The sequence below is a fragment of the Ptychodera flava genome (assembly GCF_041260155.1).
Source record: "Ptychodera flava strain L36383 chromosome 23 unlocalized genomic scaffold, AS_Pfla_20210202 Scaffold_23__1_contigs__length_28996876_pilon, whole genome shotgun sequence".
NCBI classification, from domain to species: Eukaryota; Metazoa; Hemichordata; class Enteropneusta; family Ptychoderidae; genus Ptychodera; species Ptychodera flava.
Genome location: NW_027248277.1, coordinates 14,883,249 through 14,955,337, shown reverse-complemented (window position 1 = coordinate 14,955,337; position 72,089 = coordinate 14,883,249). Strand labels below are relative to the sequence as shown.

At 37.7% G+C, this 72,089-nt stretch overlaps 1 protein-coding gene and 1 long non-coding RNA gene across 2 annotated transcripts; both read left to right on the top strand.

Moving 5' to 3' along the window:
- The first annotated feature begins 22,072 nt into the window (after nt 1–22,072).
- On the top strand, nt 22,073–63,941 carry LOC139123962 (uncharacterized). Its single transcript, XR_011549805.1, has 3 exons — nt 22,073–22,244; nt 63,076–63,171; nt 63,867–63,941. It is a non-coding gene; the product is annotated as an uncharacterized lncRNA (long non-coding RNA).
- Nucleotides 63,942–64,650: 709 nt separating this feature from the next.
- On the top strand, nt 64,651–70,355 carry LOC139123770 (uncharacterized). Its single transcript, XM_070689924.1, has 5 exons — nt 64,651–65,077; nt 67,304–67,672; nt 68,205–68,633; nt 68,847–68,947; nt 69,468–70,355. Exons 1-4 carry the CDS (start codon nt 64,651–64,653, stop codon nt 68,927–68,929), a joined length of 1,308 nt encoding a protein of 435 aa, XP_070546025.1. The 3' UTR covers nt 68,930–68,947; nt 69,468–70,355.
- The last annotated feature ends 1,734 nt before the right edge of the window (nt 70,356–72,089 follow it).

The following is a 72,089-nucleotide window of genomic DNA, read 5'->3' as shown; positions in this document are numbered from 1 at the left end:
TGGAATGTACTGGCAACCACATTAAAAACGTGTGCCTGCAAGCGAAATACACTTCATTAAATTATATCTTCAAGTATTTTTAATCAAAAGTGTTGACGTAGAGATTGCCAATACTTAAATGAGGGTTTCCATAATGTCGTATCTCATGTATGTTTAGTAAGCAGGAACGTTACTATATTATGTAAACAAAGTTATTAGGCCGTTATAATCTCTGTTAACGGAGGGCGCTGTTTCACGAAAACCATTGCAAGGTTTTTGATAGGACATATCACATCCACATCTTTTCCTCATTTTTATCAAAAGCCATATGTCGTACTATTAAAAGAGGAAAACAACTGCCTGTACATGCTTGAGGTAAATGATAATATTAAAATACTATGCTCTGTTCTGAGGGTCAAAACAAGTGAATGGAGAAGTGCATAATATATCGAGGTGTGAATAATTTTCAAAAATGGGATACTAGCCAACCTTTCACTACACAGTCTCTGTGTGTTCGGCCGGACAACATCTACCGGCCACGCTTGTTATCGTACCCTATCATGCATGTCTTGTTTTATTTGAAATATTGATCCTCACTTGTATCTATACATTAGAATTACATACGTTGACAGAGGACCATTGACAAAACTTTATATATTGTCTGAAGTCAATATCGACATTTGGATATGTGTATGTATTATCTAACGTCTAATCGTTGCACATAACATATCACCTGCACTCAATGCGTTTGTAATAGATATATCGGACATTTAGCTCGAACGATATAATACACAAGATTGCACTATAGAGGGCGCAAAACGGTGTAAAGTAATGAAGTTCGAAGCCAGCTACTTAATAATTAGCAAAAAACAAACCATGTAGTGAAGGACAGCAGGTCTATCTTAGTGCAAATACCAGAATAATATAAAACACGAATTTTATTTAGTGATTAGTGATTAATATCTGATGAAACTACATTTCAGATGAATGTTTTGTATTTTTGGATTAATACGTCTAAACCATTTAAAGGCACATTATTAAGGTTAACATCGCCAGTAAAAATATTACTTCTTCTTTTTGGCGTGAAGGGATTCTCTGTATTTCCGTACTAGCCAGTGAGTGTTCATGCATAGCATTTCCATCTAGTATGTGAAATAATTCGTTTATAAAAGAGCTCATGCGATATTTTAGTTCATATATTATCCAGATCCCATCACAATTAATGTACATAACCGAGAATGAGTGATGAGTAATGCTTTGGAAACTAATAATTTTAATATGGAAGGTACTCAATGACTATTCGGTATAAATTTAAAAATTGCAGAAATCCCCTTTTTTTCCATTAGATAATTTTTAATCTTTGCCAATCCTGTTCAAAAGGGCAAGTGTGTAGACGATGGCAGGCAGAATGGCAGAAATACAGGCATCTGAAAATAAAGGAGAGATTGGAAATTATAGAAGTGGAGATATACTTTAATGGTGAGGTGATTAATGACGCACACTCCCACAGTTAATTATGCATCACTCCAGTCTGCAAATAAAGGTGGGTTTCAGAGGAGCAGCCTATAAGAACACATAAAAATTACTTAAAAACTATCTACTGTTGATTGACCAATCAGAGTGCTCAATTCAGGGTGTTTTATTTACTCATAAAGCCTTGGTCACCATATTCCAGAAACGAATGACAGCGCCGTAGTAAAGTACTGTCCAATCAAAAGTGAACATGTCATATTCTGTAGACATCTGGTACGTTTTAATATTCAAATTTGGTAACACAGCGGAAACCAGCTGCAACACAAAATCTGCTGTGCCCTAGGGCATTTATATAATGTGCCCTAGGGCATTTATAGGATGTTCCATTACATTAGAAGGCTATTTCACAAATAAAAGTTTTAATTCATATCCTAAACATGTTACATTGAAAAGGGGACGGTTGACATAAACACATTGAAAACGAAAATATATCAGTTAGGGGCGATAGTTTTTAAGTCGGATAAACCCTCGTACTTGGGCTCTTCTGGTATATAAAGTCCAACCCTACGATAAAATGTCTCGGCCTGCGGCCTCGACATTTTATTGTTGGGTTGGACTTTATATACCAGAAGAGCCCTCGTACTCGGGCTTTATCCTATACATAAAGAGCTATATCAAGTCTTAATAAAATCATCACGGTCAGTCATCATATTTCAGGTTTTTCACTAATTGATTCAGGCAGATTGATATAGAGACTCTGGAGAGAAAGAAAAAAAAGACAGACAGATAGAAGAAACAGATGGACAGATAGAAAGCCTACACGCCAGCCAGCCAATGAGGCAGACAAATATATTTGGAGATAGAAAAATTTCTTTCCTTCGATTCTTTGTGATTTTACGATCATAGCATTCAATGATAAATTGCATATTAATACTTACAATATGTCAAGCACTGCCCTCCACAATCGAAAACTCACTCTGTTCCCGATAACAATTACAGGAAGTATAAACTTGAATGTCAATAACTGCCTGGCTTGGTATGCCTTTGAATTCAGTGGATGATACTGTAACTTATATCACACTTAAAACACAAATTAAGCTACTCGATAGAATATCTGTCGTCCTTAATGTGCCAACTAACTTTTCAATTTAGTGTATGGAAGTTAATTTCTATCAAGTAATTTAAAATTTGGAATTGTTGTAAGGCTGTGTTATCGAAATCGCCAAATCACGTTAAACCAACATTGCCTCGTGATTGATATTTTCCAAGTATATTTCAGTGCTCGTTTTTGAACAGTTTTTGAATTAACGTATTGAAGTGATTATTACGTCGAAATAAATCAGTTCAATACAAAATCTAGGAAGTACGATGAAAAAGAACAGAAACTAAAATCTAGAAGAATACCTTTGGTCTCTCGATGGCAACATTATTTTATCCCAGTGTGTTTTTTGCGACGTTTTAACAGGGCAAAGGGTGCTGTACAAAATTTTCTTTACATTGCAGTAACTTGCATTGCGATATTTGTTACAAGGTCTTTATTCAGTTATATGAGGCCTTCGGCCCATCATACTTTACATAGTATTCAAATGAAATCAATGACAGGAAAGTAAAATATCACACACTATGACATTTTTACATATCATTCAACTCCTTTCTCAGTCGCATTGAATGAAAAACATATGCAGATAAACTTTGCAAAGTAGCCATATCATCAGTCGTTATCAATTGAATAAATTTCCTTTCAGAAGGTGGATTAAAATATCTTACGGGAATGTATTTACTTCTCTGATTTTCAAAAAAAGGACAAATCAAAAGGCAGTGGTATTCGTCCTCAATTTCTGTTCTAATCACATAGTACACAAAATCTTACATCTCGATCTATTCCGAATTTACGATCCTCCTCAATCCGTAAATAATGGGAAGAAGTGCGAAACCTTGTAAGCATATTCGCGCATGTGCGATGATATTCACAGAAAAAAAGATACCTTTGCGGCTCAATGGATGATTAAATTGTCTGTACCATATTTACTTTTCGAGCGAACAAACTGCACTATACTGCTTATCATACATATAATTTTTAAATCTCTGAACAAAAATTTGCACAAAAGAATTTACATCATCTATTTCTTTTTTTACCAATACATCATGAAAATTACATAACTGCGACAATTTTTAATATACTGTACCCATTTTTGCATGGAAATTCATCTGTGTGGTAGCAAAATTACAGTCAATTGAACTTTTGATTTTAGATTTTAGTCACTGCAATTTTCGGTTGCAGCACTACAACCTTCGTCAGCAGAATAACCCGATCTCAATGTCGTGACCTTTCGGACACGTGACATCAAAATCGGGTCATAGACTTTTGGTAATTTATACCTTCCACTGTCTCTATTAAGGGATGGCTGGTTGACTCGGATATATATCGCCTCCTTGACAACCCTTTCGAAGCGTGTTGAGATCAAAAATTCAATTGACTGTAATTACTGTACCCGTGTTGGTTTGGATCTGACACCTGATTGTTCAATGGTATAAAGCATGTTGTAGCATTTCCTTGGGTATCTACTTGGAGGCATTTTCAAAACTTTTGTCCAATATTTAATGCAACGTTTTGCCGTATATTAAAAGTTTTGATGTCTACCACATTCTCCTAAAACTACGACATTTGGTGCATTTCCAGCAAATCCTAAAAATAACGACAGGCATAATAGTGAATTCTCTCCAGACTTTCATGTCTCTCAAAACCCCAAACCTCTGACCCATATGTCAACATATGCGATATAATATCCTTCCAAGTCACCTCTTCGCTGATCACTGCGTCTCACGTGACCAGACAAGCAGCACGTAGCGAGACGCAGATACATGCAAACCGCCATTTTGAAATGTGCCAGTTTTGGTCCCCGCGGAAGTTTTTTTTACGTGCTTTTTAGTTTAGTCTAGTAGCTGCTAATATTCTAAAACTTGTAAGTATGGTTATTAAATCCTTGGTCTAGCCACGTTCGCATCATGAAACTACGATAATTTTAGCTTTACTTCCAAGCAAAATTAAACTGCCAAAGGTTCAACCAATCAGATTTTGTAATTCGATACATGGCGGTTTCCTATTACCTGCCTCTTTGTGCTTGTCACAGAGGCGGGGACTGGCTAAAGTCAACTCAAAATATTTAAACATTTGAATAGACACACAGCATGATATCCGACTGATTTTCGATGAGTTAAAAAATCTAATTGAAAGTTGTAATATTTTATTTGTATAATATTACTATGCAGAACAATTATGTAAACGGATTTTGCCATTTATATGAGATTTGTGACGTTGAAAAAACAAATAAATATTCGGGTTTTTTTAGTGTAGTCGGTTGTAAAATTGTGAATTATTTTGTATCCTGTCCGATAATAGACAGTGGTCTTACCCCATTATCTGCGTCATCTCTACATTCATCGTGCATTTAACTATTCATTACAGTGTATTACAAAATGATCCTACATAAAGCCCAATCTCTATATAATTTCAACAGTGTTTTCTGTGTTGACGACGATTTCATGCGTGAATTTTACATGGTATAGAGCACACACGTTTGGTGTACCATATTTTGTGTATCGTAGATGGCATTTTGGACCTGGTCAAATTGAGGTGTTGTCTTTATTTGGTGGTCAACGCTACGTTCGCTCAATTCTACTCAATAAAATGTGTCACTGATAGCCGTCTGGGAAACCGCAACCAGTTGTGAACTGAATGTGCTCACATGGTTTAAAACAGGTGCACTACATAGTAGTACGCTTGACAGAACAATTATATATCTGTCAGATCATTATATGAAGCAGGTTTCATCAACTTTTTTCACAGTACTCTCGGAGTTAAGTGACCAATTACAAAACTTCATTAATATGCTGATGAGCTGTTTATTAAGTTGACACCGCTCGATGATTCATTGAACAATTAGATATTTATCAGATCAATATCTGTAGCATGTTTCATCAAATTTGTGCCAATATTTCAGAGTTATATCACTAATTACGAAGTTCATTAAATATGCATATGTCCATTGATTAACTTTAAACTACTATATGCTTCACAACACAGTTAGATATATACGGATGTGTATCTGCAGCAGATTTCATCCAATTTAGTGCAGTCGTTTCGGAGTTATATGACTAATTACAAAGGTTCATAATATATGTAAATGAGCTGTGAATGAGCTGTTAATTAATTTGACATTTCTCAATGCCTCATACAACAATTGTTTACTTATCCGATCAATATCTGTAGCATGTTTCATCAAATTTTGTTCCCAAATTTTAGAGTTATAACACTAATTGCAAAGTTCATTTAATATTCATATGGACCCTTGATTACCTTTGCACTACTAAATGCTTCACAACACAGTAAAATATATGTTTGATGTGTATCTGCAGCAGATTTCATCAAATTTAGTGCAGTCATTTCAGAGTTATATAACTAATTTCAAAACTTCATTTAATATGCAAATGATTGTTTCTTAACTTGACACTACTCAATGCTTCTTTAACACTTAGATATCTATCAGATCAATATTTGTGGCAGGTATCATCAAATTTGGTGTAGGAATTTCGAAGTTATATCACCAATTACAAAAGTTTATTGAATATGACGCTCACTGTATCACCATAATGTTCCGAGATTGTCATTGACATATGTCGACACTGTCATTACTTTCTCCATAGGAAACCATAATATGAAAAAATATGATATGCCATAACCTCATTACTATGCAAGCCACACTAAGCAAAATCTAATCACTTCTTGCCATTGTACTTGTATACCAAATCTGACTTGAATCCTTTTTGAGTTACCTTGTAAATAGACAGACACAGACACATACACATAAACAGACAGTCAGACAGACAGACAGAGAGACAGAGACACAGATAGACAGACAGATATCGCTACGAAATTAACTCACGTGTGTGAACATGTGACATAATAAAAAGGGCTGTCTTTATTTCACAAAAGTTTGTTAAGCAATGTATCATGAATATTGCCTTGCTTTTGACCTATTAACAGATGTATTAATGATGTATCATTACCATCATTGTGTGATTCGTTACTGCCATTGAAGAGATTGAAGGGTAAGGCGCTGTGGAAACAGGCCGCTAAAAGTACATACGGCCGATAACAGGCATGATATCTGACTATCTACAATGTGTTTAAATTTATTGTAGAGTTGTCAAATCAGTAGTATTTGCACTTCATGCCTGCAAGGGACACTTACGTTAACAAACCTTTATTAGGGCCCAAGCCTACCGGCTGGCCCCTATTGGTTTTATGGGAATTCAACTTTCTTCTTCTACTTCTTCTTCTTCTTCCGCTCTTTTTTTGTCGACCTAGAACTCAAACACCGCTTACCGCAAACTTCTGAAACTTGCAGGGCTAATAGGTAACTATGAGATCTCGTGCACCTGGGTATACAAATTTTGATTGGTCACGTGACCTGGCGGCCATATTGGATTTTCCAAAAACCTAAAAATGGCTTTTCCAGAATACCCAGGGGTCTAGTCGATTTGAAATTTTTTGTATAGCAAGCATGGCCTAAGGTCTTAAGAATTTGCCGATAAAATCGCATGCGGTCACGTGACCTTGGCCGCCATATTGGATTTTCGAAAATATCAATTTAATCTTTAAAAATCTTCTTCTCCAGAACCATACACCGATTCGACTGAAATTTCACATGTAACATCTTAAGTGTGATCTCTTCAAGTTTGCGAAAGGCGTTTGGATCGGTCACGTGGTTTGGCCGCCATATTGGATTTTGAGAAAATCGTGTTAAATCTTCAAAAATCTTCTTCTCCAGAACCAATACACCGATTTGACTGAATTTGACATGTAACATCTTAAGTGTGATCTCTTTCAAGTTTGCGAAAGGCGTTTTGATCGGTCACGTGGTCTGGCCGCCATATTGGATTTTTGCGAAAATCATGATTTAATCTTTAAAAATCTTCTTCTCCAGAACCAACACACTGATTCGACTGAAATTTCACATGTTACATCTTAAGTGTGATATCTTTCAAGTTTGCGAAAGGCGTTTTAATCGGTCACGTGACCTGGCGGCCATATTGGATTTTGCTAAAATCATGATTTAATCTTTAAAAATCTTCTTCTCCAGAACCAATACGCCACTTCGACTGAAATTTGACATGTAACATCTTAAGTGTGATCTCTTTCAAGTTTGCGAAAGGCGTTTTTGATCGGTCATGTGGTTTGGCCACCATATTGGATTTTAGGAAAATCATGATTTAATCTTTAAAAATTTTCTTCTCCCTAACCAACGCACCGATTGAGCTGAAATTTTATGTGTAACATCTTAAGTGTGATCTCTTTCAAGTTTGCGAAAGGCGTTTGGATCGGTCACGTAGTTTGGCCGCCATATTGGATTTTGCGAAAATCGTGATTTAATCTTTAAAATCTTCTTCTCCAGAATCAACATACCGATTCGACTGAAATTTGACATCTAACATCTTAAGTGTGATCTCTTTCAAGTTTGCGAAAGGCATCTTGATCGGTCACGTGGTTTGGCCGCCATATTGGATTTTAGGAAAATCATGATTTACTCTTTAAAAATTTCCTTCTCCACAACCACCCACCGATTGAGCTGAAATTTTATGTATAACATCTTAAGTGTGATCTCTTTCAAGTTTGCGAAAGGCATCTTGATCGGTCACGTGGAATGGCCGCCATATTGGATTTTGCGAAAATCGTGATTTAATCTTTAAAAATCTTCTTCTCCAGAACCAACACCGATTCAACTGAAATTTCACATGTAACATCTTATGTGTGATCTCTTTCAAGTTTGCGAAAGGCATCTTGATCGGTCACGTGGTTTGGCCGCCATATTGGATTTTAGGAAAATCATGATTTAATCTATAAAAATTTTCTTCTCCACAACAAACACACTGATTGAGCTGAAATTTTATGTGTAACATCTTAAGTGTGATCTCTTTCAAGTTTGCAAAAGTGAAAGGCGTTTGGATCGGTCACGTGGTTTGGCTGCCATATTGGATTTTCCGTAAAATATTAAATTCCAAGTGAAACGTACAGTAACTATTAGATGATGTTCAAAATCCTACTTTTTAAAGCTCGAATTTTGCACATAATATCATAAGTGCAAGATTTTTCAACCTTGTTAACCGCTTGGCCCCGCCAACGCTGCTTGCAGCTTTAATTATAAAATGTTTTTGAAGAATGTAAATGAATTGTCTAACTTTCAAATAACCAAATTCAGTCTAAGTGCCTATATGTCTGCGCTTTCTGCGATGACTACTCGGTAGTTTTGCGCCCTCATTAGCGACGTCCTATCGAAATGACACATGAGGGCAGCAATTGTGACGTCAGCAAACACGAGGTAGTGTTAGTTTTCGTGAGTCCACACAAGCGGTAAATCGTTGTTTTTTAAAGAGGGGTCATTTTAATGGAGTGATCCTACATATGTCAAGGGCAAGTAGTGTGATCTTACATTTCTATTGAAAAAATCAAGTATGACTTGATACGGCCAGTTAGCGATATCTCTGTTTGAGCCGAATCTGAGCGTGTTAACGTTGTGAGAGCTTCGATCATACATGCGGCATTCCCGTCAAGAAGAAAGTTCACGCCCACTAGGACACTGAACTCCACTAACGCGGGTACATGCTGAACACGCACGATTGATGTTTACCACCAAAGGGACATACTTGAATTTAATTTAGTAAAAATTAAGAATGACAAAGTCAAATGGAAATAACGTTATAGCTAATCAAGATTATTTGTAGACATAGTGTCCGCAGAAACAAAGAAAAATCAATGTAATCCAACAAATTAATGATCCAGTATTTCATAAAAGGATCGCTGAGTGCATTCGACAGCAAGAAAACAGAGGCAAGCTCGCGTAAGAATAATTTTACTGAATGAATCTTGAACTAAAGTAGAACGTATGTTTCTCCATATCGTACCTACCTATACAGGCCAGTGTCTCCTACCAGTCGTCAGGGGGCGTGATTTTGGATGCAAAGTCAACATACACGCGGGAATGCCGGGGGGGGGGGGGGGGGGGGGGGGCGGTATTTCTGACATAGTATGCAGGGATGTGCCACCATGATTGAAAACATCTACTGATGTAAATTCGAACGAATTGACCCATTGTTAGGGATTTGCTTAAAAAATGAAGAATTTTCACCTTTATTCTATTGCATGTAAATGTTTTTCCAATGCATTGGACATTGGCTTAGAGATTTAAGAAAACATGATCAATATGGGTTGCATGTGCCCGTACACCTTTTCTGTGGGTGTACCCTCCGGTGGGGATGTTGTAAACAATGGAGCGAGGCTGCTGTCTATGTTTTGAGGGGCAAAGAGAGGAGACTGCAGTGTCATATTTTGTCCACTGTAGTGAATTGTGCACATAGACAGCAGTCTCACTCAATTATTTACAACATCCCCGCCTGTGTGTTGATATTGCATTTAAAAGCACGCCCTCTAACGCTCGCAGGTAGAGAACGCATAAAATGAACTGCTGACCTTCATACGTAAATATAATATTTACATATATGTCATTTGAAGTCACAAAATCACATGTAACCGCTTTTCGCGCCAGGTTCAGTAAGTTTTGGATTCAAGTAAATTCGACAATGATGATTTTTTGATAGTTGGTCAAAACTTGGATAAATCATATATCGCTGTCCGAAGTCTGGAGTGTGTATTATGTTGTCTCGAAGGCTGAGCCGGTATGCATCGTTGTTGAGATCAGCTGCCACTTGTAGCCACGGACCCACGTGAGTACCCTATCACCATCTTTCATATCAATAACCTACAATCTAATTATTATTCTCTTCGATATGGTAATATTGTCGATTGAACAGTTGCTTCTTGTCAACAAAAGTGTGAGACGCGTAAATTGTGCGTCGAAAACTATCTACGGAACGGTGAATACACTCAGTCTGCCCTGCGTGAGTTTTCTGTCATACATCTCACGAGGCGATGACCTTATATCTAAAATGTTGATTATGAGTAATCGACAGCCTATCGTGTAGCATCTGAGGTCGAATTAGTCCAAAATTATTTTAACAATGAGTAAATTCTAAATCACATTATAAATCACATCAATTTAAGTTATTTTTTTGTTAAATACTAAAAGTCCTGGTTTGTTAGTCTTGATTATGAAAGAGAGTGACTTAAAGCCGGCCTTAGGAAGTTTAAGTAACAGTTAAACTTCCTTTTTCTGACTAACTTTGACTTCTTAGCCATCAGAATTTTTTGAGGTTTGTTATAGATCTGATGACGTGGCACCCAATCTGTCAAGAGTTGATACTGGCGGTGTTTCCGCGAAATATAACATCGCTGTCTGGCCAAATCGATGATAAAGCGCGTTAATGATCAATTAAAAAAACTTTAAATCATTGATGAGAAAAGGTAACCTCCTTTAATATTTCCAAACTAAGTGATAATTAAACCGGAAAAGTATTTCCTGTCACGCAATGAAAACGCAAATAAAAATGTATTTAAATAAACAACCCTCTAACAATCGTCGACATACCAATGCTTCATCAGTCATTTAAGAAACAGATCACATTACTGTCAATAGTATGAACCTTTCTTGTCACCGATGAGTCATGTCAGCTCCTACGATGACATATATCACAGGGTCAAACCTGAAACGTGCTCAATAGCTTTTTTGCCCAGTCTGCCACGATCTACTGGCGATCTTTCTTTAAGGAAAAAAAACTTCCAAAATTGCACACACTAACTACAGATCATGTCAAGGGATTGTTCAAATAGGCAAACGTGATTGGGGAGAGGTTGTGAACAAAAGGAATATTAACCGATAGTGCGGGATCCGTCGTTTACAGGAATCTATTTTGAACGGGTCTATTCGGCTTCCGGTTCTTACAAACAAAATATATCTCAGATTCGTGGATTGCAAATAAACACTTCACACCGTCATATCATATTCAGGAAGGGATTATGTCTATGTAAACAGTCCCCAGGTGTTTATCCTAACCAGTTTATAATGTCATCCTGACCTTTATCTCCTGTCATCGTCCTGACTACTTTGCAGTGTAGGGCTGTTCACTTCTAGTAACCTTTAGCCTCGATGATACTCATTTATGTTGTTCACCTATTTCTTTTATGATCCATGGACTGTGAGAAACGCCAGGGGAATCGTAAACAAACACACAGATGAAACCTGTGTTTTCCTTCGTCAGTCGATTGAAAATACAACTAATATCTACAGTACAGAATAAACTATTTCGTTAAAATTACCTCTCCATATGACAGATTTTAAAAGTTACAAAAGAGTTTTGAAAAGCTTAGCCTTTACATGTTTGCCTATAGGCCCTGCGAGTTTGATTACTTAATGTAAAATAAAAATGTGCTTCTTTTAAGTTAAAGGTAGGTAAAAAGTAACGTTTTAAGGACGTCATGCCATCATTCAAGAAAGCGAGCATATGCAACAGGAAATCATTAGCTCGGTGGTAAACATCAGACGGTGAAAAAGTAGGACACTTGGGTAGATGTCATCATTTCACCTATGCCAAGTTGAAAGGTGACATTGCTTGAAAAAGCAATGACAGAGACAGAGAGACAGAGAGACAGGGCCAAAGACAGAGACAGAAAGACACAGGAACAGAGAGAGACAGAGATACAGAGACAGACAGAGACAAACATACATAGGAGCGGGGGAATTTTAGCGACCAATTATTAATAATCAATCAACATTTCAAAATCTCCTAAAACAATAGATTTCAGTAATTGTTGTAGCTATGCCGCTATAGGTATCAAATACGGAACTTAACCCACCAAGAACGTTGTGATCTCATATTATGTGTGCTGTCAAACGAAAACGGATATAAAATTTCCACATTACCAGTAAATTAAATTAGAAAAGACGGTGTTATACAGTATAAATACACTGCGAGAGCATACAACATTTATCTAGGTCATTCGTAGAGGTAATTAATAGGATGCCCGAAATATTTGCTCTAATGCTTATCTGTTTGGCGCTTCGTAATGTCACATAGGCCATGCTTTGGATGACCTGTACACATGAGTAACAACGTAACCCCATCGCTAATCTCTAACAGAGCCGACAAGTAAGGCGGTCTCTTTTTAACTGTAATCGTCTGCCACAAAAATACAGCATTCGACTCTCGATCACTATTTCTGCCTTTCTTTATAAGATCATCCATTCTTGATAAATCAGTGATTAAACAGAAGATATTAAAAATGATAAGTATCATTCCAATAACAATGGGAATTTTCCGTAAACATAAACTTTTAAAATTTCTTCATTCATTTCTCTGAATCACCATCGGTGTTTTGAATTACGCTGAATCATTATCGAATAATTGAAGGGGAAGTTCACCAAGGACGACATTTACATATGTGCTAGCTTTGTGGTCACTTACCCTGGAAAAACTATTTTAGCCATTTATAACTAGTATGATTTAAAAAAAAAACGATAAGAATAGTACAGGAAGTTGCCCATGTAATTTGAATCATGGGAAAAAAGCTACAGGCTTGGAGCTTGCATCATGTGATATGCACACAGAAACCACATCTAATCGCTTGTCAATCGGCGCCTGATCAAGTCTTGACACCTTGACCTCTCCAGGCACCCCTTCCTGTTTACCGTAAATTATAGATCCGTCACAGTTTAAGTTCAGTTAACCTCTATTAACCTGCGCTGATTATCACCTCTGAGTTTCAGAGCCAGGCACAAAATGTAGCCAAATATGTTACTTATTAGCTGAAAAAAAATACATTAACATATTAGAACCAGTGTGCGAAATTAACGTCGGTCCGACGGTCCGAGACCGACAGATTTCTCGTCGGGCCGAAAGTTTTTAGCAACATGTCGGTCCTTATGACCGACTGTTCAAAATTTGGAATAAATAATGAAAATTTCTCCGTCAAGACCTGTAACAGATGCAGATGATGACTGACTCTGAATCATGTGATTCAGACTTGAATGCCATGCACCTATCAATGTTTTCCACCGTGGGAGTGCGGGGCAACAGGGGATATTGATCACACTTCGTGTCCTGGAAGTGGAGAATTCAATCTCTATGGTACGCCAGACCGGGGGGGGGGGGGGGAGTTGACAATGTCGCGACATTGTAATTTTTGTCTCGCGACTTTTTACATTTACGAAGAGTCTAATCCCTCATAGCACAGTGCAGCTGATTACATTCAGATCAGTGTCAATTACGTCCATGCATGCAGATTCTAGCAATGGAATGAATTGATTTTGGTGCAAGAATGCGATACAATATTATAATAATACTTGTCCAATGAGTGTAACCCTGGTAATGTTAGCATTAACTGATCGTGGTTTTCAGCAGAATCGAGTGTCTGTCAAACTTTTCAGAGTCATTTTAATAACTTTACGCTTTCAAAGGGCGATGAGACCCAACAATCGCTCAGGCAAAACTTTTCGATCAGAAATATGCATTCATTTCCGCGAGTGGCGACGTGTGCCATTCATTGTTGTCTGCAATTTCTATAATCGAGAAAAAGTTACGATACCGATACTTGTCCTTTTAATTAAATGTATAACTTCGTTTCTTCATGAATGCAACAGAGGCCATATTTAAGCATATTTATTTTTTTTTTAAATTTTGAAAGTAATCCATACGTCATATCAAAATACATACCAGGTGCTTTCTCCCTTATGTTTTACATAACAATAAAAAGAACAATGTTTGCATAAAAAATTATTCATACACTCCCCTTACTCATGACTGTTTTCAGGGTACTAAGCTATTTACTCACTCCTCTACCACTCGCGTTGGCTAATTTCAGAAGTGATTTTCAGCTCTCCAACCATTTTCAAATCAAATATCACATGCCAGGTGTAGTGTACACTTATACACAGCAATTTAGAGAACACCATCCCAATAGAAAGTCATGAGAGACAACTTTCTCTCGCTTTCATCAGCCACATGTAGCCAGTGCATGAGCCTGTATTCGCCGGCCTCTGGGTGTTTGACATAATTTTATAGTCCGAGAGTGGGGGATTTGACATGGCTAGAAAAAATTTCAAATTCTCCTAGGCCTGTTAGTCCCATAGTCCCCCCCCCCTCCGTGGTGGAAAACATTGATAAATGACAGTGAGGAAGATGAGGGCTGTGATCTTTTTCAGATTCCAGATCATGTAGCTGAATGATTCATTCACTTACACTATTCTGCAATCTATGTGAACAATAGTCCTTTCGAGTGAATACTTGCTGACTCTATTGATAAAAGGATATGAAAAATTAAATATTACAACATTCAAAAGCATAATATTGGTGGAGAAGTTGACTTTAATTGTCGTTAACAACTTCATGTATTGAGACCGGCAGTTTTCTGTAAGGACCTGAAGCTTTGGCTTGGTGCAGGCCCTTATGACCTGAAGCTATTTTCTCTTAATTTCGCACACTGATTAGAACTACCTTGCTGTGTACGCGATCACATTATATGGGCATGCTCCCCTCTTACATCAAGTAAGACTGTATTGACCATCTGTATGGCAGTCGAAGGATGGGGAATACCGGGATACTAATCTGCGAGGCTCAGCATGCGTCACTGAGTCCATGATAAGCCAGGTTTTTAATTCATCTCTGGTCTCATGAAACGGTGAGTTCAGTCGATTTTTCGCACGTTTCTTTTCGATAAAGCGTCCGCTGCTGGCTTACCGAATATGTTTGCCAAAAGTTAGAGAGGGGACTCCCCCATATCATTTATTTAATTTTCATTTTTTATTTTTACTTCGTTAATAATGACTTCCACAGCCGAGACCATTTACGAAGACTGTTAGTAAAATACAGACACATGGTTAAAACACAGAACAAAGACATACAAACTTTAACAAATACTGAAAAAAACCCAATATTTTTAAATATGATTTATGTCAAAATTATTTATGTCATTGTAGTGGTTTAAAAGAAAATCAACTTATCTCGGAGTTCTACTACAAAGATTGAATTGCATCTATGGTGTCACCAAAAGCAATTCTTGCCGATACTATTTCTGTTTCGCATAAAAAAGCCAGCAAGATAACTATAGGCCTATATTCCGGGAATGAGCTTTTGTATTTCTGCAATATGTCCAATGTAAAATTGTCTTCTGTGACTGAGGTACATTGTTGTACCCATTGACGTAACGGATATAAAACGTGCAAGGGAGGATTCCACGCAAAAGATCGATATTTGATAAGATAGTAACAGTTTTTTCTGGTCAGGGGCCGTATATACATAATCAATACGCGGGTATGACAAACAGGTTGAGCGGCTCTATTTCATGTATCGTGAGTACGTTCGAAATCACAACAGGCTACCGATACGCCGGGGAGGCCACTACGTACATGCAAGTGACACTCAATCACTGTTTTCTGCAAAGAAACTTCCCAAAACCTTTATCCCCCGTACCTAAATGCAACCACCAGACAGCAATAATGCGCACTTCAACAAGCGCACAGATCATCATCATTGTCATCATGATCATCATCATCATAATCATCATCACAACAACACCATGATCTGAATCAATATTATCTCCGTCGTCATCATAGCCACAACGAACATTGATACTATTGTCAGTATTTTTATTATTTTATGTTCGTACGACCTGTTTATAATGTAACCTGACATCTCTTGGTATTCTGCAATTAAAATTACAAGTACTATTTTAATAGCCCTTATCTTATTTTGTGGGAGACATTGAATTCGGCCAATATAAATTTTTGAGGTTTTATTAGTGCGTCCATGTTCATTGCTGCAGCTTTTGAAGGAAGGCATAAATAACATAACACTATTGGAAGGCGTCCGATAGTGTTACTGTTACTGGTTCGACAGTGAGCTCTCGTGTAAACTCCCAGTGATTTTTCCTAAATTTGGACAAATCCCCAATTAAAATTAGAGGCAGATATATCATATTTGGATAACATAAGGCCGATAAGAAAAGACTTGATAAGATACTCTTAACGGATTCTCAACCAAAACCTATACTTTCTTTGTGAGAAACAAAAAGTGTGATGGCTAATACTTTTTCCTGGTCATTTCTTTAAAGGATATAAACGGCAAGCGAGGGTTTTTGTTTACGGATATAAGACCTCTTGGGTGAAAATTAGCATATTTGGCGGGAAACAACAACCAGGCGAAGCAATATTATGTTAAAGTTAAATACGAGTTTACAATGCCGTTATTTAGGACTTAAGTTGGGACGAGGGTTCAGGAACCCAGCCTCAACACAAAATCTAAAAACAAAGTGTGGTGGGAACGCGTGCGCAGCACAGTTGATTCCATACAATACGGTAATGCAACACATCGATATCACGATTACACGTCGAACTTGAAGAATTTTACTTGGAAAAAAGCTCTAAAAGAACTTTAAAAATATGTTGTTGTCACATCGCCGTCTCTACTTTACGCAACGCTTAGGTCTTCTTGTTGAGTATATAAACCTCGGCTCCCGCCAATCAGATTGCTTATTCCAGCTAAGCATTTTATAATCACAGTTATTCACTTTGTTTATGGAACGCGACGTCTTAGTGCCAAAAGACTACAGAAACTGTCAACACACATACACCATGAAAAGTAAAGACTTGTTCTCGTGTGCTAAGTTAAGGCACCCTCACAATGAAAAAATGTGCGGTGAACGGGCTGTCGCGATCACATACGTGTAAAGACTGTCATTGACCACCTTTGAGTATGCCAGCTCTGTCACATGTACATAATCAGCGTCTAATTATTAATGCATGTATTTGAACAGTCAACTCATTACCACTATCCCATTCATAAAAATGTAGCTTTAACTAAGATGTACCACTTGTTGAAATGCCCACGCTGCATCACTTGATTCAAAAGTAGCCGCTGTCTGTGTCGTTGTAGTGGGACTGAGTTAACTTTGTGCCAGTCATATCGGCCTACATCGGTAAAGCTTGTGTAAAAGCTGTCTAAAGGTGTTTTTTATTCTCAGGGCAATGCTTTCGCGATCGGTTGTTTTCATAGCGTTCATTTAATGAAACTCTGTAGTTCGTTGAAGAGGGAAACGTTGTTGAGGACATAGAATTATCGCCTCTATGGCATAAATGATGAACCGGAGTTGTCCCATTAGTTGCTGGCTCTATAGGAATCCTTTTGCAAACTATACAGATGTGATGAGTAGGAGCTGTTCGTAACTAAAATATCTAATATGTACATACCTATTTACCCTAAATAGTTTATTTTATATCAAGTCCTTCTGCAAAAAGACCAGTGTAAATCTCATAAAGATCAGTTTTAAAGAAGCTGTTGTGAAGAAGGATGTGTGTCGCCGGTGACACCTGAACTTTATTAAAGCCACACTTTTCAATCCCAGATTCTCGCATTAGTGGACTTCTCCTCCCAATCAACACCCTGGCCAGTTTGGCCAGGTGTTAACGATGTTTAATTTCAATAACAATAATTACACAAACTGATGTCAACCTTTTGTCACATTTTGCTAATCCTGCAAAAATAGTTTATTTAAGCTTTTGATTGACGGTCGGTTGAAATCGTCAACGGTCATTGATTCCCCACCACACTTGAATTTCCTAAACAATTGTCTTCCAGTCGCGTTAGACTTTGAATATAACCACAGAGTTAGATCGGCAGCAACTTTGCGCTGACCGCTTGGCAGTCTGTCTGTGTTTTTGCGGCCGGGGAAAACTTAAAAGTGGCATTTTCTGGAGCGTGTGCCCGCGTGTTGCCTGTTTGGTGTCCACTTACACAATGAACGCCGCCATAGCTTGGCGTCCTGTGTCGCTTGGTGGCAGACCCGGAGCAAGCAAACATAGAGACTAATATATTTGATGCGGAATCGCTTGATATGCCTGAGTGATGTAAATTAGCCAGACCTTGTTAAAATTGAGGTGTTCGGTCCTTCACGAAAATAACATGCCTTGCATACGGACAGTTTGTTAACCTCTCGGCGGCTTTAACAAATTCTGTCGTCACATCAGTGTAATAAGACACCTGCATCTACTTAACAGCAAAGCAATGTTGACATATCATTTGTTATAAATTAATCTGCTGTGGTAACATTGTTGTTAAATATCATCACAGCATTAGTAATTTTTACAACCGCCAACTTCGTGTGCTTTCACTAGACGTTTGAAAGTCCATTTTATGATTTAAAATTAGCATTTGTCACGTCAAAGTCACCTTTACTTTTAAAGAGCGAAAATTACTTATCGCTTTGGTATTCATAAACTTTCACCCTAAATCATTATCAACAATTTAAGTAATATCTGCCCCGAAAGTGAAGGACTTAAACGTTTGCTAAAACTTTCCCCAAATTAAGTTTTGACCATTATCTTACTGAAGCAAGAATATAATTCAGGGGTCACCGTGCAAATTTTGATACTAGAGTGAACACAAATTATCTAAGAGATCCCTGTATTTGAAATTCAAAATGGCCCGTATCCCTGTGTAAACTCTTTGGAGATTTTTTTTTTCGAAAAACTTAGATGGTGCAAACTTCTCTTGAGGATGGCTTTTCTACTGTTGTTTTTAAGGCGACAATAGTTACCTGTTCTACACCAGAGCAACATTGATCTTGACAGCTCAGCCAGAATGTGTTTATTGAAAGGCCCTTCAAGTTTAAGAAGTTTATGTGAATTAAAAACGTGTTATTTAGTTCTAGCCTATTAAAACAGTAACGTTATTACATAAAGACGCCAGGGAGTCATTCAAGAAAGCGTTCAAATAAGCAGCAGAAAAATGTACATATTAAAGTGTTGTCAAGCGCCGTTTTGTGTATGTCGAGTTAAAAGGTAAGATTGCTTGAAGGAAAAAATACACATTTTTTTGGTGAGCTAAGATTATTTTAGTGACAAACGCCACACTGACCTCACGCTGTCCGGAAGCTTACTGAATGTAGTAACTAAACTAATGTGGTAGCTGTTCAGCGACAACAACAATTTTATTCCTCGACTGGTTTAAAGGAAGATAAATTTGTTGTTTCAACACCCTAACCGAGACAGAGTTAGAATGAACCGAAGAAAATATGATAGACGATGCGTTGACAAAGGGCCTTGTTCCATGTGCAAAATGAATCAATATGAATAAATGATCAAAACAGTATTAGCTACAAAACGTTTGGCTTCCAACAAAATAACAGTTTGCAAACTTTGGTGGAGAATTCGGATACATCGTCTTGTAAAGGTTTCTGATCGGTCAAATATCCTGAAGCCGGCTGGTAAAACTTGTTGTATCGTGTTACGATGGATACATCACAAAGAAATAAGCTTAATATTAATGTTATCGTTTTGAAACTATGTGTGAATCATTCAAAATTATTGAAAATTTCAATGATTTATTGTAGCCGTGAATAGATGTCACACACAATATATTTATTGCCCTAAAAGTCACATTACAGAATTGTACTTACGCATGATGCCCTTTCATGTTTGAAATTCTCATTGCTCCATCAGAGAGAGAGAGAGAGAGAGAGAGAGAGAGAGAGAGAGAGAGAGAGAGAGAGAGAGAGAGAGAGAGAGAGAGAGAGAGAGAGAGAGAGAGAGAGAGAGAGGAGGGGGGGAGGGGGGAGGGAGGGAGGGAGAGAGGGAGAGAGAGAGAGAGAGAGAGAGAGAGAGAGAGAGAGAGAGAGAGAGGAGAGAGAGAGAGAGAGAGAGAGAGAGAGAGAGAGAGAGAGAGAGGGGGGGGAGGGGAGAGAGGGGGGGAGGGAGGGAGGGAGGGAGGGAGAGAGAGAGAGAGAGAGAGAGAGAGAGAGAGAGAGAGAGAGAGAGAGAGAGAGAGAAGAGAGAGAGAGAGAGAGAGAGAGAGAGAGAGAGAATATTTCGGTTGTCGATTTCGCCCCGGATTTAGCCTTACCACCAAATAAATAATTGGCAATATTTCAAATTTTGACCAGCACATTTCAATTGAATCCGCTTGTGCCCCAAAGGTTCCAATTATTATATTTACGACACAGCAAAGGTATCATTTAAGGAGCAATTACTGCTCAGCGTTTCCCTTTGGGGTTTAGCTAGCGAGAGGAAGTCGGGATACATAAACAGCGCAGAGGCTAAAAGTTTTCAAAGTTAACACTTGCAAAATACTACTGATCTATCAGTGGTTATTTGCATGCAGTTGAAATGCAAACTCGTCATAAGTGTCTCTCAATAGTAATGACGCATTTGTCGCCAGGGCTCATATCAACGGCCAAGACCAGAAACACCAGAACGATTTTTATTTGTTTAATTTCTCACAGTTCGTATCGCTACAGTTTTATTTCTCTAGTCCGTATCTATATCATATATCTTTTACACTTCTGAACCATAGCATTGACCTCTATGCAGAATTAATGTCAAAGTGAATGACCTCTGTAACAGAACTTCACAAACAGGATACATTTTTGTCACATGCTCAAAACTTCTGCCTCCTCCGTTCTCTGGCTGCCGCTTTGTTATGTCACTCAGGCCACTATGTGATGACCTTTGGACGTGAGCTTATCAATCTATGTCTAAAATCTCTAACCTACAATTAAGGACCGGTGCAGGCGACATTTCGGGCGCTCGCCTCATCTTTGATTGTCTGTTACGTCAATACTACATAGACTCTTGATTTCGGTTTCTTTCTCGCTTTATTTTATCACAAGTGTTTGATAAGTTAAAAATGTTTTGGTAAATATCGCTTTGATAACGATAAATCGATATATTATATGTCTTGTAAACTTAACAAACAATTAGTTCCAATACACATATAAGAGCTCAGAACCATGTTCCATAAATAAGAACTTTCATAGACCAGACTGCAAAGTTACATAGAACTAGCCATATCAATAAACAACGTATTTCAAGCAGACATATAGATAGGAAATACGGCGCATAATTCAGACTGTTCAGCTATTTTTTCAATGAAAGCAGTGTTTAACAAAGCACAAGATTGCGCCTTTTCCCCTAAAAATCATATTCGGGGTTTTTTTTTTTTGGAAATGTCGGTATATTCTATAAAAAAATACACTGCAGAGAATTCACTAAAATTTCACCCTGTCAATGTACGTAATGCACTGTCTCCGCTGACTTGGAATCAATGGAATTTAAGAGACGAAAACTTATTTTGCTTCGTTTGATGTTCCGCTCCATCGTCAATCTAACATTTGTCACATTGACGACGAGGTCAGAGGTCTTTAGAAAACGGGAAAGATGTACTCTACCTTACTTAATAGCGTTGCGGTGTTTTCAATTGAAGTTCTGTGCAACCTAGCGACAGAACATTATGACTTCATGTTTGAGTAGCGATTGCATATGGCTATATCATTATATAGACAGAGACAGACAGAGACACGGAGACAGAGACGGAGGCAGACAGACAGACAACAGACAGATTTTATCAGTACACAGTTGTACCTATTTTGTTGTGCACGAAGATCACATCTACGTATATTATCGAGTGTTAACCGGCGACTGGTAAAGCCTTGACACCTTAACCTTTAAGGCACCGCTTCCTGTTTACGGTAAATCGCAGAGTCATCTCTGTCACAGCATCAGTTGACCTCGGTGACCTCCTGTGATTTTGACATCTGAGTAGCAAGGCTGGCTGAAGATCATAGGAAATATGTTACTTATAAGTTTAAAAAATCGTACTTTGTGTCCTCAATCCTGAAAACACTACTCGATGTATCAAGTGCTCCCTTCGCATATCATGTCCACCTATAACTTCACCACCAGCAGTTTAGTGGTCAGAATAACCCTGGGAGATACTGAAATATCGGTGTATTAATGTGTGAGTCTCATCATGCGTCTCTGACCCCCTGATACGCCAGGTTTCGTGTTGAAATGGTGAGTTCAATCGATTTTTTCACGTTTCCTTCGCTGGTTTTCTTTATATGCAAGCGCAGTGAGTTGACTCCCCTATTGTGGATATTATTCAACTGTATATTTATATGTCTCGTCACCAAAAATAATTTGTCGTTTAGCGCACAAAGGCTAGAAGGATCAGTATATATCCAGCGACGGAGTTCTCTAGAGTTTGCATTGGCCTCTTATGAAAAACCTCTATGGTATAGTAATAGTAATAGTAATCGATATTCAACAAATTAATAACAGTTTGCTCGTCAGGCACTATATATAATTTATAAATGGGCACGGGAAAAGGGGAAAGGCTTTCTGGCTCTATATTAATTATTGTGAGCAAATTCGAAATATCCGGAGGCCACACAGATTAGCCGGGAAGCCAAGTATATGCATGGTACTCATTTCCCGCTCATATTTTATAACGTAGGATATCGTTTCCCATCTAAAAACATGTCAGAAAATTCACTACCAGCAATCTTTTTCTGCAAATATTTCTGCAAATATTTTCGCATTTCCTGCATTTTGTTCAGGGTAGGATATAATCTAATGTAAAATAAAATAAATTGTGATTGCCAAGCGTCGGCTTAAATTATCCACTGTACCCATTTAATAATACCCATTTAAACACGCGTTTAATCACTATCATCGTCATTATAAGCATCGTCATCTGTATCAATGTCATTGTCATCATCCTTTCCATCACAAACACCGTAATTTTCTCCAGAATTATATTTTCTTTATGTTAGTAAGATCTGTTCTCTACGTAACCTTAGAGCTCTTGGTAACCTGTAGCCAACATGAGGGTTCCATAGTGTTCTACCTAGAGAAAGTTTTGATAATTTTTCCTTTGTGGGCCTATGTTCATTTCTACATATTCTAATCAAAGAAAATGTATACACAGCAAGAAAACCGCAGGCAGATTTCAGTAAATGCCGGTAACAGGGTCTGATCAGTACCTGTAACAGTCTCTAAGGAAGAACCTTTGTTACAGGACCTGTAAAAGTGGTGAGATATCAGGGGTGTATGAATAGGTCTGTATCGGGCCTGGTATTAAAGGAATGTATCCAGTGCTGTAACAGCATGGCTGAAATACTGGTGTACAAACAGTGGTTTGTCATTGTTGAATTTACATGACCTGTTACAGGGTCTGAAAATTTGTCAGATTTCATGGGTGAATATTTTCAGAGCAATGGATCAATTTTGATGACAGAAATGAATACAGGCATAACCGTGTGCATATTAAAAATAATTGACCTTGTTACAGGTCTGTGTTCACATTGCTGTGTACAGTCCTGTAAATATAGTGATGCGACAGGCAGACATTTCAGAACCTGTCACACCACTGTGTCTACAGCATTGTATATAACCATGTTATCACAGCATTGGCCTCAGACTTGAACATCAGCCCCTGTCTTGGCAATGGGACGTCTTTCCTGACACAGACCTGTACCACAACGTTGTGTAAGGGTCTCTACAGGGCCTGTCACAGGGGCAATTGGTTTTTTGCTGTGTAATTCATCTCCAATGGTGTAACTTATTTTGGTTTGTCAGTGAGGACTAGTGCTAACTCCAGGTGATTTGTTCATATTTGTAAATCCGATTCTCATTGCCAAAATACCACATAAACAATCAACACACACCAAAGGTGTGCTACGTCCGAGCGCCCTCATAGTAAAGAAGATGTTGGGCTGACAGCCACGATCACTCTTAGGTAAAGACTGTCATTGGCCAGTTTTATGTGTGGCAGCCCTTTTGTACTTCTCATATTGTAATAATATCTCGCAAAAGATTTTGGGCATGTACACCTTTCTGTATGCAGTGAAAATAACTTTTTGCTCAACGTTGATGACGTGAGTTTCTCTACAACTTGCACATTCCAATAATCGGTGTCTAATCATAAGTGTATGTATTTGCACAGTTCACTCATCACAATCTCATTCATGGAAGCATATTGTTAACCGAGATGTACACACTTGGTGACCATACCCATGCTGCATCCCTTGATGCAAAAGCAGAATTATCACCGTCGTTGTACTTGGACCAAGTTAACTTTTTGCCAGTCGTCTCAGCTTGCATTGGGAAAGCTTGTGTAAAAGCAATGTCACAAATGTCAATTCATAGGGCAAAATTTTCTCAATAGTTGTTTTTTTCCTGGTAGCGTTTCTTGGATAAAGCCCTACAGTCTGCGAAGGATGCAACCGTCGGTGTAGACATCAGATTAGCAGTTGGTAGGCAATAATTATAAACCATGGCTGTCAAATTAGTTGCAGTGCCCTGTACGAATCCTTTTGTAAGCTGTACAGATATTGATAAGTAGAAGCATTTCATAACTGAAAAGAAATATGACTGTGTACTATGTACAACTATGTTAATTCTAGGATAGTTGATTGTATAGCATTTCGTGTAAAATGCCGCTGTGAGCCTCAAAGATCACTTTAAAAGTTGGCGTTGTGCATAAACGGTAGGTGTATGTCTTCAGTGGCACTTTAACTTTAATAAAGGCTCCAGGATCGCTTAAGCTTGATGACAGACAAAACAAACAAACAGACTAATCTCTTTGAGGCGGAATCGCTTGATATGCCAGGCAGAGAGTGGTGTACATTGGGCAAAACTTGACAATGTTGAAATTGAGTTATTAGGTCTTTATCGAAAATAACAAGCCTTGAATATTGATAGTAAGTTAATCATTTTAGGCCAAACTTGTTTCGGCGTCTTTGACAAATTCCCTGGTCACCAGGGACAACAGACATCTGCACCTACTTAATAGCAAACCAATTTTGAAAGATAAATAATTTGCTATGCTAATATTTTTGTTGAAATACCATCAAAATACTAGTATATTTTATCCTGCCAACTCAGTGTGATACATCCACTATTTCGCAGCAGGCGAGTCCAATAATTTCGTGATTTAAAATTAGCATTTTTGACGTCAAAATCACTTCTCCTATTAAATGTAAAAATTACTAATCACTTTGGTATTCGTGGACTTTTTATCCAAAATAATGATTGACAAAATTTAAAAAGATCGCAATATTTACAAACTTTTTGCAATTTTTGTTGCTATAGAGTCAATTAGCTCTTGCGTACGTCTGTCAAATAATCGACCATGACAAGCTGAGATGCCTTCACCCAGACAAATATAATTATTTTTGTCAATCATTGGAAACTTTTTCTTATTGGGTGACTCTTTCTAATCATATTTACTGTCACAGAAGCCAAACGTCGAGTTTAGAATTACTGAATTAACTGCAATCGCGATAGGAAAACCTACAAGGAAAATTTTCTTGAGTTGCACCGGTTTGGCCTCAAGACTCCCTAAGCTACCAGAAATGGGGATTTTGTCAATTAAGCATGGTTTTGACAGACAGTTGTCTTACATACATACTTCTTTAGACTCCTCATCCTTTTGAGAGGTCGAACATGTAGCAAGCACTTGGCCGAAGCTTGGAAAGTTTAGCCTGAGTTGAATAATGCACATTTCAGTATTCCAATTCAAAATGCGCCCTCAACTTGTCCGAACAGGAGGCCTCCTCTTCTACACTGCTGATGTGCAGAATGCTTCTCCGTAGTGTCCTGCTGCAGTTCAAAGCCCAACAGGAGAAGCCCTTTCTCTATATTTCTCATGGAATCCGATTGCTATTTTGATATTCTCCGTTCTTTTATTTATATGTAGCAGTCTCTGTTTCTGTCTTTTTTTGTTCTCTCTCTCTCTCTCTCTCTCTCTCTCTCTCTCTCTCGATGTATATATGTGTATGTGTCAGTGTGTTTGTTTCAGTGTGTGTCAGTGTGTGTATGATGCATGTATGTTTCTTTGTTTGTTTCCTGCATCTGTGCTTGCTTGCTCATTGCTATGCCTAGCTGTCCGTCCGATCATATATATCTCTGTTGAGCTGATGGTCAATTTATCTGTCCGCCTCCAAGACACTGTTTTCCGCATGAGTTTGTGTCCATTTCTATTCAGTAATACCTGAAAATAAGTCTTTTGGATAAAGTATTTCTCGCCCTTTTCCGCTGACACCTAAATTCAATGGACAGTCTTTCAGGTACGTATACTGGTTTTAAAATGCTCGACAACTGAACAAAGACATCTTCCAACAATCTACAAGAGAAAGATTCCCCTAATTATGTTGAACTTCACAATTACCATGCTGCATTTTGGTTGCATGAAGTTTAACTCATTTGAATATGTCCCAATAATTTCTTATCATCATTTGATTTAACCTTACACAAGAATGTCATTGTCAGAGCACCTCTACTGGAGGTTACGATGTGTGTTTGTTTTGCTTTTGAAGCATATTTGTGTTTAAGTATATGTACAGGAAGGTTATTTTAGCCTATTTACTTAACGTTTTATGGGAACAGAGAGAAAAAATAACAACAAAATGTGATACAAGTGAAACAGATCCAATCAAAAGTCACATTTTTACATTGTTATGGGAAATAACACGATTAATATAATTGCATAAAGTTCCCATTAATGTTAATCTAACATCAATAGCGTCTACAAACATTGTCGGTATTTGTCATTACGGGCACCTGCACCTGGGTTCCATCACAGTCAATTTTTCATTGTATTTGGCAGTACATGAACTATAAGATTTTCAGTGCCTATATGTTGATGTGATCTGTGCGATTGCTTCCCCATTCTGAACAGTTTTTCAGCAACATCCTACTCTTTTGACAACCGAGCAACACAGTTATTATCGTTAATAGCAGTTGGCATTTTTTTGGTAAAATGCGTTTGGATAAAAATGCCTTGTGTGATTTTTATTCTGATACTCATTTTTATCTACTTGAATTCCGGCCTCCCTCCAAACGAATCGTGCCTTATTTTTACTTTATGTCAGATATCTTAACCCATCCTGTTCTTGTACATAAGCATGTAGAAATGGAGTTGAAACGTGCCAGGTTCGCTTGGCGGCAGACCCGGACAAAGCAAACTTACAGACTCATCTCTTTGATGCGTAATCGCTTGATATGCCGGGCACAGAGTGGTGTAAATTGTGCAGAACGTGTAAAAATTGAGATATTAGGTCCTTAACGAAAATAACATGACTTGCATACTGACAGTGCCATGACAGCTTTACAGATTAAGACGTTGTGGGTATGGCCTATTTGGGCCAAATCGGCCATACCTACCACGTCTTTTAAAATTAAGCACAAACTCATATCTATTGGAATTCAGTGGAATGGATATTAACCTGAAAACCCCCTGCACATGGACAGTGAATTTCGATTATTCTTTGTAAGACAGATACAATTCCGAATAAGCAAGAAAAATGTATTTCTTTCAATTCAAATACAACACTAATTTTCATCAAACAAGGAAATCTATGCAGACGTAGCACAGCCGTTTGTAACGACATTCGAAACACAGTGAGCATGTAATGACCAAAGTATTTAACAATGCTTGACCACAGTCCCTCCACAAACCGTGCCTTGTCGTACACCGGTAGTAAGGAGGTACTGGCGCCGCTCCTGGCTCCATTATCGTAGCGAGAGACAAACCGTGGAGGTATAAGAGAACTACATTGACTAATGCACACGTGGCCGTAAAATAAAACCACGGATGTCACTTTTAGTGTGTACTCAGAGCAATTTTCTGTCACGATATCAACCGATGATGGTAAGCTATTAGCCCTGCATCCGGTATGAGTCAATGGTACTCGGCTATGACTACGCCTTAGCCGTAGTATAGCCCTACTACGGACTAGCGTGCGTGCAGACTGTCGCCAGGGTAGCCACCGAGGCCCTTCTTTTATTGACATGTAGTATTTCGTCTAGGCAAAATTTAAAGCCACGTAAGTCTGTGTATGGTGCTTTGTGTTCATTCAGTATGTTTCCCTCCATTTTGGTGGAGAGTAACGTATGAACATTTAGGTCTACACAGCATCTTACCTATGGTGCATTAGCTACCTGGACACTGGAAAGATAAAAAGTAGCCCAGCGTTAACTTTCTTACGTAAACGTTTTTTTTTTGTTTGTTTGTTTTTTCTGAAGAATACCACAGCATAGATCCTGGAGCGAGAATCTCCTTAAAGATATATTCATACTCACTCAATAAAACGTCATCGGTGTCAACAGACACTTGCAGCTACTTAAAAGCAAACCAGTGTTGACATATCATTTGTTATAAGATTAAATTTGCTGTGTAAACATTTTTGTTAAATATCGTCACAGTATTAGTAATTTTTACAATTGCCAACTCCGTGTGCGAACATTCATTATTTCGTACAAGATGTTTTAAAGTCCATTTGTGAGTTAAAATTAGCATTTTGTCACCTCCAAGTCACCTTTATTCTTAAAGTGCGAAAATTACTTATCGTTTTAGTATTCATGAACTTCCATCCTAAATCATGATCGACAATTAAGGTAGCTTTCCACCTTTATCGGGGTATTTTATGTCGAAAACATAAAAAATAGCTTTTACTTGAGAAGTATTCCTATTATATTGATCTATAAGTGTAAAGAATATCTTGGTCTGAAAATTTGAATTTCTAGATGAAATGTTGCGATCAAAATTTACAAGAGGCACAGTTGCATGTTTTTACGTTTTGAGACTACCCTTAAAGGTTGATTGGTAAGCGATAAACCTAAGCGGTAGCATCACGGTATTGTCGCATGCACTTGGAAACATCCGCTGCGAAAATCCCATTAACACCTACCGCTCACTGTGTGTATCAAGACCAGTAGCGATCAGGCGTAGAAAGGTGGATCGTACGTTTTTCTCAAAGGGGTGGCCCCTAAAAGATGGCAACTTCTAAGTATTAGGCCAGACTTGTAAAATGTTTGTCGGTCCAATGTCAAGTTATTACGGAACAAAAATAGCAGCATATATCGAGTGTTAAAATATGCAGCATGAGTAACGGCAGGACCTGTAGTTAATATCACTTCAAGTTGATAAAAAGTCACTGTCAAGTTCGCTTGTAAGAGATCGCCCACCCAATTACGTTTGTTCATTTCAATGATCATCGAGGCGGACAGTAGATTCAATCAGAAATCAAAGGCTACATTTAGCAACAAAAACCGAGTTAGACAAGTGTCGGTTAGCCGTGTATTTGTATTTGCTTTGCCATATACCAAATGTTTTTGAGACACTTTTGTGTGTTTGAAAAGCACCCGTAGCAGTGGATACATTTCTTAATGTTCAACATCTCTTAGAGAAGCTCCGGCTGTCCCGTATACATAGATGGTACGTTTCTCTATGGGGCGTATAGCGATAGCAAACACCTGAATACAGCGACATACGCGTACCTGTTCAGCATTTAAGGCGATACCGAAGGAGTAAAAGCATGCGAAGCGTGCGTTGGTTGCTATCGCTGGCAGTGTTCCAAACGCGCACTTTTGCACGTGCAAAATCTTACCGTTCCGTTGTTTTCTATGGTTCTTCGACTCCTGCTATTATGAAAATGCTCAAAATCTTTCAACTCTCTCAATTGTAAACCAATTTAGCTGATATTTGGTAGGATTATTGAAGTCATACATGAGAATATAGATAAGCATGCGTTTCTAAAAATTCCGGACCGTTTATGAGATATCGCCGTATAACCCTTCAAATTTTCGCAAAATGACACAGTAGAGATATTTTCCTGTTCAAAAATCGTTTGCACTTGAACAGATAACCTAATCCATGCTAGGGGCTCCAAACAGATATCTCATGTGTTACATTCTGAAATTTTGGAAAATTTTGTGCAAATTTGTAGGAGCTGAAACATTTTAAAGAAGAGCTGTGAAATTTGTATATGTGTGACGTCACTGACCAATCGCGCGACAAACCTGCGTCTTTTGGAATCGTATGGTTCTTTAAATCATTATTATGCAAAGAAAACCATGAAAAATTGTATTTTGATTGATTTTGGAAATTACCCTTTGCAACCGTTGCTTAGCAACTTAATCCCTCGTTATCGCCTAAAGGCGGGGACAGAAACAGCATCATGAAAACGAAAAAGGGGTCCCCGAAAATCCAAAATAACCACACCGATGTCCACGAGTGTAAAAGACAGCCTGCGAAAGTCAGACAAAGGATCATACCACAGCCAAACCTTAACGCTGAAGGACTTTCACTTTTGAAAAAACTTTCCCCAGTGTAACTGTTGACCATTCTCTTACCAAAGCCGGCAAGAATATAATCCAGGGGTCACCGCGCAAAATTCCATGTGTAAAATGAAGAGAGAGAGAGAGAGAGAGAGAGAGAGAGAGAGAGAGAGAGAGAGAGAGAGAGAGAGAGAGAGAGAGAGAGAGAGATGTCGATTTCGCCTAGGATAGCCATTGCCACCTGATAAATATTGTCAACATTTCAAATTTTGACTAGCACATTTCTATTTATTCCGCCTGTCCGATAAATTTCAATTATTAGAATTACCATACCGCAAAGGTATCATTTAAGGATCTGTGACTGTCCACCGTCTCCCTTCGACGGAATATTTAGCGAGAGGACGTCGGGATACAGAAAACAGAGACACATTTATCGCCAGGGCTAATATCAACGGCCAAGATCATAAGCAACAGAGCAAATTTTACTTCCCTTGATTTCTTAGAGTTCGTATCGCTCTTGTTTTATTTCTCATAGTCGGTATCAATATTATACGTTGTTCACACTTTTGAATCTGATCATTGACCTTCGTGCAGAATTAATGTCAAAGTGACGACCATTGTAACAGAACTTCACACACTGGATAAATTTTTATCAACATGCTCAAAAGATTTGCCTGCTCCGTTTCTCTGACTGCCGCTTTGTTATGTTACTTAGGTCACTATGTGATGACCTTAGGACGCGAGTCTATTAATCTATGTCACAAATCTCTAACCAAGAATTAAGGAGCAGTTCAGGCGACATTTGGGGTGCTCGCCTCTTATCTTTAATTGTCTGTCACGTGAATAAAATATCGCTTTGATAACGATAAACCGTGTATTATGTGTCTTGTAAACTTAAGAAAATTGGTTGCGATACGGATATGGGAGCTCACCTCCATAGTTAATCATATCAATACAGAACATATTTCAAGCAGACACGCAGATAGGAAATAAGGCACACAAGTCAGGCTGTTCACCTATTTGCTAAATTTAAGTGCTGTTTAACCAGGAGGCAAAAAATTGCGACTTTTACCCGATTTTGCTCAGACTTTATGTTTAGAAATTCTAAATGTCGGTATATTCTATAGAAAACTACACTCTGATTTCAGTAAAATTTCACTCTGACAATTAACAAAATGCACTGTCTCTGCTAACTGGGAGTCAAATGGAATTTGGGAGAATAAACTTATTTTGCTTCGTTTGATGTTAAACTCCGTCTAGAGTCCAACATTTATGACTTTAACGACGAGGTCAGAAGTCTTTGGAAAGTGGGAGCGAAGTAATCTGCTTACAAAATAGCGTTGCGGTGTTCTCAATTGAAGTTGTGTGCAACCTAGCGACAGAACATTGCGACTTCAGGTTTGAGTAGCGATTGCATATGGTGATCATTATAGAGACAGAGACAGACAGAGACACAGAGACAGAGGCAGACAGACAGACAGACAAATGATATCAGTACACAGTTGTAAATATTTTATTGCGCACGAAAATCACGTAGACGTATATTAACGAGTGTTAATCGGCGACTGGTCAGGCCTTGACACTTTAACCTTCCAGGCACCTCTTCCTGTTTAAGGTAAATCGCAGAGTCATCTCTGTCAAAGCATCAGTTGACCTCTGTTAACCTCTTTTGATTATAGTATTTGAGTAGCAAGGCTAGCAGAATATAATAACAAATATGTTACTTATAAGTTTAAAAATCGTACTTTGATGTGTCCTCAATCATACACTACTCGGTGTATCAAGTGCCCTCTTCGCATATCATGTCCACCTATAACTTGACCACCAGCAATTCAGTGGTCAGAATGACCGTGGGAGATACTGAAATATCGGTGTATTAATGTGTGAGTCTCAGCCTGCGTTAATGGCCTCCTGATACGCCAGGTTTCGTGTTCAGATCTGACCTAATGAAATGGTGAGTTCAATCGATTTTTGAACGTTCCCTCCGCTGGCTTGCTTTATATGCAAGCGGAGTGAGTTGACTCCCCCTGTTGTTGATATTATTCAATTGTAAATATATGTTTCGTCACCAAAAATAATTTGCCGTTGTTAACATTTCTGTTTGGCGCAAACAGGCTAGCCGGATCATTATATATTCAGGGAAGAAGCTCTCTAGTGTTTGCAATGGCCTCTCATGTAAATCCTATATAGTAATAGTAATAGCAATCGACATTCAACAAATTAATAACAGTTTGCTCGTCAGGGGCGTATCTATAATTGATAAATGGCACGGGAAAAGGGGAAAGGCTTTCTGGCTCTATATTAATTATCGTAAGCAAATTCTAAATATGCTGAGGCCACACAGATTAGCCCGGTAGGCAAAGTATATGCATGACACTCATTTCCCGCTCATATTATATAACGTATGATATCGTTTCCTATCTATAAACATGTCGAAAAAATCACTACCAGCATTTTTTTCTATAAATATGGTGCTATATATTTTCGCACTTCCTGATTTTTGTTTAGGGTAGGATATAATTTCAGGTCAAACAAAATTAATTGTGTTTGCTAAGCGCCTGCTTAAATTATCCACGGTACCGAAATGCAACAATCAGGCAACAATAATACCCACTTAAACAAGCACATTAATCACTGTCATCGTCATTATAAGCATCATCATCTGTATCAATTTCATCGTCATAATCATATCCACCACAAACACCGTAATTGTTACCAGAATTCTATTTTCTTTATGTTAATAGGACCTGGTCTCTATGTAACCTGAGAACTCTTGGTTACCTGTAGCCAACATGCATGTAATGCATGCATGTAACATGCATGTTAAAGTTTAATAGCCCTTATCAGGTTTTGAGGGTACCATTTGATTCTCCCTATAGAAAGTTTTTGATAATTTTTCCTTTGTGGGCCTATGTTCATTTCTACATATTTTAATCAAAGAAAATGTATACACAGCAAGAAAACCACAGACAGATTTCAGTAAATGCCGGTAACAGGGTCTGATCAGTACCTGTAACAGTCTCTAAGGAATAACCTTTTTTACAGGACCAGTAAAAGTGGTCAGATATCAGGGGTGTATGAATAGGTCTGTATCGGGGCTGGTATTTGTAACCTCCACAAATGTAATAATCTCCACAAATGTAATATCAACCACAATTGTAATAAAATGCACCCATAAATGTAATATCGCCCATAAATGTAACAAAAATCAACCATAAATGTAATAAAAACACCAACCACAAATGTAATAAATGGTAACCATAAATGTAATAAAAAACACCCATAAATGTAATACTTATCAACCATAAATGTAATAAATCTATTTTGTCGTTGCAATTGAGGAATTAGCCCTTAAATATTGATCTATGTAATAAGGAAAGCAAATCCACACATTATTCATTTCTTAATTGTTTGCGTTTAGTGTGTTTTGCATATTTGAAAGTGTATTTTGCGTTTCCCTATTTTGTGTACAAAACTGATTGGCCATGGCGAGACACAGATGTAATGTGAATGTCTGTGCAGTCTCTACTCCAGAGTGGGGAAGACTGTATAACACTACGATCCTTTAACGCCGTTTTTTTCGAAAATTGCCGTACTTTCTTAATCAATCGCCTCAAATTCGTCTTCAGAGGATAAATTGTGTGGAATAATCGATAGATTGTCTGTATTCCTATGTTGTCCCACTTGAAGTTTGTTCCTTCACTAGGGATGCCAGGATGTCTAATTTTGTTCTACTGTGTTCAAGGTAGTGTTCGTATTGTTTTTTACTAGATTGAAATATATGTTCTCGTCAACATGTTTTGTGTCGTAAGTTTCTGTTATAAGGTTTTATATTTCTCTGGTATTTGTCCTGAGTCATCTGTCATTAACTTTGTGTACTATCACTGGTTGAAGATTATTTTTCGCTTCCTTATTATGTAATTATCAGTGTCTAGAACTGCTGTTCCACTTCCATTATCTAACGGTTTGATCAGTTACTAACCTCGCCGTTTTCTGATAGCGTTCTCAAAGTATTGTATTCTGTGTTTCGGAAGGGAAACCTAGTTTCAGGAAAGTATGCAATAACATTACACTAGTCTTATTAAAGTTATTATTTACTCAGGGCATTGATAAACAGATGATCACATATGCAAGTTCAAGTTTATTACATTTATGGTTGAGTTTTATTACATTTATGGTTAATTTGTTTATTACATTTGTGGTTGCGGGTTGTTGCATTAATGGTTGACTATTTTATTAAATTTGTGGTTGATTTTATTACAATTGTGGTTGATATTACATTTGTGGAGATTATTACATTTGTGGAGGTTACAGTATTAAAGGAATGTACACAGTGATGTAATTTCTGAGTGTATCCAGTGCTGTAACAGCATGGCTGAAATACTGGTGTATAAACAGTGCTTTGTCATTGTTGAATTTACATGACCTGTTACAGGGTCTGAAAATTTGTCAGATTTCATGGGTGAAATTTTTTTCAGAGCAATGGATCAATTTTGATGACAGAAATGAATACAGGCATAACTGTGTGCACATTAAAAAAATAATTGACCCTGTTACAGGTCTGTGTTCACATACTGTATATAACCATGTTTTCAAAGCACTGGCCACAGACCTGAACATCAGCCCCTGTCACGGCAATAGGACGTCTTCACTAACATAGACCTGTACCGCAATGTTGTGTCAGGGTCTCTACAGGACCTGTCACAGGGGCAAATGTTTTTTTTCCTGTGCAATGCGTCTCAAATGGTGTTACTGAACCGAGTTTGTCAGTTAGGACTAGTGTTTACTCCAGGTGATTTGTCAATATTTGTAAATCCGATTCTCAGTGCCAAAATATATCACACAAACTGTCAACACACACCAAAGGTGTGCTAAGTCAAAGCGCCCTCAAAGTGAAGATGAAGATGCACTGACAGCCACGACCACTCTTAAGTAAAGACTGTCATTGGCCAGTTTTTTGTGTGGCAGCCCTTTTCTATTTCTCATATTGTAATAATATCTCGCAAGAGATTTTTGGCATGTACACCTTTTTGTATGCAGTGAAAATCACTTTTTGCTCAACGTTGATAACGTGAAAACTTGCACATTTCCATAATCATTAGTGCATGTATTTGCACAGTCTACTCATCACAATCTCAATTATGAAAACATTTAGTTAACTGAGATATACACACTTGGTGACCATGCCCATGCTGCATCCCTTGATGCAAAAGTAGAATTACCATCGTCTTTGTACTTGGACCAAGTTAACTTTTCGCCAGTCGTCTCAGCTTGCATTGGGGAAAGCTTGTGTAAAAGCAATGTCACAAATGTCAATTCATAGGGCAACATTTTTTCAATAGTTTTTATTTTCTGGTAACGCTTGTTGGATAAAGCACTTCAGTCTGCGAAGGAGGCAACCGTCGGTACAGACATCAGACTAGCACTTCGTAGGCATTAATTATAAACCAGGGCTGTCATATTAGTTGCAGTGCCCTGTACGACTCCTTTCGTAAGCTGTACAGATATTGATAAGTGGAAGCTTTTCATAACTGAAAAGAAATAAACTGTGTACTATGTACAACTATGTTAGTTCTAGGATGGTTGATTGTATAGCAACTCCTGTAAAATGCCGCTGTGAGCCTCAAAGATCACTTTAAAGGTTGGCGTTGTGCAGAAATGGTAGGTGTATGTCTTCAGTGGCACTTTAACTTTATACAAGGCCCCGGGGTCGCTTAAGCTGATGACAGACAAAACAAACAAACAAATAGACTAATCTCTTTGAGGCGGAATCGCTTGATATGCCAGGCAGAGAGTGATAAATTGGGAAAAACTTGTGGAAATTGAGTTATTAGGTCTTCATCGAAAATAACAAGCCTTGAATATTGATAGTAAGTTAATCATTTTAGGCCAAACTTGTTTCGGCGTCTTTGACAAATTCCCTGGTCACCAGTGATAACAGACACCTCATTACTTAATAGCAAACCAATTTTGAAAGATAAATAACTTACTATGCCAATATTTTTGTTGAAATACCATCACAATACTAGTATATTTTTTCCTGCCAAATCAGTGTGAAACATCCACTATTTCGCAGCAGGCGAGTCCAATGATTTCGTGACTTAAAATTAGCATTTTTGACGTCAAAATCACTTCTTCTATTAAATGCAAAAATTACTAATCACTTTGGTATTCATGAACTTTTTATCCAAAATAATGACTGACAAAAATTAAAAAGATCACAATGTTTACAATGTTTGCAATTTCCGTTGCTATAGAGACAATTAGCTCTTGCGTACGTCTGTCAAATAATCGACCATGACAAGCTGAGATGCCTTCACCCAGACAAATATAATTATTTTTGTCAATCATTGGAAACTTTTTCTTATTGGGTGACTCTTTCTAATCATATTTACTGTCACAGAAGCCAAACGTCGAGTTTAGAATTACTGAATTAACTGCAATCGCGATAGGAAAACCTACAAGGAAAATTTTCTTGAGTTGCACCGGTTTGGCCTCAAGACTCCCTAAGCTACCAGAAATGGGGATTTTGTCAATTAAGCATGGTTTTGACAGACAGTTGTCTTACATACATACTTCTTTAGACTCCTCATCCTTTTGAGAGGTCGAACATGTAGCAAGCACTTGGCCGAAGCTTGGAAAGTTTAGCCTGAGTTGAATAATGCACATTTCAGTATTCCAATTCAAAATGCGCCCTCAACTTGTCCGAACAGGAGGCCTCCTCTTCTACACTGCTGATGTGCAGAATGCTTCTCCGTAGTGTCCTGCTGCAGTTCAAAGCCCAACAGGAGAAGCCCTTTTTCTATATTTTTCACGGGAATCCGATTGCTATTTTACTACCCTCCTTCTTCTATTTATATGTAGTAGTTTCTGTTTCTGTCTGTTTTGTTCTCTCTCTCCCTCTCCCCCCCCTCTCTCTCTCTCTCTCCTCTCTCTCTCCTCTCTCTCTCTCCCTCCTCTCTCTCTTCTCTCTCTCTCTCTCTCTCTCTATATATGGTCAAATTTCGATATATTGTAGGACTTGTATATTCTTGTGATATATATATATATATATATATATATATATATATATATAAGTATATCACAAGAATATACAAGGCTTACATTGGATTAAAGATAAAAACAGTAAACCGCCGGCTAAGTACAAAGCAGGGATCGAGGTGCGGGCCGGGGTACGGGCTGGGCGAAGCCTTGTTCCCGGGAACGCCAGCGCTTACAAACAGGCGAAGTTGGTCAGTTTTTGTTTATTGTTATGTCCCATTGGCCGAAATGTTCTGCACCTGTGAATTCCGGACCCTTGTCCATAACAACGGAGAAAACATCAGTCTTGTAGTCATTTAAGTCACTTAAACTGGACCATTGGTACATGTCATACCGTTGTACCGATCGACACGATCACAAGCGTAGCACTCGTCGCTGACGTGTAATGCGTACAGTACAATGTGAGCTTATATATAGAGCGTACGGACATATGCGAGCGCTTTCATGTGTGGCCGTGTTTGAGGGACAGTGGGGCTTAATACTCGTATCGTGTGTCGTAACGCATTTCTTTTCTTTTTCAACTAAAAAATCTTGACTTTCGTATTTTACAACTTAAACGTACTTTTAATACTTTGCTGGTCGTTTCAACTCAATGGACAATGGACACATCGTTTGGTGTCGCCGTTCTCAACTACCGAAAATTCAGTCGTTGTGGACTTACCAGGCGGGAGTGCAGAGAAATACTTAGAAGGGCCAAGTGTAGAATTCAGGATAAAATGGAGATAACTTGTTTGCGTTCCTATCAGCCTTATCCGAAGCATTCTTTGTAATTTTATCGCCCTCGTTCACGGCTGAATATTCATAAACGCGGTGGCTACCCGGTTCTCGGGGCCTGAACAAGATAGATAATGCCCACGTCAAAATTTGTTTGGGCAAAAGCTGGAATGTTGATGTTCTGAATGCCAAGAATAATGTAATTTATAAATATTAAAGTATGAAATATTGATAGGATACATTCTGGCTATCGATGAAGCACAAATAATGTTTTCAGGTGGTTCAATCGATCTTATTTTTTGCTTTAGGATCAATTTTATCTTGAATCTAATTATCTTTCACTGCAGTGTTTTCCAGGCATTGGTTTGTTTAAATGAAGTGCAAGCCTCGAAAGTGAAAGACTTTAACATTTCCACAAACTTCACTACATGAATCACTCAACCATTCTCCTCATTAATCAAGAATAACATTCAGGGTCAAAGTTTTGTACTAGAGAAATAAACAAACATCTGCCGATAATTTAAATTCAAGATGGCCACCTACCTTATATTAACTGTAAGGGAAATAGTACCATTTTCTAATTTTCTATAAATTAAGCCAATCAATACTTTGACACCCAAATGACCCACAAAATGGGCTGACCAAACGATTACTTCAAAAATTTGAGTTCAAATATTTGTCCCTTAGGCATATACGAACTTTAGCAGATGCTTCTGTCTGTTGACAGTGATGACGACAGAATTTGTGTACACCACCGAAGCCAGTTTGGCCTAAAATGATTGACATTCTCTCGAGATGCACTATGTGTTATTCATTAACGACTGAATAATTCAACTTTGAACAAGTTTCACCAAATTTATATCAGTGTCTGGCATATATATAGCGATTCAATATGAAAGAGATTAGTTTGTTTGTTTGCTTTATTTGTCAGCGAGCCGCGCCTGGCGTCTTCAATAAAATGAAGGATAACACAGAGAGATACCGCCTATGCACCATGCCTGGTTTTAAAGTGACCTTAAGATTTATACCCCAACTTCCTGCCTCATTGTGGAGTTGCAGAAATCATCTGTCCCATCCTAAAATCAACATAATATATGCAACAAGTAGATAGCTGTATCCCTTAAGCTCTCCAGAGTGTCTTTGCCATAATCAGCTTTCTCTCAATTTTCATGATTTGTATATTCATTACTTCAATAAAAGTACTTGTTAAGTAACATTATGCAAGTTAACCCTAAGAATATTTCACGGCAGTTTAAAAATGGTTTCCACCTGAGCGGCTACTTCAACACGTCGCGTGTAAATTTTAAAGGTATCAAAAATCGCTTCGCAATCCATCTCATTGGCTCACCGTTTACCATAGCAACATCGCAACGTCTGGAAGAATAGCAAGGCCTTCGTGTTTTGCGTGATATAATGATATAAGTTAATGTGTACACATGCACGAGCCGTCTTCTATTTCAATATACTGTCACTGAAAGCAGGTAGCTACTTTCAGTGACAACTTAATAATCCCTTCTTGCTTAAATTGTTTGTGTCCCCTTGCGAGAACAGGAAATATTTATTACGTCCAGACTCGCCATGGCTGCAAAAATGAGCGAATGGCCTGCAGGAGACAGCCTCTGGTACAGAATACTTCGTTTGCTTCTTTACCAAATAGTGGCAATTCTCATTATATGTAAAGGAAAAAAATCCCATGACAGTAAAATCAGCGAGGCAGCTCAGACCTTCTCGAAAAGTAGACTTGTAAGATTGTTTATGACGTTCTCTATAGATATGGAGATTCAATTTTAAAATATGATGCGTGGCAGTATTCCTGACATTCACTTTATACCGTGATTCAGCAGTTTCATGGGATTACTATTGACTTTGTCAGCTTTTGATCCTTCTGAATGAGTGTGGCATGCTTGCGGGGTAGGCATACCGGACATGTTGTACCACTCATTAGTTTAATTTGTGTTTCAAGAGGGTTCTTGACGAGACGATAAATATTTTGCCAAAAGACATGATGATTTTATCACCTGGTGTCATTTGGATTATTGACTTTGTTTTTGATATCGTCCGTGTGATATCATCTGTTTGATATCATCTGTCACTGTCGTTTTACAAACTGAGCAAATTTTCGACTGCTGTCACAGATATTTATTTGCCCACTCCAACATCACTCAATTTCTTCATTTTAATGGATATTGCCACAACTGGGCTAGCTGCTATGTGTAAACACTTCAGCTTTTTTAGTTTGTTTGATGACGCGTCTTCGTTTCTTCAATTATAGATCATAAATAACAGAGTAATTTGTCAGATGAAAAATCCGTTCGGCGTGGACTCAAAGACATTAAATTAAATAACAACTTTGTACGGATTGAATGGTGTTAAATCATTCTATAAATAATGTTTATTTCGTGCCCTCTGCATGTTTTGACTGGATTAGATAACATCGTTTGCAAATATTGTCGGCGTCTCAAATTGTAAACACCATAAAATTTGCCTTTGTATTACGTGAGCTCGCTTTTATTGATCGAACAGGCTGAGTTTCAAATAAACATGTCAAGTTTTCGTGTATCAAAATTAGATGTATGTGAATGATTAAACTAGGAACGAATGTGCATGAAAAACATGATATTACAAGATAGGAAAGAATGCGCATGCGTCTTATTGGTAAAATGAAGAGACCATCTTTTGATGTTTGTCAAAAGCAAGAGAAAAATGACGGTTGATACATCGTCTCGGTTTAAAAGTGCTAGCAACTGGTTGTTGATATTTTCTGCAATACGTAATTTTTATATCGCATTAGCTGCCCGACATCAAACTTTGTTAATGTTCGGGGTAAACACAGCGTCAGCATTTTTAAAAATCCGATGATCACTACTCGTTGCTGAACGTCGCATCAAAGTATCACTTTATAGGCGTTAATCATAAAGCAGGTCAGATGTTTATAAGTTGAAAGGAAACATGACTGTCTACTATGTATGTATAATTTATTCTAGGATGGTTGATTTTATAGCAACTGCTGTAAAAACAAACGGTGTAAATCTTGATTAGCTCAGTTTGAAAGGTTGGCGTTGTGCAGAAATGGCGGTGTATGTCGTCAGTGACCTTCAAGCTTGGTAACAGACAAAACAAAAAGTGGAAATTCATTTCTATGATGCGGAATAGCTTGATATACCTGGCACAGAGTGATGTAAAATTGCAGAACTTGTGGAAATTGAGATATTTGGTCTTTAACGAAAATAACACGCCTTGCATATTGATAGTAAGTTATACATTTAAGGCCAAACTTGCTTTGGCGACTTTGACAAACTCCATGGTCACTAGTGACTACAGACGCCTCTACCTACTTAATAGTAAACCAATTTTAAAAGATAATTTGTCATATATTAACTTGCTATGCTAATATTTTTGTTGAAATACCATCACAATACTAGTATATTTTATACTTCCAACTCCGTGTGAAACACTTTTGCAATTTCTGTTGCTATAGAGTCACTTAGCTCTTGCGTACGTCTGTCCTAATATCGACCATGACAAGCCTAGATGTCTTCACCCACACGAACAAATCATGTTTGTCAATCATGGGGAAATCTTTCTTATACAGTGACTGTTTCTCACCATATTTTACTGTCGTAGAAGCTAAAAGTCGAGTTTAGAATTACTGAATTAACTGCAATCGCGATGAGGAACACCTACAAGGAAAATTCCTTGAGTTGCAGCGTTTTAACCTAAAGACTCCCTAAACTGCTAGAAATATGAATTTTGTCATTTAAGCGTGGTTTTGACAGACAATTGTCTTACATACGTCGTTCTTAAGACTCCTCACCCTTCTGAGAGGTCGCAAATATAGCAATCACTTGACGGAAGCTTGGAAAGTTGAGCCTGAGTTGAATAATGCACATTTCAGTATTCCAACTCGGAGAGCGCCCTCAACTTGTCCGAACAGGAGACGGCCGCCTCTTCTACAGAATGCCTCTCCGTCGCGTCCTGCTGTTCAAAGCCCAACCCGAGAAGCCATTTTCCTATATTTCTCTTGGGAATCCGATTGTCTATTTTACTATCTCTATGTTCTTCCATATGTTTCTGTCTTTTTACTTCTCTCTCTCTCTCTCTCTGTCTCTGTCTCTGTCTCTCTCTGTCTCTCTCTCTCTCTCTCTCTGTACTTTGAGTGTGCCGGTGTGTATGAGTGTGTGTATGGTGCATATATGTTTGTTTGCCTGCATGCGTGCTTGCTTGTCTAGTTCTTTGCCAAGCTGTACGTCCGATCATATACATCTTTATTTATCTTATGGTCCGTTTATCTGTCCGCCACCAAGCCACTTTTTTCCGCATGATTTTGTATTCATTTCTATTTAGTAATACCTGAATAAACCCTTTGGATATATAATTTCTCGCCCTTTTCCGCTGACATCTTAATTTTATGCAGATATGGACAGTCTTTCAGGCACGTATACCGGTTTTAAAATGTTTGAAGTGTTTGCTACAACTGCACAAAGACATCTTCCAACAATTAACAGGAGAAAGATTCACGAAATGTAGAATTGAACTTCACAATTACCACGCTGTATTTTGTTTGCATGAATTGTAACTCATTTGAAAATGTGCTAATAATTTCTTATCATCACTTGATTTAACCTTATACAAGAAGGTTATTGACAGAGAAACTCTGCTTGAAGTTGCGATGTGTGTTTGTTTTGCTTTTGAAGCACATTTTTGTTTAGGTATGTGTAAAGGGCAGCTATTTTAGCCCTATTTACTTAACGTTTTATGCGACCAGAGAGAAAAACTAATATAGTTTTTGTCTGACTTGCACGACAGCAAAATGTGATACATGTGAATCTGATTTAATCAAAAGTCACATTTTACATTGCTATGGGAAACAACAATATTAATATAAGTGCATACAGTTCCCATTAATGTTAATCTAGCATCAATAGCGTCTGCAAACATGATCGGTATTTTTAATTACGGGCACCTGCACCTGGGTTCCATCGGCACCCATTTTTTCATTATAATTGACAATATAGGAAGGATGAAATCCACCTACCTTTATGTTGATGTTGTCTTTGCGATTGCTTCCCAATTCAGCAAACAAAGTACTCTTTTGACAACCGAGCAACAGTTTTTATCGTTAATACCAAATGGCAGGATTTTTTTGTAAAATGGCCCGAGGTTGTGCGATAGTAAGAGTTTGGATTAAAAATGGCTTGTGTAATTTTTATTCTGGTAACCATTCTTTATCTGCTTGAATTATCCGCCTCCCTCCAAACGAACATGCGTCTTTCTCACTTCATGTCAGCAATCGTAACCAATCGTGGTCTTGTACATAAGTATGTCAAAATGTACTACGTAAAACATGCCAGGGCTATGCATCTCTACTATATACATATGTTCCAGGGAAACCTTTTGAATTTACAGACCCTGAAAATGGCCCTTTACTTACCAGTTAGCGTTACGGTAGTTATCAGGCTGTCTGTACTCTCATCCGTCATACCTTTTGTCATGGCAATGGGTACAGAGAGAATTACATGACTTTTAACAGAGACTTTAGTCAATCGTCTGATCTGTTTGTCCTTTTGCTTTCTGAAATATCGATTTTGTCCATTCCTGACAATTTTTGTATTTTCATCCTCACGTCATCACATCATATATTTTCCTTTCAAGTATTTTAGATTTTGCCAATGCCGGGTAAACTGCTATGTGTTTGTTTAATGATTTGTGCCTTCATATCGTCAATCAATGATAACCGGGCAGTGATTTGTGAAGAACAATCACTCACCATTGCCAATATAAAGTTATAATTAGTATATTTGGAGTGCTGGCTACTCTTTCTAAGCTGGACTGCGTCGGGGGGACAGAAATTCCAACCCTCAAATATTTCAATATTTGTCAGGTCAACCGCTTTCGCGGGCTTAATTTACGGCCCTTGGATTTGAATAATAATACTGTCTCATTGTATCGAAAATCGAAAACTTTATCTTTCACACATGGCGGCCATTTCTAATTTCAAATATTAGGAAATGATAGGTAATCTGTTTCTCTAGCACAACATTTTCTGTGGCAAGTTTAAAATTTAGGAAAAGATGACTTCGAAGAAAACAAACAACGTTTAAAATTCATCATATTTGACTGTCACTCGTTAATGTTGTGAACGCCAAGAACACTGTAATTTAAAAATATTAAGCCATTAAATATTGATAGGATACATTCTGGCTATCGATGAAGCACAAATAATGTTTTCAGGTGGTTCAATCGATCTTATTTTTTGCTTTAGGATCAATTTTATCTTGAATCTAATTTTTCTTGCACTGCAGTGTTTTTCAGTCATTCTTAGTTGAAATGTAGTGCAATTCTCGAAAGTGAAAGACTTTAACATTTCCACAAACTTCACTACATGAATCACTCAACCATCCTCTTTTAAAGCAAAAATAAGATTCAGGGTCGAAGTTTTGTACTAGAGAAGAAAACAAACATCTGCCGATAATTAAAAATCAAATGGCCACCAATCTTATATTAACTGTAAGGAAAATAGTAACATTTTCTAATTTTCCATAAATTATGACGATCAATACTTTGACACTCAAATGACCGCCATAATTGACAGACCAAATGATTACTTCAAAAAATTGAGTTCAAATATTCGTCACCGAGTCGTATACGAACTGTAGCAAGTGCAGGTGTCTGTTGACACTGATGACGTCAGAATTTGTATACGCCATCGAAGCCACTTTGGCCCAAATGATTGACATACTCTCGGTATGCAATAAGTGTTTTTCAATAACGACTGACTAATTCAACTTCAAACAAGTTCTACTAAATTTATATCAGTACCTGGCACATATCAAGCGATTCCACATAAAAGAGATTAGTTTTTGTTTGTTTGCTTCATTTGTCAGCAAGCCGCTCCTGGGATCTTCAATAAAATGACGGATGACACAAGAGAGATATCGCCTGTGCACCATGCCTGGTTTTAAACTGACCTTTAAGAGTTATACCCCGACTTCCTGTCTCATTGAGGAGTTTGCAGAAATCATCCGTCCCATCCTAAAATCAACATAATTTATGCAACAAGTAGAAAGCTGTATCCATTGAGCTCTCAATTGTGTCTTTACCAAAATCAGCTTTCTCTCAATTTTCATGATTTGAATATTCTTTACTTCAATAATAGTACTTGGTAAGTCACATTATGCAAGTTAACCAAAAGAATATTTCACAGCAATTCAAAATGGTTTACCAACTGAGCGACCACTTCTAATAGGGTGCGGGTAAAATTTAAGGGTATCAAAAAATACTACGCAATCCATCTCATTGGCTTACTGTCTACCAAAGCAACAAGATATCACAACGTCAGGAAAAATAGCAAAACCTTCATGTTTAGCGTGATATAACGATAAAAGTTAATGTGTACAAATGCAACGTGTCACCTTCTATTTCAAATTTTAATAAATCATGGCTTTAGCCTAATGTTTTTTATTCGTTTCTGTAAGGGGCACTTAGGCAAGAAATAGCTTTCAATATTTTGTCATTGAAAGTAGGTAGCTAATTGCAATGACAACTTAATAGTCAAAGTCCTTTCTTGCTTAAATTGTTTGTGTCCCCTTGCAAGAACGAGGAATATTTATTACAGTGTCATCAAAGGTTTTTGATGAGCATCCCGGCGCGCCATGGCTGCATAAAATGAACGAAAGGAGTGCAGGAGACCGTCTCTAGTACAGAATACTTCGTCGATGTATAAACAGAATCGTGGCAATTCTATATATATTTAAGGGAAAAAATCCAATTACAATAAAGTAGGCTTGCAAGATTGTTTATGACGTTCTATTTAGATATGCAGATTCAATTTCAAAAAATGATGCGTGGCAGAATTCCTAACGTTCACTTTATACGAAGATTCAAAGTTTCATTGGATTACTATTGATTTTGAGAGCTTTGGGCATTCTTGATAGATGTGGCATGCTGGCAGGGTACGCATACCGGACACCTGGTACCACACCACTCATTAGTTGAACTCTGTTTTAAGAGGGTCCTTGCCTGCATGATAAATATTTTTGCTATAAGACCTGGTGATTTTATCACCTTTTATCATTTGGATTATTGACTTTGTTTTTGGTAACATCTATGTGTTTTACTACTTATAATTGTCTGTCTCTGTCGTTTCACAAACTGAGCAAGTTTTCGTGTCTTTCATTCTCCACTGCAGTCGCACTGGCAGACATCTTGTTGTTCATTCTAACATCAAGCATTTCCTTTCATTTTAATGGATATTACCACAACTGAGCGAGCTGGCATGTGTAAACACTTCAACATTTTTAGTTTGTTTGATGACGCAAGTCTTCATACCATCAATCATCATAGATAAGAGAGTCATTTGTTAGATGAAAAAGCCCGCTTGGCGTTGACTCAAAGACACTCTTTGAACCTTTTAGGATTGAATGGTGTTAAATCATTCTACAAGTAATATTTATTCCGTGCCCTCTGCATGTTTTGACTGGAGTAGATAACATCGTTTACTAATCTTGTCGGCGTCTACCGAACTGCAAAAGCCATAAATTTTGCCATGGTATTACGTGAGGTCATTTTTATTGATCGAACACGTAGAGTTTCAAATAAACATGTTAAGTTTTTGTTTATCATTTGTAAGTGTATGTCACTTATTAAACTAGATAAAATTTAATGTGCATGAAAAATAATGACATCACAGGATGTTCTCTTCACAAACATCCGCACAAAAACATAGTACTCAAATTGTCTCCTTTCTCCGTACCTTGCTTGTCATCGTTTTATCAAAGCTGATGTGTGTTCATTCATATCTGTGATACTCTGACCTCCATGATACAGGGGGAATGAGTCATCGCTCAACATTCACTACAAGTCGGTACCAAATTATCAAAATGGCAAATGTTTCCAATGTCAGCATGACAAAAATGTCTTCACTCCGTGAATTTGACTGCCACAATCATCTATTTATCTTCTATATATTTAAGATTCTTCTGTTATGACTTGCTTTAATAACCAATTGTACACAAATTGCTAGTTTATAATTTTAACTAATGTACGGATTTTATAAGTTACCTCATCATGAGTTTATTGAAGACTGTACAACGGAATGACCGTTGTAATACAGTACATACATAGAATTGCCAGTTTGTCTATCTCTAAATCTGTTTGGCAGTTAATGTCAGTACTTGTCTCTTTTCTGTCTTGTTTCAGTTAGCTTTTGTTTGTTTGCCTCCCTGTATATTTGTCTCCATGTCTAGGCGTTTGGTTATCTAACACTATATCTAGGTCCCTCATTGTTCGGATTAGCTTCTTGGCAATTATTGATCGGTAGGTAAATCGTGCGTTCCCACACGTAGGATTTCACCATAACCGGTGGCTGTTTGATGATTTGTGTCATCAAGTGACAGCTATACGGTGACTCGCTACAAACGTCAACAACGATTTAATCCGTATCTAGACGCTAGTACAATCTGGTACAATATGAGATATAATGCCTTGTTTGTTTCGTTGTCATAGAAAACAACACATGAGGTCATTAAATGTTATTAATGTTTGGTCATTTTACCGTTTAAAGTTGTAAGCATATTGTACAACCGGTTCCTCTATCTAGAGAGTATATCCCGCACACTGCTAGATTGTGCAGGACTGAGATTTCTAACATACCGGTAAATTACCAGCCTTGAAAACATGTCAGACAGTCACTGTATATGGTATTCAGGTACCTCAGTTCAACTTGTATCTGTGAAATTGTTTTTGTCCAAGATGTAGCTTATAGGGAGCATTAAATGTATTGTAGCATGCGTGTGGTGTTTTATTTCTGAAATTAGACAACGTACAAACTGTCCTAAGATGTACACGGCTATAATAAAGCTAGAAGTTTGAATTTCGGTCGCATTGACTCTTAGGAACATAACTTACGCATACGTACCCGAAGTCAGCTTCTATTATACCACAAACTAAATGTATTTTCTGATTAAATGTAATTTCTGTATTCCACATGGCCACATCTTCAGCTCATTGTTGATTTGTGCCCTGAATGTAAAAGTGATATTTGTATTTTCATCAGAACTCCACAATAGCGCAAATCTTAAAGGCCCATGAGCTGCAACTCCGCAAAATTTGTCCGACCTCCTAATTTCTCAGATATTCATTGCAATCTGCAAATTGAACGATGTAGTCATTAACTATGCCTCAACAACGTTTGCCTTGGCAGAATAGGCAAGCAATTGAACAGATTTTTTTACATTTTAAATTTCCTGCCATTTAAAAAAAAATCTTGCCACGTTATGTGAAAAACTGAGAATTTTTTGTCAAAGTGCAGTGAGTTGTTATGTAGGTCATTTCCCCCACACTCATCATGACCTGAGTTCAATTAGTCTAGAACATTCTCAAGGTCACTGCCCTTGATGACCTCACAACCTTGAATTCAATTAGTCATGTTTGGAATGTTCTGGAAAGTTGATTAGTTGTGTAAGGGAGATAATTTTAGAACAGTAATTAGCATGTCAATAAAAGTTCTAGATTGTTCTTATATGCCTTTATAAAAGGGACGTGCACAGCTTCCAGTCAGACTTTTGGGATCGTGTCTCTTGTGTGTTACTATAAACTCCAGCAGTAGTCATTCTCAAGACTTTTCAAGACCTTCACTGTCAACGCTGGATTTATACTGTGGACTTTGTGCAGCTGCAAGCCTGCAAGGACTGTTCATTCATTCAACTGACTGTTACAACTCTGAGACTGGAGCTTTGCCGTCCCAGCTGAGATAAGTAGTCTGTACACTTTTAAAGCTTGTACTCTATCCCTGACTTAGCAATTAGTTTTTTTTTTTCGTAATAAATTTTGTTTAAACGTTAACTGCTGAGTTCACCCTTTTGTTCGTTTTCTCTGCACGTAACAAATTGGGGGCTCGTCCGGGATACGAATATTTTGAGCCGTTTGAAACATTTTGACAGCCTTTTCAAAACTACTGTATACTGTGAACTCAGCGAAATTCAATCATGGCGGAATTCAAGCCAGACGAATTTATGGATGACCTTGATCAGGACACATTTAATTCCCTCAGAAAAGACAACCTCATAGCACTGGCAAATTTCCTTAAAGTAGATGTCAAAAGATCTATGCGCAAGCGAGAAATTCAGTTCAAGATTGCAAAACATTTAGTTAATTCTGGCCATTTTGAGGAGTCTGCCTTAAAAGATTATGAGCCTGAGTCTTCCTTCGAACTCAAAAAATTAGAATTAGAAATACAGGCAGATTTGGAGCTTAAGAAATTGGAATTAGAAAAGGAAAATTGCAAATGGAAGAAAGGAAAGGCAGGAAAAATTACAAATGAAAGACAAAGAATTACAAATGAAAGACAAAGAATTACAAATGGAAGAAAGACAGAGAGAAAAGGAGAGAGAATTGGAAGAACATCGACTACAGTTAGAAATGAGACGTTTAGAGCTTGGACAATCAGGAAAATTCTTCCCTTCAGACAAGTTTGACATCACTAAGCATTTCAGGTTAGTTCCCCCTTTCCAAGAAAAGGATGTTGATAAATATTTCCTTCATTTTGAGAAAATTGCTCAGAGTCTGAATTGCCTAAGGAGTCCTGGTCTATGCTTTTGCAGAGTGCTTTGGTGGGTAAAGCCAGAGAAATTTACATTCAGTTGTCAGTAGAGCAGGCTTCAAATTATGATTCTGTGAAGGAATTAATTCTCAAGGGCTATGAGTTGTGCCTGAAGCTTACCGTCAGAAATTTAGGGATTGTGAGAAGGTGAAGGATCAAACTTATGTTGAATTTGCTCGAACAAAAGAACAACTGTTTGATCGCTGGTGTTCTTCTGAAAAGGTCAGTCAGAATTATGACAAATTACGACAGCTTGTTTTGATTGAAGAATTTAAGAGGTGCATCCGGAGTGACATCAAGACGTTTATCATGAACAAAAGGCATATACATTGGAGGTTGCTGCACGTTTGGCCGATGATTATTCATTGACCCACAAATCTTCATTTCTCAGCAAACCATCCCAGTCCTTTTCATACAGAAACAATGCAGGTAAATTTAACTCCTCCTTTTCATCCAAGAATTTTCAAAGGAGAGTAGGAAATCAAATGACAACAGTTCACAAAATTCAAGTAACACTTCCACATCATCAGATCCCAAGTCTCAATCTCCTTCTGACAAACAGTTCGGTACACTTTCTTGTAATTATTGCAAGAAAGACGGCCATTTAATGTCAGAGTGTTTCAAATTGAAAAGAAAACGTGAAGGTCAAGTGGTCAAAGTGGATCTAAGCCCACCGGCTTTATTTCTTCATCAACTCAATTAGAGTCTAATAATGTGTGCAACACATTTTCTGAGGTTAAACCCCTCTCATCCCCAATTAATGAGGTCAAGGTCAATTCTTCTCAAGATAGCATTATGGGTATTTTCGAGCCATTTATTCATAATGGTTTTATATACACTTTCTAGTGATTTCTCTTCCGCTACCCCTGTCAAAATTTAAGAGATACCGGGGCTTCCCAGTCTCTTTTGTTGGCAGATACCCTGCCGTTTTCTGAAAAGTCATTTTCAGGTTCTAAAGTTCTTATTAAGGGGGTAGATTGTAATGACTACATTCCTGTTCCTCTCCATAATGTCTATTTGTCTTCGGACTTTGTTTCTGGACCTGTGACTTTAGGTATTAGGCCTTTTTTGCCTTTTGAAGGGATTCACCTTCTTCTGGAAACGACCTTGCTGGGGACAAGGTCATTACTAATCCACTTGTGACTGATAATCCTAGTTTAGATCAGGATCCAGAGCCAATTGAACAAGAGATACCCGATTTATTTCCTTCATGTGCCATTACTCGAGCCATGTCAAAGAAAACTTCCGAGAATCAAAATACTCTCAAAAATAATGTCACAGATGTTGACTTAAATGACACCTTTCTCAGTCAGGTGTTTGACACGGATCATTCCGTTATCCCTCGTGGATTTGAAACTTCCAGTAAAACTTCTGCTGACCAAAGTCAGACATTTTCTAGATCAAATCTCATTGCAGAACAACACAAAGACCCAGATATTTTGTCTTTGTTTGACAGGGTAGATGATGAAGGTAAAACTTCAGATAGCTCTGTTTCCTATTATACAAAATCTGGTATTCTCATGCGTAAATGGAGACCTCCAGATGTTTTGGTTGATGACGATTGGGCTATAAAACATCAAATTGTGGTTCCAAAGCCCTACCGTGCTGAAATATTGCGCCTGGCCCATGAAACTCCCTGGGCTGGTCATTTGGGAGTAAGGAAAACTTATCATAAAATTCTCAGTCACTTTTATTGGCCTAATCTCAGGCAGGATGTAACACATTTCTGTAAAACTTGTCACACATGTCAGATGGTAGGAAAGCCGAATCAGACCATTCCAAAGGCCCCTTTACAGCCAATTCCTGCATTTCAAGAACCATTTAGTAGGATTCTAATAGACTGTGTTGGGCCCTTACCAAAAACAAGATCAGGAAATGAGTACATGCTGACAATAATGTGTACATCAACTCGGTTCCCAGAAGCCATACCACTGAGAAACATAAAGACAAAGACTATAGTGAGAGCTTTAGTCAAATTTTTCACTTTATTTGGCCTCCCTAAATGTGTCCAGTCCGATCAAGGCTCCAACTTTATGTCTGGAATTTTTCAACAAGTAATGGATCAGCTAGGCATTAAACAGTATAGGTCATCCGCCTATCATCCAGAAAGTCAGGGTGCTCTTGAGCGATTTCATCAAACTTTGAAAAACATGATTAGACCTACTGTTTTGACACAGAGAAGCAGTGGGATGAAGGAATTCATTTTTTGCTCTTTGCTGTTAGAGAGTCAATTCAGGAGTCTCTTGGTTTTAGCCCATTTGAGCTTGTATTTGGACATACAGTCCGTGGCCCACTTAAGCTCGTTAAAGAGAAATTCCTATCAGACGATGATGATTGTCTGAATATTTTGCAATATGTGTCAGATTTTCGTACAAAACTCTCTAAAGCATGTGAATTAGCCAGAGAAAATCTTGAGTCATCTCAGCAGTCAATGAAAACCAAATACGATAAAAACACCTCAAAACGGAAGTTTGAACCAGGTCAAAAAGTTCTTGTTCTACTTCCAATTCCTGGCAAACCACTCCATGCTCGTTACTTTGGGCCATATCTAATCGATAAGAAATTGAGTGATTTAAATTACATCATATAACACCTGACAGGCGAAAACAAAAACAGCTATGTCACATAATATGCTTAAGCCATATTTGGATAGGGATAATCCTACTATAACTCAGCCTGTCAGTACCGTCAGTTCTGCCATTATGAAGATAGTGATACTGAAACTGACTTGAGTGAAAATACTCTAAACTCAAAGCTGGGCTCGGTCAAGCTTCAGAACTCAGAAATCCTGGAGAAGCTGGAGTCTACAAAGTTGGCACACCTCCAGCCAGAACAACAACAACAGGTGAAAGAACTGCTCCACGAATATAAACACCTGTTTCAAGATGTTCCAACGAGGACAAACGTCATCTATCACGACGTTGATGTTGGGGACAGTAAGCCTGTAAAAGAACATCCATACAGACTGAATCCAACAAACGCAAAATATCTCCAGGAAGAAGTCAAATACCTGCTGGACAATGACTTTATTGAACCCAGTAAAAGTAACTGGAGTTCGCCGTGCATACTTGTTCCCAAATCAGATCACAGTTATCGTATGTGCACGGACTTTAGGAAGGTCAACACTTTAACAAAGACAGACACTTTCCCAATCCCGAGGATTGATGACTGCATCGACCGAGTGGGAAAAGCCAAGTATGTGACGAAATTTGACCTACTGAAGGGATTTTGGCAAGTCCCTCTGACGGATCGTGCTCGTGAAATATCCGCCTTTGTTACACCAGACGGATTGTTCCAGTACAAGGTGATGCCATTCGGAATGAAGAACTCTCCGGCAACGTTCCAACGGATGATCAACGACGTCATATCCGGGCTAGACGGGTGTGCAGCTTACGTTGACGACGTCATCCTGTATAGTGACACCTGGGAGGAACACATCAAGCTCATGCGGAAGTTCTTTGAGAGACTGAGCAAAGCAATGTTGACTGTCAACCTTGCCAAATCTGAGTTTGGTTGGGCGAGGGTAACTTACCTCGGACATACTGTAGGACAGGGTGAGGTAAAACCTGTTGATGCCAAAATCAGTGCCATTTCAAGTTTTCCCATACCAAACTGCAAACGACAACTGATGCGCTTTCTCGGTATGGCTGGTTACTACAGAAAATTCTGTCCAAATTTCTCCACAATTACTGAGCCTTTGACTAACTTACTTAAAAAGAAAGTACAGTTTGTTTGGTCAGAGCAATGCCAACAGGCATTTGATACACTTAAAGCCATACTGCAAAGTGCCCCAGTATTGTCTGCACCAGATTTCACTTTGCCATTCAAATTAGCTGTAGATGCTAGTGATACGGCTGCTGGTGCTGTTTTATTGCAAGAGGATAGTCATGGTGTAGATCATCCTGTTTGCTATTTTTCACGCAAATTTAACAAATCCCAGAGAAACTACTCTACAATTGAAAAAGAGTGTTTATCTTTGATATTAGCTTTACAGCATTTTGAAGTTTATGTTACTTCTTCAAATCGCCAATAGTGGTTTATATTGATCACAACCCTCTTGTTTTTCTGCAGAAATTTAAAGGCAAAAATCAGAGATTGCTAAGATGGAGTTTAATGTTACAGGAGTTTAATCTTGACATTAGACATATCAAAGGCAGAGACAATTTAATTGCAGACTGTCTCTCTCGTATTTAGAGTTTATTGTTGTTCACTTTCAAGAAATTTTATTGTTGTTCACTTTCAAGAAACTTTACTTTAGAGTAAAACAAAATTTGAGTACTTAAATCCTTTTCAAGATTACATTTGTAAAAGAAAGATTTTTCTTTGAAAAATTTTCTTTTTTTTGAAGAGGGGGTGTGTTATGTAGGTCATTTCCCCCACACTCATCATGACCTGAGTTCAATTAGTCTAGAACATTCTCAAGGTCACTGCCCTTGATGACCTCACAACCTTGAATTCAATTAGTCATGTTTGGAATGTTCTGGAAAGTTGATTAGTTGTGTAAGGAGATAATTTTAGAACAGTAATTAGCATGTCAATAAAAGTTCTAGATTGTTCTTATATGCCTTTATAAAAGGGACGTGCACAGCTTCCAGTCAGACTTTGGGATCGTGTCTCTTGTGTGTTACTATAAACTCCAGCAGTAGTCATTCTCAAGACTTTTCAAGACCTTCACTGTCAACGCTGGATTTATACTGTGGACTTTGTGCAGCTGCAAGCCTGCAAGGACTGTTCATTCATTCAACTGACTGTTACAACTCTGAGACTGGAGCTTTGCCGTCCCAGCTGAGATAAGTAGTCTGTACACTTTTAAAGCTTGTACTCTATCCCTGACTTAGCAATTAGTTTTTTTTTTTCGTAATAAATTTTGTTTAAACGTTAACTGCTGAGTTCACCCTTTTGTTCGTTTTCTCTGCACGTAACAGAGTGAGTGAGTGGAGTGGAGTGGAGTTAATTATTTGTCTTACTGAACCCCTCCCCCCTTGCACTCCTACTAAGTGGATGATCATACTTGAGTAAAAATCTCTGAGTAAGAATATTTCAATGAACTCATTTTAATATAAATATAAAATCATTAAAAGAATGCCATAAGTTGCAGCTGATGTGCCTTTAACTAAATAGGGGCTTTGTGCACTTCATAGCTGTCTACGTAAATTAAATCACTATATCCACGACAAGGGTGTATGCTCACCCTTGCAAAATCAATATTGAAGCCATTCGGCCGCTAGGCTTGGGATAAAGTTCAGCTGGTCACGCCAGGCGTACAATGACGCAAATGAGGGTAATGTCAACTAAAAGGTCTCACAAGTACTCTGCTTTCGGAAAGAGTAATTATCTCATGAGGTTTTCATATGGATAAATGTATCTACTAGGGATGGCGTCTAAAAATTATGTCGCTATCTGTACCAGTAGATACGTTTCGAACGTGTCAACAATTTGCCTCAATGTAGAGGCTCGACTTTTGACAACCATCGCGAATCCGTATTTCTACAGCGAAAATTCGTCTTTATTTGAAACGAGCATTAGACTTTTGCTCATAAGATAAAGCTACGGCCAGAACCCACTCTGTCGGAACATAGCTCTTACAGGCGCATCTGACTGCAATACTGTGTATGAGTCTTTAAACAAACTGTGTTTGTTTGTTTATTTGTTTCTTGGTTTGCTTGTATGCTTACTCGCCTGCTTTCTCGTTGCCTGTGTACTTTAATGTCCTTCAGCATGTCTGTCTGACCCTCCTACTCCCTGTCTATGTAATAATATTTATCTGTCCGACTGCCACTTATTTTCATTTCGCAACCCATTTGAAAATGTTACAATAGTTTCTAACGATGACTCGATTTCATCTTATACAAGCAACTAAAGGTTTCCCCAGAGCACACTCTGTTGTTTGAACGTACATAGAAATACCTAAGTTGTTGAAAGGTTATTTCTCTTGCAGCGTAACTGTGCTTAAAGCGCTGGTCAGTTTCTTCGTCCAAGGGGGCATGGATTCATGGGGGTCATCCTGTTTTGACTTTGGGATACACGGGGTCACCTTTGAAATGCCCAGTAAGGGGTCAGTATGTTTTTGAATTTTAACACGTGCTCATACTTAAAATGCATCGTGTCAGCCACATTTCATCTTTCAGTTGCATTTTCCGGCGCGCCCGTCGGGCGTTTAACTTTAATAGTGAAACATATTCTTCAGCAAGTCCGATTCAACATATCAGACATACATATATCATAGCTATATGTTGGTTCAATATTTTTCAGCGTGTTCTTCGAGCGCATAACTTTAATTTATCAGACATTTTTTTCTGCACGCCCTTCCGGCTCATGACTTAAATATATCAGACACATTTATCAGAGATATCAGGATGTTTCATATTTTTCAGAACACCCTTCGGGCGCTGTACTTTAATAAATCAGAAATATATGTCAGAGTTATCTTGATGTTTGCTAAGTGAAAGTATACCATTATGAAATCTGCAGTTCATATGAAAAGCATGACAAATTCCTGATACTTTTCTGTTTTCTCGATGTGAATTCAGTATGAGAAAGAAACATGCACAAATATTTCACAACATATATGTCATACAGTGACATATTTCAGGAATAAAAAAATGACAAGATATTAACGTTCCAACTGATGTAACTATTGTCCTTTTGTGTCACAGGTTTTCTGTAATAAGATGTTTTTATGACTGAAAATAACAGTTCACAAAAAGCAGTTTTCGTCATTGTAAGCTGTGTTTTTACGGTTTCAATGTTAAAAGAAAAGGTCTCTCTAAGACACTGCACACATCCGATTTGACTAAAATAGCTTTCTATAGCTTCTCAGCAAGTCTGACTCGGAACATCCATCAAAGTTTTTGATTTACTGCTTTTTCATCTTTAATTTACTTTTGGATATTCATGATTGACATCCAGCCGTTTAGGACATCATGTTAAGCATAGAAAGTGTGAAATACATTAACAGCTAATTCAAATGATATATATATATATATATATATATAATATATATATATATATATATATATATATATATATATATATATATATATATATATATATATATATATATATATATTCTATATATACAGATAGATAGATAGATAGATATACATATATATAGATAGATAGATAGATAGATAGATAGATAGATATATCGCATTGACGAATGAAAAGTGACCTATGCGGGACTCGAACCCACACCGCCGGTATACATTACGGATGCTCTACCAACTGAGCTAATTGATCAGTCGGTCAATGTTGGCGGCCTGACTCTTGGATATATATATGTATATAATTTGTATTCAACTTTTTTTTTTTCTGTTGTCGCGTGCCAAGGGTCATCCTGTTTTCAAAATTAGGAATAGGGGAGGGATCAACCACTTTTTGACCTTGGCAAAAAATAATTCACCCCAGGCCGAAGAAACTGGCCAGTCCCTAAGAGTGTGGTCAGGACTGCTTTCTTGGTCTGATTTATATATATGTTTTTGGAACGAAGGAAAATTCCCACTATATTTTCATTAGATTTTACCAACAGCACTATGCTTATAATGCAGATGTGGTACAATTTACGCTTTAGATATACTTTCGGCAAGCTATCATTTGTCTGTTTTCCAAAGAGATAGTAGGTGTACACCTTCGGCAACAAATGTTCAAGACATCCCCCTGCTCGTTCATAGAAATTGTAGTTAAACAGTTATAAGTCAGCCAGAGTCGCAATGCTCAATGTGGTACAAGACAGTAGATTAACATTGTCGTTCGGATTCTAACTCACAACGTCCGCCTCTCATTCACCTAGCGGAGACATCACAGCCAAAACCGGTCCGCCAAATCCCCCACTCTCAAAAAGAGTGGTTCAATAACCGATACAACTAATATGACCAAAAGTCACATTGTTATGTTGTTATGGGGAATAACACTATTAATAATAAGCGCACGGAGTTCCCGTTAATGATAAACTTGTGTAAATAGCGTTTACAGACACCGTAGCAACAGACACCTGGCTCTAGGTTGCCAACAGGAACACAAACTTCGTCATTATTAAATTTCGCAATAATTTGGTAGACAGAAATCAATCTCCATGTATGTTGATGTGGTCTTTGCGCATGCTTCCAATTTTTAACAATTCATTTGCGAGTATCCCACTCTTTTGATAGTCCAGCAACATAATTTTTATCGTCCATAGCTATAGACAGATATTTTGAAATAAATCACAGTAGGTTGTGATAAAATGCTTAAAAATGCTTGAAATGCTTAAAATATGTAAAATAGCATATCTTTGGATAGACATGTATTTTGGGATTTTTAAAAAATTCTGATAATATTTTTATCAGCCTGAATTTTCCGCCCTGGTTTAACGAAAACATGTGGGCTCTTCAACGTAGCTTCCAACTTTATAATCCCAATCCATCCCTCTCTCTTCCTGCTTGTCGCATTAAATTTATATTTGTTGATCTCACACAGACTGAATAAGAAGCTGGTTGATTGAGATCTTTTGCGACACTGAGATTTCAAACGTGACGGTCAGTTACTGGCCTTAGCAAACAAGTAAGAATGTATAAAGAATTGGCGTGCTTACGTAGCTCTACCTAAATTTGTAACATTTTTATGGTCCAAAGTTGTAGATAGGGACATTAATTTAATCTGTAACATGAATGTGATGACTTTCTCTGGCATTAGCCTAACTAGACAAACCTCCTTAAGATATCTACTCAGCTATAACAACATACACTTTGTCGCGATTATTTGACCTAGTCTGAATTGGGCTCGCTTCGACTCTTTGGATCAGAACGTAGGCATAAGTACCCTAGGTCAGTTTCTATTACCTCATACTCGACGCATTGTAAGATCAATTGTAATTTTTGCATTCTATACTGTCACATCTCTAGCTCTTCAGATTTGCAAATTGGTGATCTGATTTTAAAAATGATATCATTTTCATTAGATTACACCAACAGTGCATAGCTAATCTACAGGCTTGTTTTGGTGCACATTAGAGCTGTTTACCGTATGTCAATTCAATGCAAAACTTATATCTAAAGATATAGGTATTCTGTAAAAAAGCCTCGCCGTCAGTTTGTTGTTCAGATAGACACGCCTGGTGCAGAGTGACGTAAATGAGCCTAATATCAACTAGGGCCTCACAGTGACTTTGCTGAGGGAAACAATACTTGTCGCACGAGGTTTCCATGCGGACAATGTATCAAAAATGAATAGCGTCTAAAAATTGTGTCGTCATCTTTACCAGTAGACATCTGTTGTGCGTATTAACAATTTGTGTGAATGTAGATCTGCGAATTCTGCAAGACTGTTTCAAGTCTGCCTTTCTGCATTTCTTCCACGAAAATTCAAATCGATTTAAAAAAGTTTCTAGATATCTACCAAGCATTTGATTTTACCTTATAAGAGCAAATTATGGCTAAACTAACTCAGTCGGAACAGAGCTCACACAGGCATACCGCAAGTAATACTCAATAAACAAATTGTGAGTTATGTCAGAGCATGTGATCCTTACTGATTTTTGTGTCCCATTTGCCTGTGCGTTGGAAAGAGAAGGAAATTCATATTTTCCCATTATATTTCCTCAAAAGCGCAAATTTAATGAATGATAGACGTAGTACGGTTAGAGCTGTAGGCGACGAACAGTTTCCATTCAATTTGCCTCGTCAATAGGCTTTGTAAAGAAAAAGGGACAGTACTTTTCACCGTATCCAAATACTCAAGTAGTCCGAGATGGAACAGCTATCAACAGACATCTGCATCTACTTAGAATGCAGCTCGGGAACAGAATTTTGATTCTCAAATGTTTTCATTCTGTCCTGATCTACCGCTCATGGTGGCTCATTTGAAAGCTCTTGGAGTAAACAAATCACCGTGTTAACTAAAATGAAAAAAAAAATACTTTTACCAATCAGTACAATTTGGACGGCCTTCATTTTGAATATACATTATCTGTAAATGTTATGTAATTTGTTTTACAAATACTGTACTTTGCTTGGTGACCTCTAATTTTTTTCATTATTTGGTTAGTGAATGGTCGAAAGTTTCAAAGGGGACAGTTTGAGTACAAGTGTAAGTCTTTCACTTTGTAGGCGCATAATACCGTAATGACAGACTGAAGACTGCGTTCATGGATATCCAAATTGTAATCGAAAACAGTGGAGTGGAAGACAACATGCATTCGACAAGTGAATTATTATATGTTTTGAATGTCCTGATAACATTAACTGCAATCAAGCTGAGTTTTTCATCAATCACTTGAATAGAAAATATTAGTTCTGTTTATTAATTGATATTTGTAAAGCACAGCAAGTCACAGTCGTCACCGCATTTTATAGGTTGTCATGTGAGATAAAATCTTAACTTGGTTATTACTAACTAGCCCTTTGAAAGTTTCCTTCTAGTGTACGTCGTGTATATTTCATTCTTTCGAGTTGGTCCGTTTTTCCTTTCAATTCCTGTCGTTTTTTATTTCATTTTACTCTTCTCTCTACCTAACTTGGTGCATATATGTTTACTTAAGTATAGAAAGGACGATTTCTGCAATTACTTAACGAAACGGGAATTCGGGGTACAAATCTTAAGGGTCAGTCTCAGTAAAAGCGGGCATGGTTCTCTTTGTCTTTACCTAAACTTTATTGCAGACCAAAAGGGTCGCTAGGTGACAGACAAAACAAACGAACAGACTAATCTCTTTGATGCGGAATCGATTGATATGCCAGGCACAGAATGGTGTAAACAGGGCAGAACTTGTCAGAAGTTGAGGTATTCGTTGATAAAAAAAACATTTGCATATCGACAGAACAATATCTATCACTCTAGCTTTAGTTTGCTTTGGCGGCGTCTACAAATTCTGACGTCATTAGTTTCAATAGACAACTCCATCTACTTAAGATGTAATTCGCCTCTGTCACAGATACTCTGCATCTCAAATTTTCATAATTTTTTTCTGATCTACCACTTTTTTGGGTTCATTTGGAAGATATTGCAGAAAGAAAAAGTTTCAGCAACGTAAATTTCCTCAAATCGAGCTTTAAAATCAGCACCTACAACGAAATGAAAATCTTCATGCTACCTTAAAATTAGTATTATATTACCTCTAAGTCACGTCTCATCAGTGAAAATACAAAAATGACTCATTTTTCGGTGTACATTGATTTTATCCTGAAACACAATAGACAAAACGGCCCAAAATAGTTAATCACCTTTCTTTTCTACTCTCCATGTCGAGAATGGTCATTTTACGAAAGTCATAGTAGTTATATTCTTAATTCATTCACTACACTAAACTGGTTTTCAATTGCATTGCGCTGCACTCTAAATGCTTTATCGAATCTATCTTCATGTACATCTTATTCCCTTTTTGGTTAAATAATTTATTTCAGCCTTTTAGAAACAAAAATAAGACCTTTCATACTGGCCTCTTTTTAACTGTGTAGAATGGAAGGTGACTCTGCGCTATTGCACTCATGAACTTTTATGATCATATTACGCTTAAAATGAAGTCATTTGCTATTTTTACCAAACATTGCTATGTCCTTCGGCAAGGGAAACAGATAGCCACGCAGGGTCATCAGGCTACAATTTTAACACTCTGAAGCTTTGCCAGCGTCCTGACAGAACTGGTCACTCACAAATTTTGAGTGATCCCTGAATGTAAAAATATTCCAAGGGCCAATTTTTGAAAGTTGCTTCTTAAAATTAGCTGTACTTTTATAATTTTTTTTCTGAATAATAAAATCATAAACATTGCGAAAAAGTTGATAAGTAATGCAATGGCATGGCGAAGAAAAAAGTTTTATTCTATCCAATCACGTTTGTTTCTACGAAAAACATCGCTTTGGCAATCTTCATTAAATGAAATGTCGATTTTCAACAACAAAATTTAAGTCGATGAAATTGTCTTTTCTTTAAGAGCACTAAAGTAAGCCCCCACGATTGGTGGATCAGAAATACTGTTAAAATATTTGAGAGTTAGATATTTCCCGAAGCGCATTCTAAGTTGAATAGTACGACATAGGTGTATGACGTCGGAGTGTTCCAGTTCGTCATGACAGGGGACATGCGGGAGATCACCTGTGATGCAGAGTGTTTTATTGGTGTATACTGCTGTTCGAAACGCAAACCAAGCGGTCATTCTGTTTCTACATAATTGTGGTAAAATCAAACAGTATTAAAAACAGAGCTTCTCGGAAAGGACACTTGCAAGATCGGTTTACAAGTTTTATGTAAGATATGAAGATTAATTTCAAAATATGACACATCTGTTACATAAATAATGCGTGAGAGCATTCCTATAGTTTTGACTTTATACTGTAATTCGGCAGCTTCACTTTCCAACCTTTGTCCGTTCTTGGCAGGTGTAATATACTAGCAGGGTAGGCTTACCAATTCCGGACACCTGGAACCACCACTCATTAATTTAATCTGTGATTACAGGTGGTCGTTCCCGACATTGTTAATATTCGTAGCTATTAGAACCTGGTGATTTTATTACTTTGTGTCATTTGGATTATTGACTTTGTTTTGATGTCATCTCTGTATTCTGGTGGTTGTTTCTTTCGCTATTGCTTAACAGACTGAGTCAATCTTGCTTGCTCCTCTCTGTTGTCGCAAACATATTTATTTAATAATTAAGAGCAAAATAAATTTGTTATCAGTAAATTGCACATACTGAGAGTCAGAGTATTACTCGTTAAATAAACTGTAATGTCAGGACTATTGTTTTGGGCCCCATTTTGAGTATATTTTGAAACGGAAAGAAATGCAGACTTTTTCGTAAGGTTTCCTCAAAAGTGCAAATTTTGTAAGTGACAGACATAGTACAGTTAGCGCCGAAAACCCCATACGGTTTCATATTCAAGACAGCCAACCGGTCGGCCAAAGATGGTATAGCTTTAAAGTTTGCAAAGAAGATTAATATTTCAGGCACTATGTAGTGTAAATGAAGCTAAAGCCTAAAGCCGCATTACTACGTTTTTAGGGGAAATAATACAGTTTTCAAGTTTCAATTATCTTTAATCCATCCACTCAACATCTTATGTACGTCTAATGCAAATTTAGTAAAATCGACTTTATAACTAAAATGTATTGTCAACCACTGGCAAGAGAACAAGCAAATGACAATCATTGCCTGCGACCCGAGGTACTTAAGAATGTTCTACGTTACTTGCGATCTCGCTTACTTTGCATAGTTTGTTTTTTCAAACTGCATTTAACAGCGACTACCGTTTTGAATTGATGTCCTAATTAGTAGAGGAGATGGTAAACGTGAAATAGTATCCCTCACCTGATACGAACATACCATAGTAAAATAAATAACAAAACCATCATTATACATTAGCTTGGTTGCGTAAAGTTAAGTATTAACCATATGAAAATCAATGAGTGCCTGAAACCACCAATTATCTTATTTGTTTACTGAATGTTGTCATGCAGGACGTGGTCAGATAGATATAAGAGCACTGTCACAAGTCTGTTCCTGCAGTGGACATGCACGATACACCAGGAGTTGGATCTCATTAACTATATTTAGTGAGTATAAGTGACTTTCTTACAATAGTCAGATTTGAATTATCATCTTTTAGTGCAATAGCTTTGCTTTTTTCTCTTCATTTTACTCGCCCGTCTTACAATAATTAAGCAAACACATCGCGAGAGCGCTCAGTCTGCCGACTATTTATATTCCATGGCAAATTTGTCTGTGTTAACGTGACTTACACACTGAAAACGATTGTCGGCGTCGATTTAGTATACCAACAGCATACAATATTCTGTCTTCTTTGTTGGACACTTCAAAGAGAAAGCTATAACTACATACCAGTTGGTTTAAATAGCGGAGGTGCTGAATCGGGTCAAACGGAAAATGTCTTTTGTCCATTCTGCCTGAAAGAGTTATATATTTCCACAACTCAACGTCACTGCCTACATGTATATTTTACTCCTTATTTATTAGATCGTACAGAGGGTAGTAACGGTGGTAAACCATTAAGTTTTATTAGGGAGACTGTCTGCAGGGAAAAGTGTCTCTTTCTCGCATTATCGCAAACGGTGTGAACATTTGCAATACTTTCCTTCCTATCAGATATTAACGATGAGGGCAGTATTTTCTATTGTGACTTATTAATACACAGGGGACATTTGTCCACGAAAGTTCGGTTTTCTGTTCTTAGTCAAAGATATTAAAACACTACAAATAATTGTCATTAAAATGTCTTTTTTTTCGGTAGCGAGGACACTGCGAACGCTATGAGGATCGCCACCTCTTTTGTTATCTTTTTGCTGCACCTCAGTATTGGGCGAGCAGGTAAATGTGCTATGCAGTTATACACAAAACTATTTGATACATTCTCAGACAGTTATAACATACCAATCTTGACAACTTGATTGCTTCTCCTGGCCACGCATGCAGTCCGTGAATCTATCGCCGTCCTGATTTTCTAATGCAATTTATAACAACACAGTTATGCACGTGTAATTGTAAACCGAATGCTGTTAAGCATACCCTTCCTTAGTGTATAAGCACTAATCTTGGTGTTAGTTAATACAATTTAAAAAAAAAACATTGCGGTTTACTAATCTGCATATGTCACAAGAACTCGCATAACGACACCCAAAATAATTTTGTCCAACTCACATGTTTATAGTCAACATGTAATATTTCTTTGTCGTCTTCCAAAGCAAGTTTGTACGGTTACTTCTGCGTTATCATCAGTGGAATTCTTTGGCTGAAATGCACCTGACACATTTTTTTCTGCGGAATTGCTCGTGGGCTTGTAGGTACAAAGCCATCAGTCTGATTATAGTTATCAGTCTGTCTGTCTATCTGAATGGATGGATGGATTGCTGGATAGATTGATGGATAGATGAATGGATGGGAGGGTGGGTAGAAGGATGAATGGAGGGATAGATTTGTGGTGGGTGGGTTTGTGGGAGGATTCGTCTGATGGATGGATCTATGGATGGATTGATCTATGTTTAAACAAATCAAGCTTAGTGAAATATCAAGAGAAGATGTATAATTACGTCGCCCTAAACAAAGTTCAATTGTATTTTTCAGCCATAACTCTGTCTGCTTTGACAATATCCGACCCACCTGATTACTCAATCACGACATTTGATACCGTCGAATTGACATATTCAGTCACTCTAACAAATTCCGTGGACAACGAGGACACAGTTTCGACCATCAACGTCTACCTCTCCGATGATAATGCAATGACAACAACGTCAGACCCATTTGATACTACTGGTGACTTCCCGATAACTGTTCCAGCCTCCAGTTCTGGAGGAGGAGTTGTCACTGAGAACGACCTGAAAACAAAGGTCATAGCTGATGTTTCACAATGCTCTGATTACACTTACATTTGTGCCAAAGAGCTGACGTCGGATACACACGATTGTGTTCTCATTTCAGCATCTGGCGGAATCGACTGTTCAAGTAAGTTAACTATGACTGCCATTTCAGCCGTGCAATTTTTCTATGCGCCGCGTTTTCACTCAATCTCAATGTTTTTCTTCACTGGCGTTTGTTTGTTGATAAGTTGGAAATGATCGGTCGGCAAGGTATAAATAGACATCAGATCAGGTTCAATAATCATTATCATTCAAGGTAACTATGAACTTTAAAAGGTCCAAGGAATATATCGAAAATGACAAAGGCATCGGGGTCATCTTGAACCACGAAACAGTGGTGGTACCAGGCGTCCGGAATGGGAAAGAGTACCCTGCCTGCGGTTTGCTATGGCAGAACTCAGCATTCTCACCCGGTTATAGAGAAACATGTAACTTTTAAGTTGTACAATTTATTGAGAAGTAATCAAGCATCTCTGAATTGTGTTCTTCGAAAAATCGAATTGAAACAATTTTATGCCCATTGCATGAGACCACCTCTCTCTATGTGTGTGCGAATATAAGCGATAGTCATTATGTTAGGGGTTGGAAGGGAGCTGAAGGAAGTGGCTTTTGTTTGGTTGGATATCGGTCGTACAGGTAGTGAAACCTTTTTTGAATTAATAACATATGTTACGTTGCACACTAAGTATTATTGTATCTATTGTATTGTCAAAAGGACTCTGACGAAATTTTATTTGATTCTCGTCAAGAGAGCAAAGTTATTAAGGATTTTAGGTGAATGTTAACAACAATTATTTGTATTCGGACATTCTACGACGATGATGCAAATTTAAGGATGTGACTCAGGTTCATTGACACTTATTTTCAATCCGCATTTCAAATAAACACGATTGGAACTAATTTGGGATAATTTGATCTTTATATCTTTCAAATTTCTCCAAAGTGTTAGGTGACATATAGCTGAATCTTTCAATATTACAAATTAATCTACTACTTCACCATCCACTTATCCCAAATTAATTCCAATCGTGTTCAAAGAAGAAGAGGTCACGCACCCGACATGTAGTACTTTTTTATCAGCTCGGTCAACAAAGAGTTCAGAAATTTGTTTAGTTTTTCAAAACAGTGCGCAAATCAGACTCTTCATTGCGTTCTTGCACGATCACTTAACAAAATCTGACAGTAGTTCTTGATTGTTGTTCCAGTGTGAGCCACCCTGGTCCGTTTCTAGCCTCGGTCAGACTGTTTTATATCACGGACGTAGGACGTCCATACGTGTCGGTCTTTTTTGTTGGCTTTTGATGCCCTCGCTTGCATTTTCGACGATTCTGAGCGCGATTTCCAGCTTAGTCTGACCATGAACATAAAAAATGGTCTGCTTGACGTCAGAATGGTTTGCCAATGCATCGTACTGGCAACAGTCACAGCATGGACGTCAAAAAAGACGTCCATGGTCACAGTGATTCTGTGATTGCGGCCGAGAATTCAGCATTGCGTTAAAGATAGAGCATGCGCACTATACCACAAAGAATATACATAATCTATCAGTGTTTATCAAAGATATCGTGGTCGGTAATCCGGGACCGTTAAGATAAAAAGAAAATAATGGCATGCGATGTAGCTGATAGTTTGTCCTTTTAGTAATATTTCAGGAATTTCTCGATACGATGTGACCCAACGCATAAAAATCCACGTGTCAGTGGTGCGAAATTTGAAATTAAAAAAATTGGTAGAATTGACCTTTGAAATTGAGTCGCATCGTTTAATGAGCCTTGTCTTGTGAACGATTGCAAAACTAGCATGGCATTAGCATAATAATCACAATAATATGCATTTTTGCAGCAGAAATTGCGTAACAGCAATTCAAACTTTCACGGAGTTATTATTTCTGTTTCATAATGATCACGATTTTATAAGCAATATTTGTTTGTAAAATTTACATGACCTGATTCAGAATCGGACACTATTTACCACTTGGTATGAACTCGAGAACTGTGTAAAATTTGTGGAAAACTACCACCTACAACATAATATATTCGGCATGATTGCAATGAGGTCTACGGTGCCCTTTGATTAAATTTCCATTTTTGCTTTAAAAAATCTCAACACAGAAACGTAAGGATCTGTTACAATTGTAACTCAATGTTAATTTTTGTTTCAATTGAATATTCAATAGTAATATGAAAACTTTTGTAAGTGGCTCAAAATTTATATATGTTTAAATTAAGGTTATCCCAGGTAAATTCACGTCAAACTTTTCCATCGTCAATTTTAATGGCAGATGTTAACGATATCATGATATTTATTTCAGACATTGGTGTCGCTGATGACACTTTTAAGATCACATCTCCAGCAGACTACACAATAACAACCACAACGGAAGTTACACTCACATATGATATCAAATTAGAAAATTCTGGCGGTGATCTTGACATTGACGTCACGGGAATCAATCTCTATCTTGCCGACGACAACGATATGACCACAAAGTCCGCACCCTTTGAAAGTATTGGTAATTTTCCGATAAAAGTTGGAGCAAACGATGACAACGAAGTTTCCGGTTTGACGGCTACTGTAATCGCTGACGCCGAACAGTGTCTTCTTTACAAGAAGATATGTGTCCAGGTGCTCCCGAATGAGGATACTCAGTGCCTCGCCAGCGACGACATAGACTGCTCTGGTAAAGTATTCTCTCTCTCTCTCTCTCTCTCTCTCTCTCTCTCTCTCTCTCTCTCTCTCTCTCTCTCTCTCTCTCTCTCCTCTCTCTCTCTCTCTCTCTCATATTTAACCATGTTACGCATTCAATGTCATTCACCTTACCTCTTTTAGTTGTTTTTCGCCTTTCTTGAGCAGCTGCATTCGCTAGGGATGTTTTTATTTGTATTGGAGAGTTTTCGATAGAAAAAAGACCTATTTCCACCGTCATGACCTTTGCATTTTCTATCTCGTTACACAAAACTCATTGTGTAGCTTCTCATGTTGAACTCCTTGTGAGCTTATGTAATATTTCTCAGTACTGTATCCTGCAGAAGGCCAAATTAAACTTTTTCACATTTTAGGGCTAAACTTGCCTGGGAAAACATGTATGCCTGAAATATGTATCATTGCTGCACAAAGGGGCAGTCCAGTTATATTTTTCTGCTATCATTAGAAAGGACATTGTGGATACAATTTTGTCGCATCGTATGTTTTTATGTTTTTCCTTTCGGCAGTTGTTAGTGTGGAAGAAAAGTCGTTTGTGATAACGTCACCGAGTCCATCAGATATCACGTACACTACCTACAAAGACACAGAAATCACATTCGACTTGCAAGTTACAGCAACTGTTGACGAAGCTTCAGTAACAGGCGTCAATGTGTACTTCACAAATGACATAGACAGTGAGGAGCGAGTCAAATCCGATCCTGTTCTCGCCACTGGTGGCGCACCAACACCGGAAGAACCCAAACCCATTGACCATCAAGCCTCAGAGCCGACTGACATACCGAACTGCGAAGCAAAGCTGAAGTTGGACGACGACAACTGCGCTGACTACACTCTTCTTTGCATATCACTGTCCGCTGATGGCGGGGTTGAAGGTGAAGAGTGCATTCCATTGGGCGAAGAAGAAAACCAAGGAGGAACACCTGACTGTTCAGAAGGTGAGGTAAAATACTTTCAGGCAGTTTTGATATTTGTACTAAGTTAAGCATATCAAACTGAAAAGAACGCTCTACAGTTTTCAGGAAATTGCTACAATCTGATACCCAAGCACAGCGACATACCCATAAGATTGAAGTATGTATGATCATGTTGTTACATGTTTGTAGTATTTTTCCTTATTTGAACAAATATTTGCTCTGAATTTGTTGCAGAAAGTGGTAGTGCAAAGCTAGGAATTCATGCCTTGGAAATGTTTACCAGTTTGCTCGTAGTTTTGGTTGTCCAACGGATTTAACTTACATGGCTCATATTGGTAAGTATTAGTGATTGTACTAACATCACCTTTCTGAGGAACAAACGATTATAAATAATTGATTTTCATATTTCCTTCCTTAGACATGTTTTATATACATTTTGTAAAATATGTGTTGAATGTGGGATAATCCTTGTCTTTTGTAGGACGAACCAATGAAAGCAAGGGATTTTGATGACTTAAAAAATTGAAAAATTTGCTGCAGCTGTAAAATTGATCAACATGTAGTGTTTAGAATGAAATGTTCACTTTAAAGTACATTTCAAATATTATTTTGAAGAATGACGATAATTCAAATCCGTACTTTCTATAAATGACCACAATCTAAGGGAGAAACATATTCATCTGTGAAATCGCTAACGTCGAAGTTTCTTATTGCTCAGTTTTTGTTATTTCGTCAGACACTTAGAAAATAGTTCCTGTACATAATCAAACTTCAAGTTCAAAGATTCAAAGATTGCTCGTGAATATCAAACGTTTGTGATAACGAATAACGACTGACTGTTATTTTATCTTCTAGATCCCGTCTTCATCATTGGTAACAACAATGGAGTCGTGGATTCTAACCACAGGTGCTATGCTTCCTCTGCAGACTTTCAGGACCGACCATCGAAACTGCTCTTTGTCTAATTTCCAATCAAAGATTTTCCCCAAATGATGAGAATGACATCCTTTCAAATTCAAAGTTTTTCACATGCACAAACAGTGTGACTTTATATCGGAAAAAAAGGACTGTCCATTCAGCTAGGCTGACATTTTTGCGCGGCAACACAAACTTCAGTTTTCTGTATCGTTTATGAAGTTCAACTGAATGTTAGGTAAAGAAAATTTCGTTTGTGTGTCATTCTGCTCGAATGCTTCGAATCGTTCTGATGTGTAATTGAACTGGATATTCAGGAACTGTAAACAAAAGTAGACATTTGAAACGACAACAGAAACATGGAATGCGAAAACACGAATGCATGGTCTAATATTTTGACCATCTTCAAGCAAACACTCACCGGTTGCGAATCAACTGTCGGGAAAGTCAATTGTTATAGAAAATATTAACATTGGCATGCCACTCAGCTCTTTTATTTAGCTGTCCTTTCATTATATTGATTGGCACGTGTAAAGGGTGTAGTTTAGAGCAGAATATATGAGTAACCATGACAACTGAGGAGGTGCGGATGAAGGTGCTATGATGACATGAACGACGCTCCGTCCCTCTTTTAAAAGACGCGCTTGTCGATTCATGAACGACTCCGTACCTGACGCCCTCATCGGTGAGAAAAATGCTGAAACTGTGCACGGTGAACTGTACATGGTTCAAAAGTTTTTGTTATTTGACTGTCTGCCTAAGTCTTTAGAGGCAGAAGTCATTCAATGAGTGTAATATTAAATGCATGTTACCTCGAATAAATATGCACTGAAAAGAAAACTCCAGTGTTTCGAGCTTTTGTTCATTCTTGGAAAAGTACTGTGTTACGATGCTTTTTCATGTCCATCTAACATTGGAATTAAACGTGTTAAACTCAAGGTACAAAGCGACTCGAGGGCAGATATTCATTTTCAAACTTTTAAAATATTATTCTTATTGCCCTACCATTTGTATGAGTTGTTTTAAAACATATGGACTCGGAGTTAATAAAGTATTCACATGGCTTAGTTTTGTGAAAATTGGGAATTTATTTTCCCCTACAGAGATACCTTAAAGATGACGGCCATTTTGAATTTCAGATATTGTAAATGTTGAGTGATTTGTTTCTTTAGTACCAAAGTTTGTACGGTGACTCCCGATGTTTGATCGTTATTTTAAAAGACAATAGGTAAAGTTTCCCTGGGGAAAGTTTGAGCAAAAGTTTAATTCGTTTATTTTCGAGGTACGTATTACAGAAGAATTCTATCATTTCCAGTAACGTCATGAATTGTAGGACTCCTTAGCTCGATTGATCCGTTCTATAGAGATGTCCTTTGGAAATTAAGACGCCTGGACAACTTTTGTATGAACATCAATCATAAATTGCACACATTTGTGCCATTAACCATTTTAAACAGAGTACTTTTGTTCTTTGAAATTTTGTTAGATCTAGACTAATAATTATTCAGTTTATTTAGACCAAAAAGGAAGTATATAATTGTTTTTGTTTAAAGTGATTTCGATAAGATACAATAGCGATACAAAGGAAAGTGATAATTGAAACATTTCAATCGTAAAAAAATATTTCAAGCTCTTTTCTTGTATCATTTGTGCATTCTTACCAGCGCGATCGAAGAATAAAATTGCTCGTTGACCAGGGATAATATCAAATTGGCGAACAGGAGTGTTGGAACAGGATTTATTACAGTGTCCTTGGTAGCATGGCATCATTGTTTCAGAATCTCATTCGTAATTAAGATCGTTGACGCTATCACAATTTCGAAGCAGACACAAGTAAATGTTCAGCCAAAATTTCATTTATTTTCTTTTATATGAAATTTGTTAAGTTTAACCAACTTATCTGTCAAGCAACCTGTATTGCAGTATGTATTGCGCTGCTAGGGTTTTTTGATTATTACCAACGGAGGGCGCGCTGTATTCTGAGGTCGTAGCTTGCATATACCAACACGATTATCACGTGTATTGGTTGAGCGAAAAACACAACTGGACCATAGACAGTATTAATTATGCTAAAATCCTTGTTGAACAGATTTCAAGACAAGAAAGTGACCTTTTTTAATCTAACAATTCTATGGTGGTCAATAAGCTCAGAACCTTCATAAATTATACATTTTCTTAAAGCCTAGAAACAGGGGAACATTTTGGTAACCACGGTGTCATCATTGTTTACATAACTATCACGTGACATGTAATTTGCATAACCTTTGAAAAATTGTTTTTTTACCAAAATTTTGTATCAATAATTCAAAATATCTAACTCAGGCTTGCTGGAATGCAAGCTGTTAGAACGCTCTTTCAAAGTGCGTCTCAGATTTTATATATCTCACTTAATTTTTTTGGAGCATAATTTTTAAAAAATCACCTAGGGTTAAATTCACCGCTCTGGAAGTTTTTCTGGCATAAAAATTGTTTAAGAAGATTTAAACAAATTGTGAGACACTCTTTGGCAGATCCTTAGAACAGCTTGCACTCACACAAATTTCAGCCGCATATCTCAAAGCA

Excerpts from the sequence above, each read along its gene's own strand:
- LOC139123770 (XM_070689924.1), top strand. The coding sequence starts at position 64,651 with ATGTATAATTACGTCGCCCTAAACAAAGTTCAATTGTATTTTTCAGCC. Across the intron at positions 65,078-67,303 it reads TGGCGGAATCGACTGTTCAA|ACATTGGTGTCGCTGATGAC; the intron begins GTAAGTTAACTA and ends TATTTATTTCAG. Across the intron at positions 67,673-68,204 it reads CGACGACATAGACTGCTCTG|TTGTTAGTGTGGAAGAAAAG; the intron begins GTAAAGTATTCT and ends TCCTTTCGGCAG.